Genomic DNA, 71190 nt, shown 5'->3' on the forward strand with positions numbered 1-71190 from the left:
TTTGTGGACAGCCTCAGCTACTTAGTGAAACCCTCCGCAACTTAGTGAGACCCTATTTCAAAATAAAGAATAAAAAATAGGGCAGGGGTGTAGCTCGGAGGTCAAGTGCCCCTGGGTTCTATTCCCAGACCCGCAGCAGCAATAACAACAACAAAGATAAAGAAAAAGAAAAAAGAAAAACGGTGGGGATCCGGGGGGTGGAAGCCCACATTTGTGATCTTGTAATCGAGCATTCGGGAGGCCCGGAGGATCGCGGTTCTGCGGTTCGCGGCCAGTCTCAGCTACTTAGTGATGTACTTTGCAACTCAATGACACCCTGTTTCAAAATAAAGAATTAAAAAATAGGGTTGGGGGTGTAGCTAGGAGGTGAATGCCTCTGGGTTCCATCCCCAGGTGCAAAAAAGAGAAAGAGAGGGGTGGGGGAGGGAGAGAGAGAGAGAGAGAGAGAGAGAGAGAGAGAGAGAGAGAGAGAGAGACCACTGTAGGAGATGGGCCGGTGGGACCGACCCAGGACAGTAACCCTGCTCAGCAATCCGGGTTTGCTGGGTACTGCTGGAACACGATGAAGACCGTCCCAGGGGGTCGCCAGCGCAGAGTGGGCACTTGGGGGTGTCTCTGCGGGGAGGGACGGTTTCCCTGGCTAAAGCCAGAAGCCCCGCTGCGTTACAGAGAGAGAGAGAGAGAGAGAGAGAGAGAGAGAGAGAGAGAGAGAGAGAGAGAGAGAGAGAGAGAGAGAGAGAGGAGGAGGAGCTTCCCGGCGGGGCGGGCCGGCGAGGTGCCCGGCCATCGCTGCCCTGGCTCGGGGCGGGCCGGACCGGAGGCCACACCCTGAAACTACCTGGCGGGCCAGGAAGGATGAGAGCGAGAGCCGCCGCCGCGGGCTGGGCGCGCCGGGCCTGCGCCGAGCTCGGGACCCGCGCCCCGCGCCCCGCGCCCCCGGAGCCCCGCGGGCCATGGGAGCCGGCTGCCCGCAGGGAGCGCGACTCTGAGCCCCGGGAGCGGCCGCCCAGACCCGCGCCATGAGGAGTGATCGCGCCCGCAAGGCCGGAGGGGGCCCCCGGGAGCTCGGCGCGGGACTCAAGTACAGCTCGCGGCAGCAGGTGGGCGAGGGCCGGGGGCGGAGACCCCTCCTCGGCGCGGCCGCCGCGCGCAGGTGGAGTTTCGGGCTGGGCCGGCACCTGGCTGGCCCTTTGGCACCTGAGTTGCAGTCGCCGGCCCGGGCGGAGGGGGAGCCCCTGGGGCTCCGAGGCGCCGGGAGCCCCCCCCCCCCCCCGCTCCCCGGATCCTGTCCTGGGCTTAAAAGGGGGGAGGGGCGGCTCCCTCGGCTTAGGTTAAAGGCAGAGCTTTCCTGGAGGAACCCGTGCGGCCGAGGGGGGCTGGCGATGGGGCGGTGGAACCGAGGCTTTCCGGGAGGTTGGAGACTTTCTTCTTCCTGGTCCAAAGGCACTTTGGGGCCTGGGAGGAAGGCAGCCCGGAGACCAGGGCTTTGCTGACATGGACGACGGAGCTCAGGTCTTCAGAGTTGGTTTTGCCCGGCCTCCAAGAGGGGATCCGAGCACTGTGGGAAGGTGATTTGAGCCAGAGCGTGGGAGCCTGCGTCTTGAGCCTGTTGCAAGATACGGAAGGAGGAAACTTCTTTAGCAGAAATAACAAGAGAGAGCGCGTGAGAGGTCCCAACGACATTCCATCTTACTGTGCGCAGCCAGGGAGGGGGTGCTAGTTACTTTACTGAAGGACACACCCATGGCAGTGCCCAGGTGGGCCTGGCAGCCAGGTCTCTACCCCCTGTCCAGCCCCACATTTCCTTGAAGGCAATGAAAGGGCGCTGAGAGGCAGGGCTCTTTGCGCCTCCCCTGCCGGCCCCGTCTCTCTCCCCATTGTTCTTGGCCCCTACTCAGGCCAGATTTGGAGGTCTCTCCTAATTCCTTTCTCCAAGCACTATCCCGATTTGGGGGGGGGGGGCTTGCAAGAGGCCGGGGGCTGTTGTGGTTGTTTTCTCCACTTTCCCTCCAGCGGCTGGAGCTCCTGGCTGAGTCTCCCCCTGCACGAGGCCGAGTGGCAGCCATACCTTCTCTTCCTTTCTGTAATTCGGTGTTTCGGGAATCCTTTCTAATTGCCCGCTCGGTTCTGGACTCAGCTTGCTGTTTGGTGTTTGTTATTGCGGGGCTGTTTCTGTCCCCTCCCTTCAAGCTTGCCCTTCCCTTTTCTGGGACTCTCCTGCTGACGCTGGGAGTCTGGGCCCATGCACCTTCCGATGGGCCTCACTCCCACGCTTTCCTGGGCACCTGCTGGCCCTGCTTCCTTCTCTCTTTGTCCGCCCTCCTCTCCTCTTCAGTGCCGCCCATCCATTCTTCAAGCCGCTTGGTCTTGGTCGGTCGGCCTTCCATTTCTGAGTTCTCTCCTTTCTTTCCTGTGACTCACTATTTTCCTTTTCTCCAGTGAAGCTTCGCTGAACCAACTCTATCTAGTCCTGGGCCAGGTGTGTGTGTAGTCCTCAAACATCAGCACAACCTGGTTGTTTTCTTTAAGGAGCTTACAGCCCCCAGAGCCGTTCTGAGATATATATGCAGAAAGACGTGGGGCAGTGTGGGCTAAAGAAGTAGCAAAAACTCATTTTCATTTCTGTTGGAACTCTTCACATCATTCTCTCCACACCAAGCCTCACCAGAGATCCCATTCCTTGGGGTCACCTGGCAGCAGTGTCTGCAGACACAATGTGGGTATGTTTTTCTGGCCAGGATGTGGGGCTGCCGACCCCGGTTGGGTCTCCATTCAGCAGAGCCTGGCCCAGGTGCGCATGTCTCTGCCTCCCTGCCCGGTGGAACTTGGACCTGGCTGCCTCACACCCTCACTGCCCCCAGCTGGTGGGAGGCGACCCCCATGCCCCCCACTGTGCTGTGCCCTGGCTAAGCCTGTTCTCTGCAGTGTCTGAGGGGTGCCGCGAGCCCTGCTTGCATGTACACAGGTGTGCAGGGGCCAGTTGTTACAGACATCCACCCGAACTGGGAAGCCCACCTGCCTCCCTGAATCCTAGATCCCTGAGGAATATTTGGTGGTAGCTATGAAGCTGCTCTCTCTCTCTCTCTCTCTCTCTCTCTCTCTCTCTCTCTCTCTCTCACACACACACACACACACACACACACACACACACACACACAGAGGCCCCAGTTTCCTTCAGCAAGACTCAGTGTCCCCTAGCCATACAGAGATGAGGACTAGGAAATCAGATGTTGTGGACTCAAAATATGGAGTCTGGAAGCTGGGCTGGATGGCCCTGACTCTTCAGGCTGATCTGTTATCTGTTAATCCATCCATCCATCCATTCATTCATTCATTCATTCACTCACATAACATTTACCAGGTAGCACCGTGTGAGCATTTACGGGGAAATAGCAGTGAGGACCCCAGTTACAGCCCCTGCCTCCAGGGCCACCCTGAGTGGTATGGGAGTCACATTGAGTGGCATGAGCACTGGATTCTGGGTAAACCCTTGGGCAACCCAGGAGGACATCTCTGTAACTCGGCTACTTGCACACCATGGAGCTGAGGCCTGTGTAACTGCCACCATCTAGCCAGGTGATAGCAAAGGTGTTACCTAATCTCTCTAATCTCAGTGTCTGTGGCTGTAAAATGGGATGATGTATATGTTCCTGGTTTGTTTGCAAGGCTTCAAAGGGGTACTGTACATAAAAGCCCCTTGTAAGACCTAGCGCAATGTTCAAATTATACTGTTTGAGGTGGTTTTTTGTTTTTGCTTTTTGGTACTGGGGATTGAACTCAGGAACATTCTGCCTCTGAGCCACACCCTCAGCCCCTTTTTATTTTATCTTTTTTTTGTGGGTGTGGGTCTGGGGATGGAACCCAAGGACATTTGACCTCCTAGCTACACTCCCAGCCCTATTTTGCATTTTTTTTTTTTTTTTTTGGTGGTACTGGGGTTCCTAGAAGCCCTTCTACCTCCGGGCTATACTCCCAGACCTATTTTTACATTTTATATTTGGAAACAGGGTCTCCTAAGCCAGCGCGCGTGGCTGGCTTCGAACCTGCGCGATCCTCCTGTCTCTGCCTCCCAAGCGCGGGGATTACAAGCGTGTGCCACCACGCCTGGCTATTTTTCAGTTTTTTATTTTGATTGCTTTTGTTTTTCTTTTGTGGTACTGGGGATGGAACCCAAGGGCCTTCTACCTGTGGGCTACACTCCCAGACCTATTTTATATTTTATTTGGAAACAGAGTCTCACTACGTTGCTGAGAGACTCACTATGTAGCTGAGGCTGGTTTCGAACCTGTGTGATCCTTGTGATCCTTCTGTCCCAGCCTCCCAAGTACTGGGATTACAAGCATGCACCACCGCGCCCAGCTCTGATTGTTTTTGTTGTTGTTACTGGTTTTTTTTTTTTTTTTTTTTTTTTTGCAGTAACGGGGATGGAACCCAGGCACATTGTGCCTCTGAGCTACACCCTAGTCCTACTTTTTTAGTCTTTTTTTTTTTTTTTTTTTTTAAACAGGGTCTCACTGAGTTTCGAAGGGCATAGCTAAATAGCTGAGGCTGTTCACAAACTGCGATCCTCCGGTCTCAGCCTCCCAAATGCTGGGATTACAAGTGTACACCACCATGCCCGGTTTATTTTTATTTTTTTGTGACACTGAGGATTGAACTCAGGAGCATTCTATCTCTGAGCTACACTCCCAGTCCTGTTTTATTTTATATTTTGAAACACAGTCTCACTTAGTTGTAGAGGGCCTCACAAGGTCGCTGAGGCTGGCCTTCAACCTGCGATCCTCCTGTATCATTCTTTCCAATACTGGGATTGCAGGTGTGCACCAACATGCCTGACCCAGTTTGAGTTTTTTGAGCAGGAAGGTAATATAATATCAATGGTAGAAGCTAGGCGTGGTGGTGCACGCTTGTAATCCCAGCATTTGGGAGGCTGAGACAAGAGGATTGCGGTTTGTGGACAGCCTCAACTATTATTTAGTGAGGCCCTTTGCAACTCAGTGAGACCCTGTTTCAAAAATAAAGAATAAAAAATAGGCCGGGCATGGTGGCCAATTGTAATCCCCGCGCTTGGGAGGCTGAGACAGGAGGATCGTGCAGGTTCGAAGCTAGCCTTAGCTGGCTTAAGAGACCCTGTTTCCAAATAAAATATAAAATAGGTCTGGGAGTGTAGCCAGGAGGTGGATGGCCCCTGGGTTCCATTTCTAGTACCACACACACACACACACAAAATAGGACTGGGGGTGTAACTCAGAGGTAGAATGCTCCTGGGTTCCTGGGTTCCATCCCCAGATCTGCAAGGGGGGGGGAAAAATATATATATATATATATACACACACACACACACACACACACACACACACACACACACACACATATTAGTGGGATATAAATCAAGAGACCGAGAACCCCGGTTTCCTCTGGGGTCCTGACCTCGTGCAGTACCGGCCTGTGCTGCTGAACATAGAGGAAGGCTCTGAGGGGTGTTGGGGAGCCACACCCCAGCAATGGAGACCCTCTTCCTCAATTCCTGTTTTTATTTCCTTCTTTGAAAAGGTAAGAATGGTGGCTGCTCTTTTTCTCCCTCATCTCCATCCCCCTCACCAGGCAAAATAGCCCTTTAGAAAAGGTCTTTCTTGTGCTGGGTGTGGTGGCGCACGCTTTTAATCTCTGAGCTTGGGAGGCAGAGACAGGAGGATCGTGCAGGTTCGAAGCCAGCCTCTCTGGCTTAAGAGACCCCGTTTCCAAATTTTAAAAAGTATATAAAATAGGTCTGGGAGTGTAGCCTGGAATTAGAAGGGTTTCCAGGAACCCCAGTAACACACACACACACACACACACACACACACTGGAAAGGTCTTTCTTTGTTCTCTTAAGCACATGTAGATCCAGGTGCTAGGTTTGGATGGGAAGCCTGTCTTCCCTCTACCACAGTCCTGGGAACATCTGGAAATTCGCAGGCCTCAGCTAGGAGTTGGGAGGCATCAGAGAAGACCGCCTAGCTTGGTAGCTGCTTCAGTGGGGATGAAGCCCAGGTCGCTGCCACCAGTGGGATCATCTAAAGGTGGTTTGCCCTGAGCCAGCTGGCGGCCCAGCTGTCCTGTCATCACCAGCTGCAGCGGAAGGAGAACCAGCCTAGGCTGCCTCCCCCACCTACCCTCTGTGGCCAGGGGCCTCTGTCCCTCAGAATGCTGTGGTCCTGGAGTTCCCTGCTGTCTGTCTCTTCTCTGGTCTGTGGTTCGGCCCAGCACATTGGCTCATGTCTGTCTAAAGAAGGGAAGTGTGTTCTTAGAGGGGAGGGAGAATGTGACAGGGTCCCCAGGTCCCAAAGATGTTACTGCCCTGCATATTGTGTACTGGCTACAGGGCATCCAGAACACTAGTAACCACTGAAGGCACTTAGTGGGGTGCACCACAGTTCCCAGGGGATTGGTGCCAGGACCGCTGGTGGACACCAAAATCCAATGACATATTTCATTGCTTAGTCCTGCATTGATAGTCCTGTATTGCTTAACAGGGAGAGTTCTGAAAAGTTTGTGGTTAGGAGATTTGTTGGTATGCAAACACCAAAGTACTTACACAAACCTACAAGGTGTAGCCTACCACATACCAAGCTGCATGGTAGATATGATGGCATATATGGTATACTGTTGACTGAAATATTGTTATCTTTGTATGAAACCTATGCACATCTTCCAGTATACTTTTTTTTTTTTTTTTTTTTTGCGGGTCTGGGGATGGAACCTAGGGGCATTCAACCTCTGAGCTGCACCCCCTGCCCTATTTTTTTTTTTATTCTTTATTATGAAACTGGGTCTCACTGAGTTGCAGAGGGCCTCACTAAGTAGCTGAGGCTGTCCGCGAACCGCGATCCTCTGGTCTCAGCCTCCCGAATGCTGGGATTACAAGCGTGCGCCACCACACCCAGCTTCCAGTATACTTTAAATCATCTCTGAGTTGGGTGTGGTGGCGCACGCTTGTAATCCCCGTGCTTGGGAGGCTGAGACAGGAGGATCGCACAGGTTTAAAGCCAGCCTCAGCTACTTATTGAGGCTCTCAGCAACTTAGTGAGACCCTGTTTCCAAATAAAATATAAAATAGGTCTGGGAGATCCGGGCATGGTGGCGCACGCTTGTAATCCCTGTGCTTGGGAGACTGAGACAGGAGGATCCTGAAGGTTCGAAGCCAGCCTCAGCTACTTACTGAGGCTTTCAGCAACTTAGTGAGACCCTGTTTCTGAATAAAATATAAAATAGGGCTGGGAGTATAGCCCAGAGGTAGAAAGCCCCTGGGTTCCACCCCCAGTACCACCAAAAAAAAAAAAAAAAAAAAAATCTCTGGGTCCCTTATACTCCCTTATGCAATGTAAATACTGCATGAATAGTTGGTGTACTGTGTTTTCTAGGAAATAAGGCTAAGAAAAAGTCCATATCTCTTCAGTATGATTTTCAAAAGCTGGGCATGGTGTACACAGTTGAAATCCCAGTACTTGGGAGGCTGAGACAGGAGGAGCACAGATTTGAGGATAGCCTTAGCAAGCAGTGACACTCTCAGCAACCTAGTGAGACTTTGTTTCAAAATAAAAGCAAAATAGGATTGAGAGTTTAGTTTGGGGATTGTAGAGCCCTGGATTTCATCCCCAGTACCAAAAAATAAAAAATTTCAATTTTCATTTGGTTGAATACTCTGATGCAGAACTAGTGCATCTGGCAGGCTGACTCTTACTATTATTAATTATTGTTCTATAGATGAGGAAATTTGAGCACATAGAGGCTGAGTGACTTCCTGCAGGGTCACAGCAAAACAGTAGTAGGAACCAGGCATGGTGCACAGGCTTGTATTCCCATCATTTGGGAGGCTGAGACAGGAGGATATGGGTTCGCAGCCAGCCTCAGCTACTTAGTGAGTCCTTTTGCAACTCAGTGAGACCCTGTTTCAAAAATAAAGAATAAAAAATAGGGCTGGGGAGCCAGGCATGGTGGCGCACGCTTGTAAACCCCACGCTTGGGAGGCGGAAACAGGAGGATTGTACTAGTTCGAAGCCAGCCTTGCTGGCTTAAGACCCTGTTTCCAAATAAAAATATAAAATAGGTCTGGGAGTGTAGTCCAGAGGGGTAGAAGGGTTTCCAGGAACCCCAGTACCATGCACAAAAAAATAGGGCTGGGAGTGTAGGTTGGAGGTAGAATGCCCCTGGGTTCCATCCCCAGTACCACAAAAAAAAAAAAAATAATAATAATAATAAAAAATAGGGCTGTGGGTTTAGCTGGCAGGTAGAATGTCCCTGGGTTCTGTCCCCAGCACTGCAAACAAACAAACCAACAAAAACAAAACAAAAAACCTGAAGTGGGCCTGGGCTGGAACCATCTGGCTCTGTTGTGCTTCACTTCGACTGTGACGTGCAAAACTGGGCTGTCAGCCCAGCAGGCTCAGGAGAGGACAGCTTGCTAAGGGTAAGAATTGACTTGATTTGGTTAAGAAACTGGATTACTCTTCCTGGGGTATTTCTGAGATGCCTGGGGCTAAGTTCTAAAAGCTGTTTGACAGCATGGAAATGAGAGTGGAACTAGACTTCTAAAAGTGTTCACACCCTGGTTGCCAGTGGGGAGAAGGATGCCCCTCTTGGCTTTGTGCTTTTCCCTTTGTTAAGAGCTTTTCTAGAAGTGGTTCCCTACTAAAAATTCTGTCTTGGGGCCGGGTGTGGTGGCGCACGCTTGTAATCCCCGCACTTGGGAGGCAGAGACAGGAGGTTCGCGCAGGTTCGAAGCCAGCCGCGCGCTCTGGCTTAGGAGACCCTGTTTCCAAATAAAAATGTAAAAATAGGTCTGGTCGTGTATCCCGGAGGTAGAAGGGCTTCCAGGAACTCCAGTACCACCAAATAAATAAATAAATATAAAAATAAAAATTCTGTCTTGGGTGCCCATACTCCTGGGATGTGCCCATTCTGTGTAGTAGTGATGTATTGGGGTTTCCCCCAGAATCCTTGTGGTAGTGGGCCAGCTGGCTAGAATATTGCATCCTTTGTCTCTTTGGTACACGTGGCTGAGGCTCCGCTGATGGCTGTGGTGATGGGGAAGAGGTGGAGAAGAATATGTATGTGTGCTGAATTCAGTCCATGAGTTCACTCCTCGCAGCAACTCTAGGGAGAAAATGCCTTATTTGCAGATGAGAATACGGAGGCTCAAAGGGCTTGTGCGATGGCCCAAAGGCAGTGGGAGGTCGAGCAAGAATTCCAGCCTTGATCTGTGTGACTTCAAAGCCTCTCATCTTAACCACAGTGCCATTAGGAAACTGCACCCAAAGACGATGGTGATTGACACACAACCCCAGCAAAATCTCAGAACGCATCATTAGATGGAGTTGCGAGCACATAAAAAATGAAGTGGTGATCACTAGGCGCCACAGGAGCGCACCAGATCCATCCTACTCCATACTCGTCTGGTTTTCCCTTTTGATGAGGCTGCTTAGCTGGTAGACAGGAGCTCAGCTGGAGGTGTGATTACAGCAAGGCTTGACACAAAACGTAGCTTTGTTTATTATGCACCTGCTGTAGAAACCGAAAAGGAAATCCACTCACTTGAACCAGCAAATCAGGTTTCCATTTCTCTTGTCTGTTCCACTCGGAACCATATGCATCCTTTTTTTTAAAAAAAAAAAAATTGGGGATTGAACCCAGGGCCTTTTTATCTCTGAACTATACTCCCAGCCATTTTTAAAATTTAGAAACAAGGTCTCTCAAAATTTCTAAGGGTCTTAGAGTTTCTAACACCTCCCAATAGCACCAAGCAGCGGAGGGAGGGCACTAGGGATTGAAACCAGGGGCATTCTACCACCAAGCTACATCCCCAGCCCTAATTTATCTTTTATTTTGAAATTTACCTTCTTTCCTGAATAGAACCACAATGTAATTTTCTTCTGCGGGTGAGATATGACTATAACTAATTAATTTATCAAGTTGTTGTGGCTGGAATCAAACCTGCAATCCTCCTGTCTCAGCCTCCAAGTACTGGGATTACAGGTGTGTGTCAGTGAGCCTGCCCTTTATGGGCATTTTGTCTAATGTGCTCTGGGGACAGCCTATGAGTCTTCTGCCTGATGGGTTTGCGGGAGGACTGGAGACTGGAAGATCCCAAGGTCTGGTAGGTTTGTGTCTGCCTGAGCAGCTCTGCCTAAGAGGGTGCCTCTGGGTGGTGGGCTCAGGGTGACTTCTCACTCTTTCCTGGGTTCTGGGCCATGTCCTCTTTAGTAATACCTCCAATGAGAGTGTGGAGTATTTTCCTATTAGTGATGTACATGATACTCACCTGGGAGGGAAAGGCCGATACTTTGGATGATTTGATTCTGAGTCAGAAAGAGCTGGACAGCCCTTTGTGAGAGGCTGCTGTGAACAGAGCGTGTCCTTCTGAGCCAGGAGTGAGAGCTGTGCACAACCCACCACCTCCAGCGCGGAACCGGAAACCACCTCGGTCCTGTGGTCAGGGCGTGAGGAGCTGGCTGGCCTCATCGCGGGAGAGCCAGAATTTTGAGCTGGTGGCAATCTCAGTAAAGACCAGGCTTGTAATGGGGCTGCCCCAAATCTAAAGTAAGTTTTTTTTCTCTCCAGAGTTTTATTTGGTCATACTTTTCACAATTATTATCAAAAGGCTGAAAGAAAATTTAGCCAACTCAGATAAGTAGCAAGGATTTAAAAAATGGGTAGAAATACCCATGCAGAGACATCACAACAGTTTGCTTTGCCTATGCATGTTTTCTACAAAAAAAGTTTTGTTTAATTTTCATTATAGAAATTAGGAGATTTAAAAAAAATAAGCAATAATAATGTACAGATTAGAAAGTGAAATTCTCTTTCCTAGATCTTAACCCCTATAAATAGGGCTATAGTTTGGATCATAAGTGTCATTCAAAAACTCATGTGTGCCAGGCATGGAGGCGCATGCTTGTGATCCCAGCATTTGGGAGGCTGAGACAGGAGGATCTCAGTTTGCAGACAGCCTCAGCTACATACTGAGGCCCTTTGCAACTCAGTGAGACCCTGTTTCAAAATAAAGAATAAAAAATAGGGCTGGGAATGTAGCTCGGAGACAGAATGTTCCTGGGTTCCATCCCCAGTACCTCCAAACAACAACAAAAAGCTCATGTGTCATGTTTTATTTTATTCTATTTATTTTTTTTTATTTTTATTTTTTGGTGGTACTGGGGTTCCTGGAAGCCCTTCTACCTCTGGGCTACATTCCCAGACCTATTTTATATTTTGAAACAGGATCTCTTACGCCAGCGCGGCTGGCTTTGAACCAGCGCGATCCTCCTGTCTCCGCCTCCCAAGCACGGGGATTACAAGCGTGCGCCACCATGCCCGGCATGTGTCATGTTTTAAAGACTTGGTTCCACATGGGCACAGCGTTGCATACCTGTAATCCCAGTAATATTTGGCTGAGATTAGAGGATGGTAGGTTGGAGGCCAGCACATGTGGTAATTTAGCAAGACTCTGTTTCAAAATAAAAGATAAAATAGGACTGGGGATGTAGCTTGGTGGTAGAACGCCCCTGCTTTCAATCCCCAGTACTCTGTCCCCACATATAGTCTCGGTCCCCAGCTTGGTATTACTGGAAGGTGGTAGAAACTTTAAGAGGAGGGGCCTAGAGCCGGGCGTGGTGGTGCATGCTTGTAATCCCAGCATTCAGGAGGCTGAGACAGGAGGATCACGGTTCACGGACAGCCTCAGCTACTTAGTGAGGCCCTCTGCAACTCAGTGAGACCTGGTTTCAAAATAAAGAATAAAAATAGGGCAGGGGCTGTAGCTTGGAGGTCGAATGCCCCTGGGTTCCATCCCCAGACCTGCAAAAAAAAAAAAAAAAAGAGGAGGGGCCTGCAGGGAGGTCTTTAGGTCATTGGGGTGTGCCCTCAAAGGGGATTGTAGGATCCTGTTATCTTCTTTCACTTTTTCATGTCCCAACCCTGAGGTGAATGTCTTTATTCTGCTACTCACTCCTGCCATGCTACTGCCACAGACCCAAAGCAACCAAGCCAATTGGTCATGGGCTGAAACCTCCAAAACTGTGGTCCAAAATCAACCTTTCCTTCTTTTTTTTGGGGGGGATGGGACTGGGGATTGAACCCAGGGGCATTGTACCTCCGGTACACCACTCCATGCCTATTTTATTCTTTATTTTGAGACAGGGTTACACTAAGTTGTGGAGGGCCTCATAAGTTGCTGAGGCTGGCTGTGAACCTGTGATCGTCCTGTCTCATCCTCTCAAGTAATGTGATTACAAGTGTGTGCCACCACACTGGCTCAACCTTTCCTTTTTATTATTATTATTATTTTTTTAATTTTTTTGGTGGTACTGGGGTTCCTGGAAGCCCTTCTACCTCCGGGCTATACTCCCAGACCTATTTTTACATTTTTATTTGGAAACAGGGTCTCCTAAACCAGCACGCGCACCTGGCTTCGAACCTGCGAGATCCTCCTGTCTCTGCCTCCCAAGCGCGGGGATTACAAGGGTGCGCCACCACGCCCGGCAACCTTTCCTTTTTATAAATTGATTTTCTTAGCTATTGTGTTACAATAATGAAAAGTTAACACAAATAGTTTTGCTGACATTTTCCCAACAAATCTTCTATGTGTATACTAATGTATATCTGAATATTAATATACATGGATATCAATATATATGCATACACACATTCTTCCATGACTAGAACAACAATGTAATTCTATTCTGTGGGTGAGTCATTGTTATAGCTAATTAATTTATCAAGCGTATGTTAAATATCTTAATCTATGCTGGGGTTATGAAGCAACCCCTCCCCCATCATGTTGAGAGACTAAGAAGGGATCTCTCCTGGAAAGATCTGAGGAGATACCAGATGAGTAATGAAAAACAAAAAGGAGCCGGGCGCGGTGGCGCACGCTTGTAATCCCCGCCCTTGGGAGGCTGAGACAGGAGGATCGCACAGGTTCGAAGCCAGCCTCAGCTACTTAGTGAGGCTCTCAGCAACTTTTTTTCTTTTTTTTTCTTTTGGTGGTACTGGGGGTGGAAGCCAGAGGCTTTCTACCTCTGGGCTATACTCCCAGACCTATTTTATATTTTATTTGGAAACAGAGTCTCACTAAGTTGCTGAGAGCCTCACTAAGTAGCCGAGGCTGGCTTTGAACCTGTCCTCCTGTCTCAGCCTCCCAAGCGTAGAGATTACAGGCGTGGACCACCACGCCCGGCATCTCAGCAACTTAGTGAGACCCTGTTTCCAAATAAAGTATAAAATAAAAGGTCTGGGAGTATAGCCCGAAAGTAGAAAAGCCCCTGGGTTCCAACCCCAGTACACACACACACACACACACACACACACACACACACACACACAGAATAAAATATGGGGCTGGGGTGTAAGTCGGAGGTAGAATGCCCCTGAGTTCCATCCCAGTACCACACACACACAAAAATAAAGCAGAAAGGAATGAGTCATATACAGTTAGCTCTTGATATTTGGCCTTTGCGTTTATGAATTCGACAAAGGACAGATTGAAATTATTTGAAAAAAATATTAATGTACTTTTTCCTTATAACTATTTCCTAAATAATACATTATACCAACTATTTACCTAGTATTTACATTAATAGTAATCTGAAATGATTTAAAGTGTATAGGAGGCTGTGTATAGGTCATATGGAAATACTGTATTCTTTTCTGTAAGAGACTTGAGCATCTGTAGATTTTGGCATCCAGTGGGGTCCTAGAACCGATCCCGGTGGATATGGATGGATGGATGGTTGCCCTTTTTGACTTTTTTTTTTTTAAAGTCTATTTTAGTATTTCTATGTTAATTATCTCCTTTTTATTTTTTATTTTTTGTGATATTCGGGGGTTGAACCCAGAAGCATTCTACCTCTGAGTTACCCTCCCCAATCCTATTTTATATTGAAACAGGGTCTTTCTAGGTTGATGAGAGTCTCGCTACTTGCTGAGGCCATCCTCCAACCTGTGATCCTCCTATCTCAGCCTCCCGAGTCCTGGAATTACAGGCATGTACCGCCACGCCCGGCTTAATTACCTACTCTTTGAAAAATCATTATTGATTGCTATATAAGCTTTCTCCAAGTGGATATATCATTTATTCTTCTTATCTTCATTTTATTGCTGTGTGTGCTGCATATCAGGACGAGGGCATAATTACACAGCAGACCAGTATCTACTGCAGAAGCCACGCTGGTCAGGCTTTTTGGGTTTTCGCTGTCCAGTTCCAGGGACTGAATTTATTCTGTCCGCGGGAATCTGACTAATGGTGAGGTTAACCCAGATACGTAGAGGTTTAGAAAACATTGTGTCTGAACGATCACAGGAATTGAGCATGGCTAGCCAGAAAAAGCAAACTGAGAGAGCGTGAGCAGCAACCTGTGGGTGTTTCGGGCGCTACTCTGGGCGGGAGAAACGAGACTGGCTGTGCGGCAAGGCTAGTTAGTGCTGAGGTCTTGGATGCTACTCACAGTTTGGGGAAGAAGAACTTGCCAATGTGGACACTCAATGAACATACTAGTCCCCTAGGAAGATGGCCCGGAGGCCGGGAGGTGTGCTGCCCTCTACACTCTGTTCCCATGTGTTCTGTAGAATCCTGCAGTTCTTCCTTGCTCCCTCCTTTTATGGGGCCTCCACGGCCCTGTCCTGGGGGCAGGGGCTTTCCTCTGTCTATTCAGACTTTCATCCCAACAGCTTCTTGGATTTGTAGCTCTGTTAGGGGCCTGGGAGCCACAGAACAGATGTTTCAGGATCTAGCCAATTCTGGGAGGCTGCTGGGAGGCTTGGGCTTTTCCACGCACTTCTGCAGATCCCTGCGCCTTTCAAGGTAGCAAGCAGAAATGAGAACATTGTCTATCTACTGATGGGGGTGATGGCGTGAATGACAGAAAAACCCAACGATCCCCAAATCCCACATACTGTAGAGTTTATATGACATTCTTGAAACAACCCCGTGTTAAGACCAGAGGGCAGATTAGTGGGCTTGAGGCTGAGGGGTTTGGGGAGAGGAGGGAGGTGAGTGTGGTTACATAAGGCAACAGGAAGGACCCCTATCGCCATCAAGCTGCTCACAATCTTGACGGTGATAGGGGATGCAGGAACCTACGCTTGGAACTCAGCACTCACAGAAAGGAGAATAGGAGGAGATGGGGAACATAAGGGGCCGGGGGATGTCAATGTCGTGCTATGCTGATACAGGACTCTGAGGTGCTGCCACTGGGGAAGCTGGGGGAAGGGTACAAAGGGCTTCTCAGTGTTCTTTCTTACAACCACAAGGAAATCTACAGTTATCTCAAGAAAAAGCTCAAAAGTGGAAAACATCACCAGGCCATGAAGTCAGAATGTGGGTTCCGTGAAATGTGGAAATTAATGAGAAGGAGTTACAGCTGCTGGTCACGCCCTCGTTTCTCTCTTGTTTAGTTTCGGGGTGGGGGATCTGCCGGGTGTGTTACTGCAAGTGGTGGCCCTGGGCAGGAGGAAGGTGCGGTGGTGGGGCTGGGGCTAGGGGGTATCGCGGGCAAGTAAGGACTGGCTGGTGCGAACTTGGTGGGCTCAGAGTGCCTGAGATGGAATTCTCTGGTTGGAATTAGCAGAAGCGGTTGTGTCCCAGTGGTGGTGGGGGTGCTGAGCTGGGTGCTGAGAGAAGAGACCAGGTAGAGTCCAGACTCCCACGGTGGCCAGGCCAGGTGGACTCCAGAGAGCTTGGGGCTGTCAGCTGAGCTTGTGGGTGAGGATACAGCATTTTTTCCCCTTCCAGGGTGAGGAGGGCACCCTGAGACACAGGCCTGGAAACTGCCCCAGCACCTGGCTTTTTCAGGGTAATTCTCATCTGTTCTGGAAGGCTACCTAAATCTGAATATGGAGAGACAAGACTTTCTTGTGTGTGTGTGTGTGTGTGTGTGTGTGTGTGTGTGTGTGTGAGAGAGAGAGAGAGAGAGAGAGAGAGAGAGAGAGAGAGAGAGAGACAGACAGACACTGGGGATTGAATCCAGAGGCATTCTACTTCTGAGCTACATACACTCCAGCCCTTATTTTTTGTTTTGAAACAGGGTCTTGCTAGGTTGCTAAGAGTTTCTCTAGTTGTTGAGGTTGTCTTTGAACCTTTGATCCTCCTGTCTCAGCCTCCCAAGTACTGGGTTTACAGTCCTGCTCCTCGACGCCCAGCTTGAGAGACGCCTTTCAGTCAGTCAGTGAGCACGCTGCTGCACCGTTGCGGAGGGAGGGGGATCAGTGCTAGTCCTGGACAAGGTCCAGGGTAGAGGGGCTGGGGAGAAGAGGAGGCCTTCCTGGCTCTGGGTCAGGCTGGAGGTTGGGTTGGCCTTGACTGAGCCCCTGCCCCTCCTCTGGGGCTTTTGAAGCCCCTCCAGGTTGGCTCTCTCCAGCCTGCTCTTTGAGGTCCACACAGGCGACCTGTACCGCAGAGGTTTTTGGTCTTGTTTTCCTGTCTGTGTTCAAGTGTTCCCACCAGGCCCGAGGGAGGAACAGGTCTGCCAGGCTTTGGGCAGATGGATAGGCAGTGGGTGGAGAAATAAAAATCAAAGGGAGGCATTAGTAGGCCCCTGTCATTAGCAGGAGTCAACTAATTATGTTCTACTACTGCTGTACTTGGAAGTACATAGGGGGTTATTAAACAGCTTTTAAAAGCAGGAGACAGGCATGGTAAGAAGTATTTGCCCAAAGGGCCTAGGGGGGGTGTCTCAGGCCAGACCCCTCATCCAGGTCACACACACCCCCAGAAGAAAAGAAGAGACCGTGTCAGGTGGTCCTGCCAGCAGGGTGTTCTTTTTCTCCTTTGGGGGCCCCGGTTGTAAGGGTGGCCCTGTCCTCCCGCTGTACAGGCAGGGCTGGCCTGGCCGTGTTGGAAGCTGGGGACAATCAGGTGTGAAACCTCCAAGGGCCGGAAGAAACCCCTGTGTTCTGTGTGCTGACGGTGTCCTTGGTCAACAGAGCCAGCCCCCTTCACGTCTGCTCAGGTGTAGGACTTGGTTTACTTCCTGCAGTGAGAACTAACAGCAGGGCCAGCTTTCTGTTCCTGTGATGGGCTGAGGTTACACATTTGCATCTTCCTCAGGGGCCCTGTATAACCACATCTATTTCCCAGCATCTCCGTCTGAGGAAAGTGATGAGGTCAGAGGGCAAAGGTGAGAGGGTGGAGTGACTGAGTGTTCTTCTGGGAGGAGGAGCCGGGAGTATGTGTTTCTGTAGAAACTGGTGACAGCCCCAGGGACTCTTAGAATGATGCTGTAACCTACCCAGGGCAAGGAAGCCCAGCCCCACACGGAAGCCCAGCCCCACAGAGCAGGTACCTTGCATCCCAGGTGGTTGCTTAAAATAGACCAGCTGAGACAGGTGAGTCTGGCAGCCTCCTCTCAGCGCAATGGGAAGTGGGTGAGCCGGCCGGGTAGCCACCTGCACGCTGGAAATGGTAGGTGGAATCTCTCAAACTCTCAGGTTCCCAAGAATGACCTGGTGCACTCGCTAAAAACATCCATATCCTAGGCCCCGGCCCTCACATCAGGGTTTTTAGGGAGAGGGCTTTCGGAATCTGGATGGTGATTTTTGTTTTAATTTACTATTTATTTATTTATTTATTTATTTTTGGTTGTTGCTGTTTCTTTTTTCTTTTTCTTTTTCTTTTCTTTTCTTTTTTTGGTGTGTGTATGTAGTACTGGGGATTGCACCCAGGAGCGTTCTACCTCTGAGCTATCTCCCCATCCCTGTTTTATTTTTTATTTTGAGATGTGGTCTCACTAAACTGCTGAGGACCTTGCTAAATTGCTGAGGCTGGCTTTCAACTTCTGATTCTCCTGTCTGAGCTTTCCACATACTGGGATTACGGGCATGCACCACCACACCCAGCTTGTTTCAGTTTCCTTTTTTTTGTGTGTGTGGGTCTGGGAATGGAACCCAGGGGCATTCGACCTCCGAGCTACACCCCAGCCCTAGTTTTTATTCTTTATTTTGAAACAGGGTCTCACTAAGTTACGGAGGGCCTCACTCAGTAGATGAGGCTGCCCTTGAAACATGATCCTCCGGTCTCAGCCTCCTGAATGCTGGGATTACTCAGTTTACTTTTTAATTGTCACTTTTCATAACTATATAAGTCTGGAAAATACTGAATGGTGTGACCCTTGTGAACTATAGCTTTTGTGGGCTGTGTGTGTGTGTGTGTGTGTGTTTGCACATGCATGCATAACTAGGGGTTGAACACAGAGGCATTCTACCTCTGAGCTACACTTGGACTCTTTTACTTTTTATCTTTTTGGTTTTGAAACAGTCTTGCTGGGTTACTACAAGTCTCACTAAATTGATGAGGCTGGCCTCAAACCTGTAACCCTTCCTGTCTCAACTTCCCAAGTACTGGGATTCCCAACCTCTGTGGGCCTCTTGAGAATCTGGCTTCTAGGGATCATATGCTTTGGGTTGGCGAGTGGGTAGAAGGATCCCAGTGTGGGTCTTCTTTTCCCTTCTCATTTGTCCCTCAGTCATCCCTTGATGAATAATCAAGCGTCCTCTCTGGGTTAGACCTTGTGCTGGGCCTTGGACTCTGGTGGTGGCAGAGCAGGGGAAGGCCCTGCCCTCAGGAGCCTCAGCTCCTTGTACACGGCTACCCGAGTTCACCTGTGGCTGCTGGCTTAACTGGAGAGAGCCCCTTTAAGGAGAGCTGGGGACCAGCCTTTTTTATCCATGCATGCGTGGGGGTTGTGGGTGCATTCCAGCCCACTTCAATGACCAGATTATCCCAGTAGAGAATCACATGAATTTTTTGGTTTTCCAATACATATAATATGTTTACCCTATATGTTAGTGTGTAGAGTATGTAGTAGCACTCTATCTAAGAAAACAGTGTCATACATTAATTAAAAATTCTTTGTTGCTGCCGGGCACAGAGACTCACATCTGTCATCCAAGCAACTTGGGAGGCTGAGGTAGAAGGATCGCAGGTTCAAGACCAGCCTCTGCAATGTAGCCAGACCCTGTTTCAAAACAAAAAATAAAAAGGACAGGAGATGTAGCTCAGTAGTAGAGCAGCACTGGGTTCAAGGCCGAGTACTGAAAAAGAAAAAGGTATTGCTAAAAAATGCTAAGGATTCATCTGTTGCTGTTGGAAAAATGGCGCCCATAGACTAGTTTCGCAAGGGTTGCCCCAACCTGCAATTTGAGAAGAATGCACTATCTTTGGCGCACAGTAAGGTGAAGCACAATAAAACACGGTATGCCTGCAATTAGCGAGTCGAAGAGGAGGCCTTTCTCTGACTTTCCCTCTGGTATCTGCCTCATGCACCTCTGGGCTCAGCACTGTTCAGATGACAAAGTCCGTGGTTAATTTAAAAAAAAATTTTTTTATTGGTGCATTACATTTATACATCATATTGGGTTAAAAAATACTTGTGTGGATATATATATACATACATTACCCATTTAGCCCCTACCCAATTCTCACCCTATTCCCCCCACATCCCTCCTGCCCATGCTTGACTTAGTGGTTGACTTTGACCGTGGTTGATTTTTGAGGTCACCCCTGGCCCTGTCATCTGCTGGGGGACCCTGACCAGGTTCTAACTGGAGCTGGCAGGAGTGGCCTGGAGGGTTACACTGGCACAGACTTTCCCCGGGAGCAGGAAGCCATCTTCCAAAGGTTGCAGAATGCCTCCTCACCTTGGAACCCCCCACCCCTAGTCTGTCGTTTCCCGTCCTCCTTGAATAATCACAGGGATGTTTTATGGTCCTTATGATCCTGGTGGGAGTGATGACGACATGAAATTGGGATTGTCCCTTCTGGCTGGGTGGATACACTGAGTCACTGAGCCTGTAAGTGAAGAGCGTCCGCCACACTTCACGTCAGTGACAGCTGGCAGTGGCACATGAATCCAGCCACCCTTATTCCAGTCTTTGAGCCACACTTCTGTGTCCCTGGCCGGTGACATCACCTCTGCCCTTTGCCCTTGATCTCCAGCAGCAGAAGCCAGTTACTACTAGTCATGTGATTGTCCTTCATGGTCCTTCCCTGGGAGTCCAAAGGACCTACCCTGTTAGGTTTCTAGGATCATCCCTGGCCTTCCTAGCAGATCACACGTGCCTCAGTTAAATGAGAAACTAGCGTAAAATAAAAGTCTGGCACAAAATTTCATTTTGTTCCCCATCTGTTTGGCTTGGAGTCTTGTGTGGATTTGGGGTAGTCAGTAGTATTCTTGCTCTGTATCAGTGTAGAGCCACTTACCAGTTGCTCTTTCTCTAATGAGCTCTGAGCTACCAATGGCAAGTTCTTGCTTTGGACTTGCTGGTCTCAGAGCCGGGGGTCATGGGCCTTGGGGGGGGTGGGTGGGACTGTCAGTGTGTGCTGGGAACCAGGTCAGGATTTTGTTTGTTTAGCATTTAGCTTTTTTTTTTTTTTTTTTGTACTAGGGATTAAACCCAGGGACATTCAAACTCGAACGCATACCCCTTGCCCTTTTTATTTTTCATTTTGAAACAGAGTCTCCCTAAGTTGCTGAAGCAATCCTGCCCTGGAACCTGCAATCCTCCTGTCTCAACTCCCCAAGTACTGGGATTAAGGTGCACACTACCACCCATGGCTAGCCCTGGGTAGTTTCTTACTTATTGTGAGTAGAGTGACCACCAGGCTCTTTTTTTTTTTTTTTTTTGCAGTACTGGGGATGGAACCCAGGGGTATTCTACTTCTGAGCTACACCCCCAACCCTATTTTTTATTCAGTATTTTGAAACAGGGTCTCACTCAGTTGCAAAGGGCCTCACTAAGTAGTAGCTGAGGCTGTCTGTGAACCGCACTCCTCCTGTCTCAGCCTCCCGAATGCTGGGATTACAAGTGTGCACTATCATGCCCGGCCCACAAAGCTCTTTTCTATATCAGCAAATAAAATATACCTTTTTTTTTTGCCTTTTATAAATCAGTTTTTGTTTTGGTTTTTCTGACAAGCATTGGCCTTCAGGAACGTATATGCCACTTGACCAAGTGTGTTTAAATTAACAACAAAATGATAATTCCCCGTGTTTCTACATTCTCCCTTCCTGGGTCTCTCGAGCTGACCTCACTTTTCTTCCTGGAAGTCGGAGGGAAAGGCGGTAATCCAGCTCTCAGCCCTCTGCCCGCTCCCTGGTTCTCCTCTTTGTTTCTCCATGCCTGTCATCCTGTCCATCTTCCTGGAAGTCTTTCCTTAATCTTGCCTCAGTGCCTCGAGCCATGTGCTGTTTCTGGGGACCCTGGTCGGATAAGAAGAGGCCACCCTCCTCGTGTGGCCCCTGCCTATGCCTATGGCTGACAAACATCTGGCTTTATAGCACTGTGTTTTGTATGTGCACCTGCAGGTATGTTTACTTTTAAGAAAAAGAACTAGTGTGAGAAAGCCGGTGCAGGTGCACTTTCTTTTCTGTTGGCTCTGTGGCTGCCCAGTGTGATTATGTGTGTAACTGAGCTAGGGTGGACAGGTTCCCTGAGACCTCTTCCTCCTCCTCCCCATCTGCTCCTCCTGCACTGGCTCTGGGGCCAAGCCCGGTTAGCCTGAAGCTGGGCTCTTGCCCCAGCTTTCCTGCAGGACTGACTCAACTATCTCTGTGGCCTTGGACAGGCCACTCCCTCCTCCTCAGCCTCAGTTTCCTTATCAATAAAATGAGGGATTATGCAAGATGAGCTCCGTTATGCCCAAAAATGGAGCCGAGAGCTAGGGTTATAAAAGGAAGCAGGTTGGTTACTGATTAAACAGTTATTTCTGGGCTGAGTGGAGCCCCAGAACCCACACGTGCTCCCTAAGTTCTGGAAGTTGACTACATTGGGAGGTAGAAAACCGAGATCAAATCTTCGATCTGCCACTGAGTGTTGGGTAACTTTGCAGAAGCATCGTTTCTCTCTGCCTTCTCTGAAATTGGGGGGTAAAAATGCCAGTCTTGAAAGATTCCCAGCTCTATTGTGAGGGCCAGGGAAGAAAAGAGTTGAGAAATTATTCCATAAATTGAAAATACAAGCCGTGCATGGTGGTGCATGTCTGTAATTCTAGTACTTGGGAGGCTGAGACAGGAGAATCACAGTGTCTAGCCCCACTTCAGCAACTGAAAGAAACTCTCAGCAACCTAGAGAGTCCATTTTTTTTGGGGGGGGATGGTACTGGGGTTCCTGGAAACTCTTCTACTTCCGGGCTACACTCCCAAACCTATTTTATACTTTTTAAAAAATTTTAATTTGGAAACAGGGTCTCCTAAGCAGTGCGACCGCCTCTCAAGCGCAGGGATTACAAGCGTGCGCCACCATGCCCGGCTGAGAGACCATGTTTTAAAACAAAAAGTAAAAAGGGTTGGGATGTAGCTCAGAAGTAGAATGCCCCTGGGTTCAGTTCTTAAAACCAGCATAAAAAAAAAAAAGAAACACGGTAACTTATTATTTTGTCAACTTCTTTGTTTATTTGGTTTTGGGGACTGAAATCAGGAGCAGTCTACCTCCAAGCTACACACCAGCCCCTTTTAATTTTATTTTTATCATTAATTAATTAATTTATTTATTTCTGTGGTACTGAGGGTGGAACTCAGGGGCTTTCTACCTCCAGGCTATACTCCCAGACCTATTTTATAATTTATTTGGAAACAGAGTCTCACTAAGTTGCTGAGAGCCTTACTCAGTAGCTGAGGCTGGCTTTGAACCTGTGCGATCCTCCTGTCTCAGCCTCCCAAGCGTGGGGACTACAAGCATGCGCCACCACGCCCGGCTCCCTTTTTTATTTTTTAAACAGGGTCTCACTAAATTGCTGAGGCTGGCCTTGCACCTGTAATCTTCCTGTCTCAACCTCCCAACTATTGGAATTACAGGTGTGCCCTACCACAGCTGGCTGTTTGTTTCTGAGATGGGGGTCTCACTGTGTTGCTCAGGCCGTCCTTGAACTCCTGGGCCCAAACGATCCTGTCTCAGTCCCTATCTCAGCCTCCCCAGTAGTTGGGACGAAGGGCATGTGCCACGGTTTTCTGCATATTACATTTCTTACATACACACATACACACAATTACATGACCCATGCACACATACACAGGACCTGTTGAGACTGTCCAGCTGAAGCCTTTCTGTGTTCTTTGTCTTAAATATGATTAGAAGCAAGGACCATCCAATGTCTAAAGAAAACCTATAACCTGAAAGTTGAGAGACGAAGCCCATAGGAAACCAAAAAATAAAATTAAAAAATTAAAAACACCTCATTAAAAATACCTCAGTGTGGTGGTACACATCTGTAGCCCCAGCTGCATGAGAGACTGAGGTGGGAGGATCATTTGAGCCCTGAAGTTTGGGGCAAGCCTGGGCAATGTAGTAAGATCCCATTAACCAACCAACCAACCAACCAACCAAGAAGATAGTGTATTCTGAAATAAGAAAAGGCCACTCAAACAGGCAACTATTATGGAATAAAACATCACTCTTGAAAGAAAGAGATGACTTTGAGAATTAAAAATAAAAATCACTGCTTTAATAATTAACATCAAAATCAGGCCATATGATTTCCCCACTTTTGTTCTTTTTCAAGGACCTCTGCATGGATTTCAGAGTCAACAAGTTAGCATCTACAAAAAGTATACTGAGGTTTTAATCAAGATTGTATTGAATCATAGATATATTTGAGAATAGACATTTTCACAATATTAAATTCTCTAGGCTGGTGTGGTTGTACATGCTTGTAATCCCAGTACTTTGAAGGCTGAGACAGGAAAGTCACAGGTTCGAGGACAGCCTCAGCAATTTAGCAAGACCCTCAGCAACCTCATAGGACATGTTTCAAAATAAAAATAACATAGAGCTGGAATATAGCTTGAAGGTAGAAATCCCCTGGGTTCAATTCCCCTTTACTACAAAAACAATATAATCTTTCCAATCCATGAGAATGATATATTGCTCTATTATTTAGTTTAGTTTTTTTTTTTTTTTTGGTGCTGGAGATTGAGCCCAGGGGCATTCTACTTCTGAATAACACCCTCAACCCTATTTAATTTTTATTTTGAAAAAGGTCTTACTGCGGGAGTGGTGACGCACGCTTATAATCCCAGCATTCGGGAGGCTGAGACCAGAGGATCGCGGTTCTTGTACAGCCTCAGCTACTTAGTGAGGCTCTCCGCAACTTAGTGAGACCTTGTTTCAAAATAAAAGAATAAAAATAGGGCAGGGGATGTGGCTCGGAGGTCAAATGTCCCTGAGTTCCATCCCCAGACCCGCGGAAAAAAAAAGGTCTTGCTAAGTTTGGTTAGGGTTTTTCTAAGTTGCCTTCGCAACTCAGTGACACTCTGCTAAAAAAATAAAATAAAATAAAATAAAAAAGAATAAAAAATAGGACCGGGAGTGTAGCTCGGAGGTAGAATACCTCTGGGTTCCATCTCCAGTACTGAAAAAAAAAAAAAAAAAAAAAAAGAAAAAAGAAAAAAAAGAAAGAAAAGAAAAGAAATTTCTCTTCTTCAAAAGATATTATTAAGGCTGGGTGTGGTGGCACATTATTTATAATCTTAGTAATTGGGAGGCTGAGATAGGAGGAACATAGGTTCATAGCCAGCCTCAGCTACTTAGTGAGGCCCTGTTTTAAAATAAAGAATAAAAAATAGGGTTGGAGGTGGGCTGAGTGTGGTGGCGCATGCTTTTAATCCCAGCATCAGGAGGCAGAGACCAAAGGGTCATGATTCGTGGACAGCCTCAGCTACTTAGTGAGGCTCCTTGCAACTCAGTGAGACCCTGTTTCAAAAATAAAGAATAATTAAAAAAAATAGGGCTGGGGGTGTCACTCAGAGGGTAGAATGTCCCTAGGTTCCATCCCCAGTACTGCAAAAAAAAAAAAAAAAAAAAGCTCTAGGTGTAACTAAGTGATGCCCCTGGGTTCAATCCCCAGTACACCACAACACTCTCTCTCTCTCTCTCTCTCTCTCTCTCTCTCTCTCTCTCTCTCTCTCTCTCTCTCTCTCTTTCCCTCCCTCCCTCCCCCTCCCTCAAGCCAAAGCTATTAAGGGAATGAAAGTACAAGCCACAGAGACATGGTAGTGCACCCCTGTAATCCCAGTTTGGGGAGGCTGAAATAGAGGATTGCAGGTCCAAGGCCAGCCTCAGCATTTAGTGGGACCCTCAGCAACTTAGTGAGACCCTGTTTCAAAATAAAAGATTAGAAGGGCTGGTGTGTGTGGGGTGGCTTGGAGGTAGAATCCCCCTAAGTTATTGAGTCTCTAGTACCACATACACATACACACATACACCAGAGAGAGAGAGAGAGAGAGAGAGAGAGAGAGAGAGAGAGAGAGAGAGAGAGAGAGAGAGAGAGTGTAGGAGGGGCTGATGGTGTAGTTCAGACTTAGAACGTCCCTGGGTTCAATCCCTACTCTGGAGGAGGGGACAGGAGTACAAGCCACAGACTAGTAGAAAAATCTTTGCAAAGCCTATAAAGAATTTGTATTCAGAATATACGTAAAATACTCTCAAAACACAACAAGAGGAAAATAAATGAATGAATACATAGGCAAAAGGTTTGAAGGACATTTCACAAAAGATGATCCACAGGTGGCGGTGGAGCACAAGAAAAGGGGACCAATGCCCTTAGTCTTTGGAGAAAAGCCACTTAAATCCACCATGAAGCCAGGCGTGGTGGCGCACGCTTGTAATCCCCGCGCTTGGGAGGTGGAGACAGGAGGATCGCACAGGTTCAAAGCTGGCTTAAAAGACCCTGTTTCCAAATAAAAAGTATAAAAATGGGTCTGGGAGTGTAGCCCGGAGATAGAAGGATTTCCAGGAACCCCAGTACCACACACACACACACACACACACACACACTTTACCACGAGATGCGCTGCGTATCTGCAGGACGGCGAAGTCCCAGAGACCCACACAGCAAGCGCGCGTGGGGAGAGCGAAGAGCTGGTGCCACCCCACAAGACCGTTTGGCGGGTCCTTAAATATACGCCTCTTTTGCACACTTGCAGCGTCACTGCCAGGTATTTACTCAAGAGAAATGAGAGTACATTCAGTACGAAGACTCGCAGAGGAGTGTTTATAGCAACTATATTGTTAATAACCCCAAACTGGAAACAATCCAAATGTCCTACCCGGTGAACAGGTTAAGGCAGTGGTGTGCACCCGTACAACGTACTGCTCAACAGCAGAGGAATGTACTGTGGGTGCCTGGGGTAACCTTCAGGAATCTCGAAATAACTGTACTGGATGAAACAGGAGAAAGTTCTAGAAAAAGCAAATTAGCATTTTAACACACACACACACACACACACACACACACACACACACGGTGATACAGGGGATTGAACCCAGGGATATTGTACCTCTGAGCTATATTCTCAGCTCCTTTCCTTTCATTTTTAATTTTGAGACAAAATTTTAGTTAGCATGTGCTATCCTGGAACTTGTGATCCTGCTTCTCAGTCTCCCAAGTACTGGGAAGCAAATTAATCTTTAGTGACAAGAAGTGGGTAAATGGCTTCTTGGGGAAAGGAGAGCGAATCAGGGAAGAAGAGGAGGAAGCTTTTGAAGGTGATGGATATGTTGATTATTTGGTCTGTTGACAATTGTGTGGATATATATATATATATATATATATATATATATGCAAAAAAGTCTACTTTTTTGTTGTTGTTGGGGGGTTCTGGGAATTGAACCCAAGGGCATCATACCTCCAGGCTACACTCTCAGCCTTTTTTATTTTTTATTTTTATATATTTACTTATTTAGTGGTACTGGGGATTGAACTCAAGGGCATTCCATTTCTGAGCCTCACCCCAGCCCTATATTTATTTATTTATTTATTTATTTATTTATTTATCTATCTATTTATTTATTTATTTACTGGTATTGGGGATGGAACCCAGGGGCTTTCTAGCTCCAGGCTACACTCCCAGACCTATTTTATATTTTTTAAATTTGGAAACAGAGTTAAAGTTCCTGAGAGCCTCACTAAGTAGCTGAGGCTGACTTTGAACCCTCATGCTTCTCCGGTCTCAGCCTCCCAGGTACTGGGATTACAAGTATGTGCCACCATGCCCAGCTTATTTTTTATTTTGAAACAGGGTCTCACTAAGCTGTGGAGGGCCCACTAAGTTGCCAAGCCAGGCCTTGAACCCATGCTCCTCCTGTCGCAACCTCCCAAGTACTGGGATTACAAGCATGTGCCACCACGCCTGGCTTATTTTTTATTTTTGAAACAGGGTCTCACTAGGTTTGTGGAGAGTATCACTATGTTGCTGAAGCGTCTTTGAACCTGCGATCCTCCTGTCTCAGCCTCCCAAGTCCCTGTATTACAGAAATATGCCACCATGTCCAGTTCTATACACTTAAAATATTTAGTTTAAGCCTGGTACAGTAATACATGCCTGTCATCCCAGTATTTGGGAGGCTGAGACAGGAGGATTGCAGGTCCCAAGCTAGCCTCAGCAACTTAGTGAGGCTGTCAACAAGTTACTGAGATCCTGTTTCAAATAAAAAAATAACATGAGTGTGGTAGCGCATGCTTGTAATCCCAATCCTTGGGAGGCTGAGACAGGAGGATCAAAGGTTCACAGCCAGACTCAGCAACTTGGGCCAGGTAGGGGTGTAGCTTGGAGGTAGAATTTCCCTGCATTTCATCCCCAGTTCTGCAAACAAACAAACAAGTAAACAAACAAAAACCCCAAACCAAAATAAAAATAAAAATAAAATAGGTGTAGGGGTGTAGCTCAAAGGTAGAATGCTCCTGGGTTCCATCCCCAGCACCACAAAAATAAAATAAAATAGGGCTGGAAATATAGCTCAGAGGTAGATCTTCTAGGTTCAATCCCCAGTAAAACACACACACACACACACACACACACACACACACACACACACACACAGAGTTTATTTTGTGTCAATTAATACCTTGGTGAAGTTATTTTAAAAATTCAAAAGAAGGTCTGCAAGAGCAAGCTTAAAAACATTCCCAGCCAGGCGTGGTAGCGCATGCTTGTAATCCCTGCGCTTGGGAGGCTGAGACAGGAGAATAGCGCAGGATTGAAGCCAGTCTCAGCTGGTTTAAGAGACCCTGTTTCCAAATAAAAACATATAAAATAGGTCTGGGAGTGTAGCCCGGAGGTAGAAGGCCCCTGGGTTCCATCCCCAGTACCACCAAAAAACAAAAAACAAACCAAAAAAAAAAACCATTCCCAGCAGTGGGACATGGTGGCACACGCTTGTAATCCCAGTATTTGGGAAGCTGAGACAGGAAGGATCCCAGGTTCAAGGACAGCCTCATAAAGTAGCAAAAGTCTCATCAACTTAGTGAGACTCGATGCTTAAAAATAAAAATAAAAGTAAGGCTGGGGGTGGTGTAGCTCAAAGATAGCATGCCCCTGGGCTCAATCCCCAGTACTACAAAAAATAAAAACAAAAAACCATTTCCAGAGTGGGACATAGTGGTACTCGCCCGTAATCTTAATATTTGGAAGGCTGAGACAGGAGGATGGTAGGTGTGAAGTCAGTGAGGTAAGCTCAGAGGGAGAATGCCCCTGGATTCAATCCCCAGTAAGTATGACAAAAGGAAGAAGGAGGAAGAGAAGGAGGAGGAGGAGGAAGAGGAGGAGGAGGAAGAAGAAGAAAAGAAAAGAAATAGGGAAATACATTTCAGAACGAGCCACTGGCATTCGTTTTAAGTGGCTGCCTCTGGGGTGTGCTTCTGTGTGTGCTATTAAGAGAGTCAACAATCACAACCAGTTAGGAAGCTAAAATTAGAGATACGAGTGTCTGAACGCCGTAGGAGCGGAGCGTGTCTTTCACTGAGTGAGTTAGCAGATACTGAGGATGTGACTGACTCACGTTCTGTCAGTTCAGACATATAAAGCAGCGATGGGGTGACTACCAGGAGAACCATATCAGGAAACTGTTGGACCTGACGGCCCTGTGGAGTTTGGGGTGGCTCCCTGTTGGAGCCGGTGTGCAGCCCGCATGCAGAGGTTAAACATAAAGCACCCAGCCGGGATGCAGTGCCTCCCCGGGATGGAGGGCGGCGCTGGGGTGTGCTCCAGGGAAGAAGCGTACCACCTGTCATGGGCCCTGGACACCCGGCTGCCTCCTCCATTCTATGCCCTCCCTCATCCTGGGTTCCCCACGGCAGGGAAGAACCCAGAGAAACTGTCCTCCTGTTGGTCAGAAGTTTAGTTTGAGTCTGAGCATGGACATGGACTTTTGGGGCGAGCCCGCCCTCCTACTTTCACTTGGAGTCCTGGATAGCAGAGCTACCTGCCCTTTTCCTTTCAGTTGAATAAACAGTGGCAGAGGCAGGGCTGTGAGGCAGGTCATGTGCTTTCTGTGCTGCCCACAGGCCCTGGTGACCATGGGAACTGATTCTAGGGCTGCATCCAAGGCCAGTGAGGGTGGACCTGTTTTTTTTTTTTGTTTTTTTTTTGGTGTGTGTGGGGTGGGTACTGGGGGTTGAACCCAGGAGCATTCTACCTCCGAGCTATACTCCTAACCCTGTATTTTATTTTTATTTTTATTTTTTTTACTTTTTTGCGTGTTCTGAGGGTGAAACCCGGGAGCATTCGACCTCCGAGCTACACCCCCCGTGCCCTAGTTTTTATTCTTTAATTTGAAACAGGGTCTCACTAAGTTGTGGAGGACCTCACTAAGTAGCTGAGGATGTCCACCTGAACTGCGATCCTCCGGTCTCAGCCTCCCGAATGCTGGGATTACAAGCGCGCACCACCACGCCTGGCTTCTTTATTCTTTATTTTGAAACAGGGTTTCACTAAGTTGTTGAGGCCTCACTAAGTAGCTGAGGCTGGCTGGGAACCTGTGATCCTCTTGTCTCAGCCTAACAAGTACTGGGATTACAAGTGTGCACCATCACATCTGGCTTGAGGGTGGGCCTTACAATTCCCCACGGTGCCAGGAGCAGCGACACAGGCCTGAAATCTCAGTACAATTCATGGAAACGGCGACACTCAGCCGCTGGATTTGGTTCTTTCTTTTCCTCTCTCTTCCTTTCTTCTTCCTTCCTTCCTTTACTTATTAGTGATTGAACTCAGGGGTGTCCTGCCTTGGAGCTATACCCCAGCCCTTTTTATTTTTCATTTTCAAACAAGATCTTGCTAAGTCGTTGAGGCTGGCCTGGAACCTGTGATCCTCCTGTCTTGGGCTCCCAAACACTGGGATTACAGGTGTGCACCACCACACCTGGCTTTCATTTCATTGTCATTCAAAGGACCAGTTCTTAAGTAACTCACCTTCAGTCTGGACACTGGGGTTCCAGGAAGGCCGCCCCCACTCTCCTCTGCTAGGGTGACAGCCTTCACATCTTGGAGCGGGCACCCTGGGCAGAGTGGTCTGTGGGCTCATGGGTGAGGTCTCCCTCCATGCGGCGTCACGCGTTTCCCGAGCCTGGCTGGCAGGCTGTGGGGTGAGAGTTCTGAGCCCCCGTGTGTTTCTTTTCAGAACATGAATGGCCTCGAGGAAGGTGTGGAGTTCCTGCCGGTGAATAACGCCAAGAAGGTGGAGAAGCGGGGCCCCAGGCGCTGGGTGGTGCTGGTGGCAGTGCTGACTGGCTTCCTCTTGCTGTCGCTCCTGGCTGGCTTGCTGGTGTGGCACTTCCAGTGTGAGTAGGGCTGGGCTTGGCCTGGGGAGGGGGTAATGCGGAGGTGGCCGTCTCTCTCCCCTTTGCAGATAGACCCAGGAGGCAGGGAATGGGGGCGAGTGTGGAGGGTTGGATGGAAGGATCTCAGGCACCACCTCCCTGGGCTCTTTTGAGCCATGATGGGGAGTGACCCAGCCCCTGGTGGCACACACTCCCCTGGGAGCTGCTGGCGCGGTGACAGGTGCCGGCAGTGCCACTGTGCCTGACCGTTCTCCTGGCTCACGCAGACCGGAATGTGCGGGTGCAGAAAGTCTTCAATGGCTACCTGAGGATCAAAAACGAGAACTTCATGGATGCGTATGAGAACTCGAATTCCACTGAGTTTATAAACCTGGCCAGCAAGGTGAAGGAAGCGGTGAGTCCAGCCCCTGCCGCTGCCGGGCCTCCCAGCCCTGGGTAGAAAGGACACCTCTCATCTGGGTCTCTGGCCTGTGGGTGGCTCCGGGGGAGGCTCAGGGCCCAGGAGGGAGGGAGCAGCCTGGCTCTGGGAAGGGGACACCACTGCTCCTGGGCCTGTTGTGAGTCTTGTCCCCTCCCTTTAGCTGAAGCTCTTATACAGTGAAATCCCTTTCCTGGGCCCCTACCACAAGAAGTCGGCTGTGACTGCCTTCAGGTGGGTGCTGGGGCTGGGGCTGGTTGGGTAGTCCCTAGCCTGTCTGGGAGTGGGATAGGGGTGATGTAATGTGTGGGACAGAATGCCTCGCAGCCCAGGGAGAAGCAGCAGAAGGCGCTGGCTTGTAGGGCAGAGGGCCACTTCTCATTCTGTCTTTTGTGTAAGTGACTTAGCACTCCTGATTCTTCTGTCTCCAAAGCAGGGTGGCCATAGCCATGTTGGCAGGGCCAAGTGCATGGATACACATGGAATGCTTTGCATAATGGTGCCTGCCCCCTGAGCTGCTTGAGGGGAGGGAGTGGAGCTCAGGAAGGCTTCCATGCAAACATCCTTTTTCAGAAAGAGAATTTTATTCCCAAAGCTTTTTTTCTTTCTTTTCTTTTCAGTGTTGGGAATTGAACTTAGGGCCTTATACCTGTTAAACAAGTGCTTTAGCATTTGTCGATACCTCCAGCTTTTCAAAATTTTTTTTTGTATTTTAACTTTATTTGTTTATTTATTTAATTTATTTATTTATGGTGGTATGGGGTTCCTGGAAGCCCTTCTACCTCTGGGCTACACTCCCAGACCTATTTTATACTTTTTTATTTGGAAACAGGGTCTCTTAAGCCAGCGCGGCTGGCTTCGAACCTGCGCCATTCTCCTGTCTCTGCCTCCCAAGTGCGGCGATTACAAGCGTGGGCCACCACGCCCAGCTACTTATTTATTTTTGAGACAAGGCCTCACTATGTTGCCCAGGCTGGTCTTGAATTCCTGGGCTCCAAGGATCCTCCTGCCTTAGTCTCCCGAGCAGCTGGGACTGCAGGTGTGAGCCAGTGTATCCAGGCCTCAAAGTACTTTTACTTATTCAGGTGACAGCTCAGAAATGCTGGAGGTCAAGTGACATCTCATGCCCCTTCCCAGATCAGCAAGTAGACCTAAGAGGGTGGCCTGTGCGGCCAAGCTAGTGGCCAGACACCAATCCACATTCCCTCCTCCCCCACTCCTAAACTTGAGCTGGGCCCAGGATCTGACTGTCTGGGAGTGAGATGGACAGCCTAGGGGCAGGAGCAGCGTCCCTTGGTATGAGATCACAAGATGGGTGGGCACCCAGGAGAGTTGGAACCGGGACTCATCATGCACTGAGGTCTCCCAGAGGCCCTTTGGGTGCTCTCCTACCCTGGTGCTCTGGGAGAATGAGGGTCTCTAGGACCTCCCCCTCAACTCGCCTCATGCCTGACCCTCTCTGCACAGTGAGGGCAGCGTCATCGCCTACTACTGGTCGGAGTTCAGCATCCCGCAGTACCTGGTGGAGGATGCAGAGCGCGCCATGGCGGAGGAGCGGGTGGTCATGTTGCCTCCCCGGGCTCGGGCAATGAGCTCCTTCGTGGTGACCTCGGTGGTGGCCTTCCGTGAGTCCAGGCCGGACCAGGGGCGGGAGTGTGAAAGCCAGCCTAAAGGGGAGCGGGATGGGGAGAGCCAACACTCCCAGGCCCCAGGGCACTCTGCTTGCTGGGCACCTCCCCCCAGGATAATAAGGAAGCAGGAATAAGGAAATAGATGGTATCAGTAAATATTCTTTCTTGGTTTTCAGCCTCTGACCCCAGAATAATACAGAGGAAACAGGACAGTGAGTATTGTGTACCTATCCCCAAAGGGGAGAAAAGGAGGAATATGGCAGAGGCCCCTTGAACCATGGGGTCCCCAGAATTCAGACAGTACTGACAGCCAGCATATCCCTCCTTTTCTCCCAGCCTCCTCGGAGACGCCCCTGCCCTGTCTCTCCTGGAAGTCCAGGAGTCAGGCCCGGGGAGCACCTGCTGGGTGTCGGGGTGGGTCAGTGGCACAGCGTTGCCCTGGCCCCACCCGCACCCTGCTCTTGTCCCCTGCACAGACAGCTGCAGTTTTGCCCTGCATGCTCGCGGCTCGGAGCCAACACGCTTCACCACACCTGGCTTCCCTGACAGCCCCTACCCAGCCTATGCTCGCTGCCACTGGACCCTGAGGGGCGACGCTGACTCGGTGCTGAGCCTCACCTTCCGCAGCTTCGATGTCGCCGCCTGCGACGACCAGGGCAGTGACCTGGTCCTGGTGTATGACACCCTGACCCCCGTGGAGCCCCATGCCTTGGTGCGGTGCGTGTCCTGGGGAGCAGGTGGGGCTGCTGGGGTCGGCCACCTGAAACGGTTGTACAGTAGGTTTAGGATTCAGTTTATGACTTTGGGCTACAGGCCATTGTAAACCTCCCAGGCAACAGAGAATAGCCATGCTGTGAGCGTCAGCACCGTCTCGGAGCCATTCTTAGCTTCGGTAAAGACGAGGAAAGCTTGCTGGTTCCTGAATGCCAAATCCAGTGCCAGCAGATGTGCTTCCTGAAACTGCCAGAGTGAAGGCACAGCCTGCTGGTAAAAGTGTAGGTTGTCAGCCAGGTGTGGTGGAGCATGCCTGGAATCCTAGTATTTGGGAAATGAGACAGGAGAATCACATGTTCGAAGCCAGCCTCAGCAACTCAGTGAGACTGACAGCAACTTTGGAAGACCCTATTTCTAAATAAAAAATAAAATAGGGCTGGGGGTGTAGCTCAGAGGTAGAATGTTCCTGGCTTCAATCCCCAGCACACACCACACACACACACAAACACAAACACACATACACACACAGAAACCCACAACACAACAGCAGCAACAACAACAAAATGTGATGGCACACACTTGAAATCCCAGGACTTGGGGAGGCTGAGACAGGAGGATCAGTCAAAACTAGCCTCAGGGCCAGGCGTGGTGGATCACGCTTGTAATCTCAGCATTCTGGAGGCTGAGACAAGAGGATCACAGTTCTAGGCCAGCCTCAGCTACTTAGTGAGGCCCTTTGCAACTTAGTGAGACCCTATTTCAAAGTAAAGAATGAAAAATAGGGCAGGGGGTGTAGCTCGGAGGTTGAATGTCCCTGGGTTCCATCCCCAGACCCACAAAAAACAAAACAAAACAAAGAACCTAGCCTCGGTATGTAAGCAAGGTCCTCAGCAACTTAGTGAGACCCTGGTTCAAAATAAAAAATAAAATAGGACTGGGTGGGGGAAGTGGATTAGAGGGAGAATGCTCTGGGTTTGAGTCCCCGTACCACAAGAAAGAAAGAAAGAAGGAAAGAAAGAGAGAGAGAGAAAGAAAGAAAGAAAGAAAGAAAGAAAGAAAGAAAGAGAAAGAAAGAAAGAAAAGAAAGAAAGAAAATGTAATTTTTATTATTGATCAGGTATTGAGGAGCCTACAGGTCAGGTGGTCACTGCAAGGACAGCTTGTAGAGCTCACCTGGGTCCAATCTTCAGCACCACAGGGCCTTGCATGTGTGTACACACACACACACACACACACACACACACACACACACCTTGGGTTTATTACCTCCTGTAAGCCTTGTCTCTGATGGCTGCCCAGTGCTGCTTTGTGTAGAGGCTGGATGGCATGGTCCTGGCACTGTGGGCTCTGGAGCTGGCATGCCTGAGTGAATTCCAGCCCCGCCACTTCTAACAGTAAAGTCTTGGGCAGGTTACTGACCCCCTCTCTCTTGATTTCCTTACCTCTGCATGGGGATAGTAGTGTCTGCATTGTAAGGTTGTTGTGAAGACTGTGAATTAGCAAATACAGTAGCTCCAAGGGGCTGGAGTGGGGCTGGGGTGGTAGAGCACTGTTCCAGCCTGTGCAAGGCCCTGGGTTCCATCCCAGCATCACAGAAGAACAAAGTACTGAGAACTATGCCTGGCATGTTGTTAGCAAGTGTTGTTGTTACTACTAATGTGAATATTTAACCCTTGGTTTACTTAATGACTCCCGTTAGGCACTTCTTGTTTCTGAGGCTTTGCTGTTTTCAATGAAGAGGAGCAGGTTAACTCCAAGTCCTATTCCATTACTGGCTGATTATGTGTAAGGACTTGGCTGAGGGTCTTTGGGACTCCACTCTTGGTCTTTCATGCATAGGTTAGGAATGGGGTCCTCGAGTCTCCTCTGCTCGGGAGCTCAGTGGGATATGTGAGGAGTCTGAGCTCTCTTTCCTAACTCCTGTCCCTCTGCCCTGCAGGCTGTGTGGCACCTACCCTCCCTCCTACAACCTGACCTTCCTCTCCTCCCAGAACGTCTTGCTTGTCGTGCTGATAACCAACACGGAGCGGCGACACCCTGGCTTTGAAGCCACTTTCTTTCAGCTGCCGAAGATGAGCAGTAAGTTAGGGCGGGGGTGGAGCAGAAAACACTCACAGGTTGCAGAGAAGGGGACGGACCTCAGAGGATGGTGGGAGTCCAGGAGGCCGCAGGTGCAACCCTGAGGCTGGTGAGCTGGGCCTGGTCAGCAGCGATAGGGGTTTCGAACCTGACTCACCTGGGGCACATCTGGAAGTCCAGCAAGCAGCTGGACACCTCGGGCTGCTCTCCTCCGAGGCAGAGTCCTTCCGCCCGCCTGTCTCATACTTTCCTTTCAGGCTGCGGAGGCTCCTTACGTGACACCCAAGGGATATTTAGCAGCCCCTACTACCCCGGCCACTACCCGCCCAACATCGACTGCACATGGGACATTGAGGTAGGAGCCAGTGTGTGTGTGTGTGTGTGCGCGTGCATGTGTGTGTGTGTGTGTGTGTGTGTGTGTGTCTGAGAGAGAGATAGATATCAATCGGTTCCAGGAGGGGGAAGATGAGCTCCTTCAGCAACCTGAAGAGGCAGGTCATTGAGGCGGGGATAGGATCATCACCGCAGTGTCAGGCACGCCCAGACCCAGAGATCCTGGTTCCTCCAGCAGTGACTGGCTGAGGGTCCTGGGGCCAGTTACTTACCTCTCTATGGCTTAGCCTACTCCAGGGGAGAGTGAGGATAAGGAAGCCTGGGTCTTAGGGTGCTGTCAGGCAAATTCTGAGAATGTGGGAAACACAGCAAAAACACTTGCTCCCTGGCAGCAAGACAAGAGTGTCGTGCCCACAGGTGCCTCCCACCATCAGACATCTGTCTCTTCTTCTTTAAAAATGTCAGGAGAGCCAGGTGTGGTGGCCCACCCTTGTAATCCCAGTACTTGGGAGGCGGAGACAGGAGGATCACACGGGTTCGAAGCCAGCCTCAGCTACTTAGTGAGGCTCTCAGCAACTTAGTGAGACCCTGTTTCCAAATAAAGTATAAAATAGGCCTGGGAGTATAGCCTGGAGGTAGAAAGCCTCTGGGTTCCACCCCCAGTACCAACAACAAGAACAAAACATAATAATAATCCCTAATACCAAAAAAAAAAAAAAGTTGGTAGAACTTTCTAGATTTCTTTAGCAATAGAGTTCAATAGTCTTCTCCCTTGTGGTTCAGCTTTCCATGGTTTCAAATGCCTGTGGTCAACCACGGTCTGAAAATTTTACATAGAAAACTCCAGAAATGAATAGTTGACAGGTTTTAAATTGTCCACGGTCTGAAAATTTTACATAGAAAACTCTAGAAATGAATAGTTGACAAGTTTTATTTTATTTTGTTTATTTATTTATTTTTTTGGTGGTACTGGGGTTCCTGGAAGCCCTTCTACCTCCGGGCTACACTCCCAGACCTATTTTTACATTTTTATTTGGAAACAGGGTCTCCTAAGCCAGCGAGGCTGGCTTCGAACCTGCGAGATCCTCCTGTCTCCGCCTCCCAAGTGGGGGATTACAAGTGTGCGCCACCACGCCCAGTGTAGTTGACAAGTTTTAAATTGCCCATTGTTTTGAGTAGCACAACAAAGTCTCATGCCGGCCTGTCCCATACTCTCAGTCCGTGAATCTTGCCTGTGTCTGAGCCAGGCAGGACCATGGGTCTAGGAACTTGAGCCCCTGGATAAGGCCCCTGTAGCATCTGTGTCTGCTCCACGCTGTCCCACACTTCCTTCGCCCTGGCTATGCAACATCCTTGGGTTCAGGATGGCAGGCGAGAAGCCAGAATCGAAAGCTTCTCCTCTCCAGGTGCCCAACAACCAGTACGTGAAGGTGCGCTTCAAACTCTTCTACATGGTGGAGCCCGACGTGCCGCTGGGCAGCTGCACCAAGGACTATGTGGAGGTCAATGGCGAGAGGTGAGGCCATGGCACTGGAGGGGGGGACCAGCCCGAGCGCCCTCGGCCTCTCCCTCACCTTGCGCCTCTCCTCCAGGTTCTGCGGGGAGCGGTCTCAGTTTGTCGTTACCAGCAATAGCAGCAAGATGACGGTTCGCCTGCACTCCGATCAGTCCTACACCGACACGGGGTTTCTGGCTGAATATCTCTCCTACGACTCCAGGGACCGTGAGTCAACATTGTTAGAGGGGGGCCTGGCGAGAGGGACTTGCCCAGGATGTAGTCTCTCCTGTGTCTTATCAGTACTGGGCCTTTCTGATTCTGAGATACTGGAGGAATGCAAGATATCTGTCACTCCAGTAGTTTTCCAAGAAAAAAATGTTATCTTTTTTGTTGTTGTATTTTTGGTACTAGGGATTGAACCCAGAGACATTCTACCTCCAAGCTATACCCCCAGCCATTTTTTTTTTTTTTTTTTTTTTTTTTTTGCGGGTCTGGGGATGGAACCCAGGGGCATTTGACCTCCGAGCTACATCCCCTGCCCAATTTTTTATTCTTTATTTTGAAACAGGGTCTCACTGAGTTGCAGAGGACCTCACTAAGTAGCTGAGGCTGTCCGCGAACTGCGATCCTCAGGTCTCAGCCTCCCAAATGCTGGGATTACAAGTGTGCGCCACCACGCCTGGCTCCCCAGCCATTTTTAAATTTGAAACAGGGCCTTGCTAAGTTGCTGAGGCTGGTTCGAACCTGATATCCTCCTGTCTAAGCCTCCCAAGTACTGGGATTACTTGCCCACCTGAAAAAAAGTCATTATTTTAATTAATTAATCTTTTGTAGTTCTGGGATTGAACCAGGGAGCATGCTACATTTGAGCTCTACCCCTAGCTCTATTTTATTTTTTATTTTGAAACAGGGTCTCACTAGGTTGATGAGAGTTACAGTACTTGCTGAGGCTGTCCTTGAACTTGCGATCCTCCTGTCTTAGCCTCCCAAGTGCTGGGATTACAGGCATGCACCGCTACACCTGGTTAAGAATTGTTATTTTAGATGTATGTGTTACTCATGGTGTGGTACTGGGTATTAAGCCTAGAGACATTCTATCTCCAAGCTACACCCCCACCTTATTTTTTATTCTGCATTCTGAAATGCGGAATCTGAAATCTGGAACTTTCCGCATGCTGACATGATACCACAAGTGGAAAATTTCTGACCACATGTGACAGATTACAACCAAATGCAGCGGCACCCAAATAGTGCATAGGTGTACATGAAATAGATCAATTTTATTTTAGACTTGGGTCCCATCCCCAGGGTATCTCATAAATATGTGTGAATATTCCAAAATCAAAAAATCTGAAATCCAGATTTTTGTTACTTTAATTCATTTTCGTACTTATCAACAAAAAAGATAACTTCTGGCCCCAAGCATTTCAGAAAAGGGATACTCAGTCAGTATTGTATATATGTGTCAACCAGTTGCTGGTCATACGGCCAACAGTATTTTTTACATGTTTCAAAATGATGCCATTTATCCTAAAAGTGCTAAGCAATGACAACCATATTATCAAAGTCACAAGTAGCTGAACCAAAGGGACAGATGGCCCCAGGAATTCAGGGGAGGAGTCTCTGAACAGTAAGGTGTGTGCCGGCCCTGGCCGTCAGCCTTTTGAAATAAATGCATCTAAAGCCATGTGTCATGGTGCACACTTGTAATCCCAGTACTTGGGAGGCTGAAACAGGAGGATTGCAGGTTCACAGCCAGCCTCAGCTACTTAGCGAGACCGTCAGCAACTTAGACCGTGTTTCAAAATACAAAATAAAAAGGCTGAGCATGGTGGCTCATGATTGTAATCCTAGTACTTGGGAGGCTGAGACAGGAGGCTCACAGGTTCATGGCCATCCTCAGAAACTTAGTGAGGCCTTCAGCAACTTAGTGAGACCCTGTTTCAAAACAAAAAGATAAAATAGGGCTGGGGATGTAGCTCAGAGGTAGAATGTCTCTGGGTTCAATCCCCAGTACCAAAAAGAAAAGAAAAAAAGAAAAAGGAATCCACATTGAAGTTCAAATTCAACTGCTCGAATTATCAAAACTATAACTGGATGAGCAAATACCTTTGATCTGAAAACACACTTATGATCCAAGTGTTTGTTTGCAGGGACGGTGACAACAGCCTCTTGGTTACTTTGTCCTTGGTCTTATGACCCTGTTGTCAGACGCCTTCCAGTTTCAGAAACATTAAAATGTGGAAGGTTAGCTGGGTGTGGTGGCGCACGCTTGTAAGCCGAACATTTGGGAGGCTGAGACAGGAGGATCGTGGTTCGCGGACAGCCTCAGCTGCTTACTGCTTAGCTACTTAGGCCCTTTGCAACCTAGTGAGACCCTGTTTCAAAATAAAGAGTAAAAATAGGGCTGGGGGTGTAGCTCAGAGGTAAAATGCCCCTGGGGTTCCATCCCCAGTACTGAAAAAAAGAAAGAAAGAAAGAAAGAAAGAAAGAAAGAAAGAAAGAAAGAAAGAAAGAAAGGTGGAAGGTTTTCTAGCATAAAGGAAAGATGTGCTGTTGGTTTACAGTTGGCCAGGACGTGTGTGTCATGGAACTGCTGAGCTACCATGGCCTCCTGTCACAGGCAGGGAGCCTGGCTCTCAGAGGCATCGGACACAGGGCAGCAGAAGGACTGTATCAGCGGCCTGTTTCTCTGTACCTGGAGCTCCTGGGCTTTAGTCATCCGTGCTCAGGAGGCCCGGCCAGCCTCCCTTGCATGGGCTGCTATTGTAGGAATCCCCTTTGCTGCAGTTTGATGGCCTGGGCCACCCCTTCCCTGGGCCTCAGCATTCCTCCGTGTTTGTGGCTGGATCCCTGTGTGTCTGCCAGGGTGACTGGGAGGAAGGGAGGGAGGAACTACAGCCCTCAGCTCTGCCCTGCACCCTGCAGCATGTCCGGGGATGTTCACCTGCAATACGGGGCGATGCATCCAGAACAATTTGCGCTGTGATGGCTGGGCCGACTGCACCGACTACAGCGACGAAGTCCGTTGCCGTGAGTGGCGCAGAGAGATGCCCCCCTGCCTCCTCCCCATGCCCCACGCGCCCCCCAGCTGCCCCTCGTGGCAGGAAGGCTCAAGGTGGCCAGAGTTCATTCTCACCCTCGCCCCCTCCCCGCCCATGCAGAGACGGAGGGCCCCTTCCTCTCCTTCTGCCATTTGGAAACCTCTGCTTGTGTTGAGTGGGCAGCAGGGTGTTGAGGAGTGCTGAGGCAGCTCCAGGCCAGCTCTCCAGATGAGAGAGCGTCCCCTGGCTGCTCGCACTGCGCAGGCTTCCCCGGGGAATTCCTGAGTGAATTCGCTGGAAGCCGGGGGTCCCAGCTGAGCCGCCCCTCCTTTCTCCAGAATGCAACGCCACCCACCAATTTAAATGTGACAACAAGTTCTGCAAGCCCTTGTTCTGGGTCTGTGACAATGTCAACGACTGCGGGGACAACAGCGACGAGCGCGGGTGCAGTGAGTGCCGGGGTGGTGGCTGTCCGGCGTCCCTGCGGCTGCCCGGGCAGGGAGCGCGGGTCCTGAAGGCCTGTGCTCCCGCAGGTTGTCCAACTGGGAACTTCAAGTGTACCAATGGGAAGTGCCTCCCAGGAAGCCAGCAGTGCGACGGGAAGGACAACTGTGGGGACGGGTCCGATGAGGCCTCGTGTGACAGTGGTGAGCCCTGGCCCTGGGGGTGGGGGGTCCATGGGGATGGGTTTCTCTGAGAGGTGTTGCAGCCTCAGGAGGCACCGGGTGCACGCTCACATGCAGCGTACCCCGAGTTTAATGAACACAGACCTGCTGTGTGGGGAGTGTGACGAGAAGCGTGTCGGTCGGGGGGATCTTCCAGAGGGTGAGCTGAGAGGATGGTGGGCACACGCATGGCGGCTGGGCAGGTCTGTGGTGCGTGGATTGTGGCCTGCCACCCAGGGCTTTCTGTCCCTGGCTCTGGCTTCTGGCCATATACTACAGGGGAAGTGATGCCCATCTCTGTGTCCTCCTTGATCAGTGAGCGTCGTCACTTGCACTGAACACACCTATCGCTGTAAAAATGGGCTCTGCGTGAACAAGGGCAACCCCGAGTGTGACGGGACTAAGGACTGCAGCGACGGCTCCGACGAGAAGGACTGTGGTGAGCGGGCTGCTGTGTGCGGTCAGGCAGGGTGTGCATGTGGCGGGCGCACCCAGAGGGAGAGATCCCGCTGGCCCCTCACTCACCCAGGTCTGTGCCTGGGTAAGAGGGCACACCTCCCTGGAGGGAAGGATGACTTGGCCCGTTAGCACAAAGATGCTGCTCCCTGGTCTAGCTCTGGCGCTGGAGGACAGCCAGGCAGCCGGCACCTCTGCCTCTGCACGCAGCTGGGGAGCAGCCGAGGTGCTGGCTGGTCTGCTCTGTAGGCGCAGCCACTGGTGGGTGCCTGGACATCAGGCAGTTTTACCCTCGCCCACCCGCATTTTAACGTGCAGCCTGTGTGTCTCAGAAGGACGGGCAGTGGGTACCATGTGGGTACCTTCATGTTGCCCTTCCCTCTGAGAGCTGTGCCTTGCAGATGAACAAGGAAATCTAGGCTCAAATCAAATCTAAGCAAACCAGCGGGGTCCAGAGGGTCCTAGGGCATTTGTGCAGGATTGGGGGCAGGGAGGAACAGGTGGGAGTCAGAGGGTCTATGAAGCTTGAAGATACTTCTAGAGGGCCCCTTGCATCCCCGTTCCAGCACTGCTGTGCCTGTGCATGTCTCTGGAGTCTCCCTGTGCCCATTAATGCCCCTGGGGGGGGTCTCCCTGTACCCATGCATATCCCTGGGGACCTCCTTGTGCCTGTACATGCCCCAGGGGGTCTCCCTGTGCCCTCTAATGTCCCTGGGGGGTCTCTCTGTTCCCATTCATATTCCTGGAGAATTGCCTGTTCCCATTAATGCCCCTGGGGGCCTCCCTGTGCGCGTGTATGTCCCTGGATGTCTCCATGTGCCCATGCATGCCCCTGGGGGTCTCTCTGTGCCCGTTCATGCCCCTGGGGGTCTCCATGTGCCCGTGCATGCCCCTGGGGGTCTCCGTGTGCCCATGCATGCCCCTGAGGGTCTCCCTGTGCCCGTTCATGCCCCTGGGGGTCTCCATGTGCCCATGCATGCCCCTGAGGGTCTTCCTGTGCCCGTGAATGCCCCTGGGGGGGGTCTCCCCATGCCCCTGGGGGCCTCCCCATGCCCCTGGGGGCAGCACGGCTCCACTTGACTCACTGTTCTCTGTTTCTCTGCCCCTCTCCAGACTGTGGACTGCGGTCATTCAGCAAGCAGGCCCGGGTGGTTGGGGGCACAAACGCAGACACGGGCGAGTGGCCCTGGCAAGTGAGCCTCCACAGCCAGGGCCAGGGCCATGTGTGCGGGGCTTCACTCATCTCCTCCAGCTGGCTGGTCTCCGCGGCCCACTGCTTTATAGACGAAAAAGATTTCAAGTAGGTGTCTGGGGTGCCAGAGAGGGTGGCACCAGGGCAGGATGAGGGAGGGGTGGCAGGGCTTAATCCTGGGACAGGGCTTAATAGCAGTGCTAATGCAAACTCACTTTTGTCGGAGCTCACTCTCAGTCAGGCACTCTGTGTCCCGCCCTACCAAGCTAGGCAGGTCTGAGTGTATCCCCACTTTATAGACTCAGCGAGTGGAGGGCATTTCTCAGTTTATACAACTATGTGGCAGAGCCAGAGCCCAGCCCAGGTGTGTGCTTCCAAAGCCTGCTTGGTTAGTGTCTGCGCCGCCCGGTGCCCTGGGATTGGTGAAAGATGCGCCTTGGATTTGCGTTCCAGCTGGGCTTGCTGGTGACTGTGGGCGAGTTATGGGAACTTCCCGGGCCTGGGCTATTTTGTTGATGATGTGATGCCGGTAGTCCTCACCCTCAGAGGTGTGAGATCTAAATATGATATAGTACTTGGGACACTTAGTGCTCCTCTGGCACATAGTAGATGCAGGCCTGGAAGGAGGGGTCACAGTGGCATCCCAGGACTGGATAGACAGGCGCCAGGGTCCAGGAGGCCTGAGAATTAGCAGGTGTCTGGATGTGGGGATGGGGTTAGTTGTGTCTGAGCTTCTGGACTGTGCAGGCCATTGACCATAGGAAGGAGTCTAAGGGGACAGCTCGTCCTGAAGAAGCAGGCACTGGGAGTGGGTCTTCCAGGAGATCCCGACCGTGGAAGGAATGCACCTTCCAGCTGTCTGTTCTGTAGTAGGCCTCTCAGGGCAGCAACCCAGGCTGCCAGGAACACCCATTTGCAGAAAAGAAATGGGGCCCACACAGGAAGGAGGCCAAGGCACAAATGTTGGGCAGGCCAGACTGGTAACTCATGGCTAGACTCATAGAGGGAGTGGAGAGGATCCTTTGTCCCCAGGCCTCCCTGGGCTGTTGACCTGCAGCCTCGTCCAGCCCAAGCCTGTGTCCTCTTTCTCATTTTGTCTCTTAACTCCAACCTGGGCAGGAAGGATTCTACCTCCCTTTCTGAGGTTATATGATGTTACTTAAGATTTTTTTTTTATTTCAGTACTGGGGATGGAGCCAAGGGCCATTCTGCCTCCGAGCTATACCCCCAGCCTTATTTTTTTATTCTTTATTTTGAAACAGGTTCTCACTGAGTTGCAAAGGGCCTCACTAAGTAGCTGAGGCTGTCCACGAACTGCGATCCTCCTGTCTCAGCCTCCCAAATGCTGGGATTACAAGTGGGTGCCCTTTGCACTGACACCCTTTGCAACTCAGTGAGATCTTGTTTCAAAATAAAGAATAAAAAAAAAAAAAAAAAAAAAAAAAAACAGGACTGCAGGTATAGCTCAGAGGTAGAATGCCCCTGGGTTCCATCCCCAGTACCGAAAAAAAAAAAATTTTTGGTACTGGAGATTTAACCCGAGCTATGATTCCATCCTTATTTTATTTTTTATTTTAAAACAGGATCTCAAGATGGGTATGGTGACACGTTTGTAATCCCAGTATTTGGGAGGCTGAGACAGGAGGATCGCAATTCGTGGACAGCCTCAGCTACTTAGTGAGGCCCTCTGCAACTCAGTGAGACCCTATTTCAAAATAAAGAATATTAAAAAAAAAAACAGGGCTAGAGACTAGGGGTGTAGTTTAGAAGTAGAATGCCCCTGGATTCCATCCCCAGTACCACAAAAAAACAAAAAAATAGGATCTCACTAACTTGCAGAGAACTTTGCTAAGTTGCTGAGGCTGGCTTTGAACATGCAATTCTCCTGTCTCAGCCTCCCAAATACTGGAATTATAGGCATGTGCCACCGTGCTTGACTTATATAAACTTTTATTGGGGGGGCAGTACTGGGGATTGAACCCAGGGGCATTCTACCTTCGAGTTACACCCTCAGCCCTAATTTTTTTTATTCTTTATTTTGAAATAAGAGTCTCACTAAGTTGCAGATGGCTTCATTAAATAGCTGAGGCTGGCTACAAACCAGTGATCCTCCTGTCTCAGCATTCCCAAGTATTGGGATTAAAAGTATGTATCTTATATAACCTTTATATAAACTTTTAATTTCAAAACACAGACAAGAGCCAGGCATGGTGGCGCACGCTTATAATCCCTGCGCTTGGGAGGCTGAGACAGGAGGATCGTGCAGGTTCAAAGCCAGCCTCAGCTACTGAGTGAGGCTCTCAGCAACTTAGTGAGGCCCTGTTTCCAAAAAAAGTATAAATAGGTCTGGGAGTATAGCCCGGAGGTAGAAAAGCCCCTGGGTTCCACCCCCAATATCCCCCCTCCCACAAAAACCACAGACAAGCCAGGTATGATGGCACTTGCCTATAATCCCAGTACTTGGGAGGCTGAAATAGGAGGATCACAGGTTTAAGGTCAGCCTTGGTATGGTAGTGAGACCTTCAACAACTTAATGAGACCCTGTTTCAAAAACAAATAGCAAAAAGGGCTTTTTACACGATCCTTGCCCCAGATCTAAAATCAGCCATTTCACCCAGAGCTCTGGCTTCTCGTCAAGGGGAAGGGCATTTGGAACCCAAGTCCTGGGCACTGTTAGGGATGCCACTACTCTCGGGCCAGTTTTTTAAAATCACGAGGTTTTTACTGAAACTTAGGTTCACCTTCCATTTTTGGGTCTTCCCTTTCCTCCACGGGAAGCTGGCTCCTGCCACATCCACATCACCCGGTCTTTGCTGTCTTTGAGTATACAAACACGTCAGAAGGCCACACCTACTCCACTGCCAACAGCCAGCCTTGAAGATGAAACTCAAAATGTCTCAACTCATTTTAGTTTTAGAAGATAAACCAGTGTGTTAAAAAATGGTTTGGATGGATGTGTGTGTGTGTTCCTTCTGTGAAAGGTTAGATTTCTTTTTTTTCTTTTTTGCAGTACTGGGGATTGAACCAAGGGCCTCCCACATGCTAGGCAAGTTCTCTACCACTGAGCTACATCCCTAGCCCTTTCATTTCTTATTTTGAAGCAGGATATCACTAAGTTGCTTCGCTTGGTCTTGAACTTGCTGTACTCCATACACCTAGCGAAGATGTGTGTGTGTGTGTGTGTGTGTGTGTGTGTGTGTGTGTGTGTGTGTGTAACTAGGGATTGAACCCAAGGGGCATTCCACCTCTGAGTTATATCCCTAAATTTATTTTATTTTTTATTTTTTTATTTTTTATTTTTTTAATTTTTGGTGGTACTGGGGATGGAACTCAGGGGCCTTCTACCTCTGGGCTACACTCCCAGACCTATTTATATTTTATTTGGAAACAGATCTCTTAAACCAGCTGAAGCTGGCTTCGAACCTGCGTGATCCTCCTGTCTCAGCCTCCCAAGCGCCGGGATTACAGGCATGCGCCACCACGCCCGGCTCCTATTTTTTATTTTGAAACAGGGTCTCACAGGTTGTGGAGGGCCTAACTTGCTGAGGCTGGCCATGAATCTGTGATCCTCCTGTCCCAGCTTTCCAATTGCTGGGATTACAAACACCAAGCTCTAAGACTTTTTTTTTTTTTTTTTTTTTTTTTGCATGCACCACCACACCTGGCTTCTAAGATGTATTTTTTGATGATCACATATATTAGTCAGCATTTTCATAGATATAATCTAAAAGATCACACTATACAATGCAGAGGAAGATTTATTTGCTCATAGTTTTTTTTTTTTTTTTGGTGGTACTGGGGTTCTTGGAAACCCTTTTACCTCCGGACTACACTCCCAGACACCTATATTTTTATTTGGAAACAGGGTCTCTTAAGCCAGCGCTTCACCTGCGCAATCCTCCTGTCTCTGCCTCCCAAGCGCGAGGATTACAAACGTGCGCCACCACGCCTGGCTTGCTCATAGTTTTGAGGTTCAGTCCACATGAAGCCAGGGGCCTTGGGTCTCAGGGCATGGCAGCAGTGGGAGGCGGAGAGAAGGAGAGTGCAGGGGCTGTGAGTCATGGAGGCCAGAAGCAAGAGGGTGAGGAGGGGAGAAGGAATCACAATATAATCCCAAGGCTGCACCCCCAGGGACCCACCTTCTCCATCCACACCCTACAAGCAGAGTCCACCACCCAAATGAACCCATCCTGCTGCTGGGATTACAACCCTCATGACTCCAAACACCAACTTATGAGCTCTTCAAGGGGCCATTCTATGTCTAACTAAAACATCGGATTACAAATATATTAAAAGAGGGAATCAGCCGGGCATGGTGGTGCACACTTGTAATCCCAGCATTGGGGAGGCTGAGACCAGAGGATTGCGGTTCGCGGACAGCCTCTGCTACTACTTAATGAGGCCCTTTGCAACTCAGTGAGACCCTGTTTCAAAATAAAGACTAAAAAATAGGGCTGGGGCCGGGCGTGGTGGCGCAGGCTTGTAATCCCCACGCTTGGGAGGCGGAGACAGGAGGATCAAGCAGGTTCGAAGCCAGTCGCGCTGGCTTAAGAGACCCTGTTTCCAAATAAAATGTATAAAATAGGTCTGGTAGTGTAGCCCGGAGGTAGAAGGGCTTCCAGGAACCCCAGTACCACCACCAAAAAAAAAAAAAGGGCTAGGGGTGTAGCTCAGAGGTAGAATGCCCCTGGGCTTCATCCCCAGTAGCTCAATAAAGAAAGAAAGAAAGAAAAGAAAGAAAGAAAGAAAGAAAGAAAGAAAGAAAGAAAGGATGATCAGGCTTGGTGTGGTGCATGCCTGTCATCCCAGCAACTTGGAGGCTGATGTAGTTTAGTGGTTAGAGCGCTCCTGGGTCCAATCCCCAGGGGTTCAGTATTGTCTCAGGAGGTGCTTAGTAAAGTTTCAGTTTTAGGATCAAGCCCAAGTAAGGGCCGCTCTCCTGTCACCGGCTCCTCAGCAGCTGCTGATGGCTTTGTCTATGGACTCAGCCTTCTGGGGAGCTGTGTGGTACCTGTGTGCACACACCCACGCGTGTGCCTGCACAGCTTCATGCTGGCACAATCTCATGGCCACTCCCCCTCCTCTGGCCCCTCCCAGGTACTCAGACCCCAAGATGTGGACTGCCTACCTGGGCCTGCACGACCAGAGCAAGCGCACCGCCTCCGGGGTGCAGGAGCATGCGCTCAAGCGCGTCATCACCCACCCCTCCTTCAACGACTTCACCTTCGACTACGACATCGCGCTGCTGGAGCTGCAGGAGCCCGCCGAGTTCAGCACGGTGGTGCGGCCCATCTGCCTGCCCGACACCTCTCACGTCTTCCCTGCCGGGAAGGCCATCTGGGTCACAGGCTGGGGACACACCCAGGAGGGAGGTGAGCTGCAAGCTGGACAGGGGACCTGCTGGGAGCCTCCGGCCTTTCTCTAAGGCCCGTGTGCTTTCATTTGCATCTTTTGGGTATCTAGCCTTTCTCTGCTGGTTTCTGGGCTGCTGGATATCCAGGGTGGAATGGAGGTTTCTAGTGAAAAAAAAAAAAAAAAAAAAAGAGTATGGGATTTGTAGGCTGGGCTGGGATTGAAGGCCTGGCTTTGCCACTTCACTACCTGTGATCCTCCAATGATCCTGTCTTCTCAGCCTCCCCTGTGCCAGCAAGCCCAGCATCACCATGTCCTTTTGCAAATAAAGAGCCAGGTCAGAGTTTAAGCAACTTGTCCAAGGTCACTGAGGCCAGCCTCAGCAACTTAGTGAGACCCTGTTTTAAGATAAAAGATAAAATAGGGCTGGAGGTATAGCTCAGAGGTAGAATGACCCTGGGCTCAATCCTCAGTACCCAAAAAGAAAGAGAGAAAAGTGATGGTGCTTAATGGAGTGAGGAGATGGGTGCACTTCGTGATTTGGCCATGAGCACTGTCTGTGACTCGGTCCATCGTTGGAATGAGCTGCCTGACCCTTCTGTACCACTTGTGGGAGAAAGGCTGTTCACTGGCTAATGTTAGATTAAGAAATGCATTATAAATGGGGCATGTTGGTGCACGCTTAAAATCCCTGAACTTGGCCGGGCGTGGTGATGCACACTGTAATCCCAGCATTTGGGAGGCTGAGACAGGGGGATCACGGTTTGAGGACAGCCTCGGCTACTTAGTGAGGTCCTTTGCAACTCAGTGAGACCCTATTTCAAAATAAAGAATAAAAAAATAGGGCTGGCTCCCGGCGTGGTGGCACACGCTTGTAATCCCCACGCTTGGGAGGCGGAGACAGGAGGATCGCGCAGGTTCGAAGCCAGCCGCGCTGGCGTAAGAGACCCTGTTTCAAAAATATAAAATAGGTCTGGGAGTGTAGCCCGGAGGTAGAAGGGCTTCTAAGAAGCCCAGCACCACCAAAAAAAAAAAAAAAAAAAAAAAAGAAAGAAAAAAAAAGAAAATAGGGCTGGGGATGTAGCTTGGAGGTAGAATGCCCCTGGGTTCCATCCCTAGTACCTCAAAAAAAAAAAAAAAAAAAATCCCTGTACTTGGGAGGCTGAGACTGGAGGCCTATAGGTTCAGTGATTTAGCAAGACTCTTAGTAACCAAAGGGCTGGGGGCATAGCTTGGAGGCAGAATGCTCTTGTGCCCTTGAGTTCAATCCCCAGCACCACACACACACACACACACACACACACACACACACACACAACTATAATATTAGTATACCACATTACTAAAAAAATGTAACATGAGCCGGGCGTGGTGGCGCACGCTTGTAATCCCCGCACTTGGGAGGCTGAGATAGGAGGACCGCACAGGTTTAAAGCCAGCCTCAGCTACTTAGGCTTTCAGCAACTTAGTGAGACCCTGTTTCCAAATAAAAAATATATATAAAAAAAAGGGTCTGGGAGTATAGTCCGGAGGTAGAAAGCCTCTAGGTTCCACCCCCAGTACCACCCAAAATAAAAAAAAAGTAACATGTACTGAGTACAAAGTAAAATCCCAGTTTACAGCCACAATGCCCTGACAAAACCACGGTGGGTGTGGGGACACATCCGGTCTTCCTGCCTTCCTCACACCTATAGTTTGGTGATGATTCTGTCCGCATGTCATCTGACACATCTTCAACCTGACAGGTCTTGAGCGAGCTCAGTGAGCTGCTTAGTTTTTTTTTTTTCCAGTACTGGGGGTGGAACCCAGAGGCATTCTTACTCGGAGCTACATTCTCAGCCCTATTTTTTATTCTTTATTTTGAAACAGGGTCTCACTAAGTTGGGAGGGCCTCACTAAGTAGCTGAGGCTGGCCAGGAACCTGCGATCCTCCTGTCTCAGTTTCCCAAGTACTGGGATTACAAGCGTGCGCCACCACGCCCGCCCGAGCTCTCTGGCTCTTAATACCCCATGGGCACGGGCCACCGGCTACTTAGCCTTGCTGGGAGCAGTGAGCTTGTGCTCCCTCGCCCCCGAGCAGGGCTCCTCAGGAGCTGCCTGCCGCAGTCAGCCTGTCCTGCTTGCCCTCCAGGCTCCGGGTCGCTGATCCTGCAGAAGGGTGAGATTCGGATCATCAACCAGACGACCTGCGAGGAGCTGATGCCGCAGCAGATCACCCCGCGCATGATGTGCGTGGGCTTCCTCAGCGGGGGCGTGGACGCCTGCCAGGTGTGTAGCTGCCCGGGATGCGGAGGGCGGGGCCTGGGGGGGGCAAGGTCCTCACGCACCGGGCTTCTCTCTGCTCAGGGTGACTCCGGAGGCCCCTTGTCCAGTGTGGAGGACAACGGGCGAGTCTTCCAGGCAGGCGTGGTGAGCTGGGGTGAAGGCTGTGCTCAGAGGAACAAGCCAGGCGTGTACACCAGGCTCCCTGTATTTCGAGACTGGATCAAAGAACAGACTGGGGTGTAGAGCCCGGGACGCCCACCAGCCACCCCAACTGGAAGGCCCGCGAGCTGCGACGTTCGGGTTTTGCCTCCTCCCCCAGAACCCAGACTGTGAATGTGTCCTCAGGAATCTGCCGGGAGAATCTCTGGCCTCCCGCAGCCTCCAAAGTGGGGCTGAGGCGGGGAGGGGAGGCCTCTGCAGCGCCCCAGGCCGAGGCGGGCAAAGCCTGGAGACAGCTCCCTCGGCCAGGGGGCGGAGGCTTCTGCCTGCAGACCTGCTTCCTGGATCCCTAAGCAGCAGCTCTCCCGCAGCTTCTGGGACCTCAGTGGAGGTAGCCGGGACTGCAAACTCAGGACTGTGGGGTCCTAAGGTCACACTCTTCAGGAAGGACAAGCCCGAAGGACCCTGGAAAACTGATGAGTTTAAGATTGTTTTACCAGCTCCCAGGGTGGGCTTCAGTGTATGTATTTGTGTGTATGAGTAAAACATTTTATTTCTTTTTAGATAATTTCCCTCCTTACTGGAGAGTTGACAGGCTCTCCCTCCTAGCTTCATCTGCAAGAAACCAGTCTTAAATTCCCCTGAGAGCGGCCCTGGTGTCAGGTTGACTGGGAGTGGCACTGCCCTGGTGCCTGTTTCCTGCTTACCTTAAGCTCTTGAGAAGATGCTGGCCCGGGTCCAATCTAGGGGTAGGTGGTGAGTGGGGGAAGGAGCTTTTCCATAGGGGGTGGGGAGGAGGCGTGGCCCATACATTCAACAAGGACACGACCACAGGAACAGTGTGTTCACGCGCAAGTGTGTGTACACACACAAGGGTGTGCATGAGCTGCTGGCAGTCTGGCATGGGCCTTGGAGGAATGCCTTGCTTAAGGTTGCCCACATCCCCCTTTTTACCCAATATTTCTCCTTGCTTAGGGTGACCCAGAGGCTAAGGAGCTTTTTTTTTTTTTTTTTTTTTTTTTTTTTTTTTTTTTTTGGTTCTGGGGATTGAACCCAGGGATTCTACCTCTGAGCTACACCCTCAGCCCTTTTTTAAAAATTGAAACAGAGACTTGCTAGGTTGCTGAGGGACTCACTAAGTTGCTGAGGCTGGCCTCGAACCTGCGATCCTTCTGCCTCAGCATCCCATGCACTGAGATTGCATGCATGCACTACCCTGCCCAGCACTAGAGAGCTTTTGAAGGGACATCTGGGTCACTGCAGCTGGGGCCAGGGAAGGGGACCAGCCCTGGGCAGAGTTCATGGGGCGGTGTTGTGAGGGCAGGAAGGGTGTTGCTCACCACTTATCCCTGGCTGGGGCCTGGCTCCCAGGTGAGACTCTGATTCATTTGTTGAACAAATGGTTTCTGCTTCCAGTGAGTTGTGGGAATAGAAGGAAAGGCACAGTGTGATTGGAGGAATCCTGTAAGACTTCTTGGAGGAAGTGAGGTTTGCATTTTAGAGAGGAGGGAGAAGTCGTTTCTGCGTGAAGATGACACCGGGAGCATCAGAATCCCTGGGGAACTCTCCAGTCCAGCTTCCCACACATCACCCCAGCCTAGGCCAGGAGTTCTGGGGCCGGAGGGGCAACAATCTGCGGTCTGAGCAGCCCCCGGGGGTTGTAATGCAAGCTGGAGATGGAGAGGCACCGACTTAGCAGTGGTCTCGCCCCTCCAAGTGTGGCTGTGGACCCACAGCATCGCTGAATGGCCCGCTAGGCGCCCAGGCCAACGTTTGCAGAGATGCCCTGGATCTGTAGACATCTTTGTTCCCAGGGAAATCAATGAAGCGTCAATGCCTTCAAAACGAGCCAAAGCTCGTATTGGTGTTGGTGTTACTTCTGATCAAATGAGTTCAAACACACCGCTCATTGCTAATATTCCAATGACAACAGAGTCACCCGTGAGAGGTGGCCCGGGACGTGCCACCCAGCGGTGGAGAAGGCTGCCACAGTGGGATTGCCCCGCTTTCCTTCACTGGGAAGGCTGGAGGAGGGACTTGTGGCCAAACAGCAGTGCTACACACGTTTGCATTTTCAACTCAAGACTCCAAGTGTGTGGCACAAAATTCAATGTGTGTGTGTATGGGGGGGGGTGCTGGAGATTGAATCCAGGGGCATTTTACCTCCGAGCTACACACCCCCAGCCTGATTTTTTATTCTTTATTTTGAAACGCGGAGGGCCTCACTAAGTAGCCGAGGCTGGCCACGACCCTGGATCCTCCTGCCTCAGCCTCCCAAGTACCACCACCCGGTGTACAAAATTCAATTTCATTAGCTCAGGCTTCCGTGGTTGTAGCCAAGTCCACCGTGCAGGGCATGAGATGAATGATGCATTCTAGGCCCGCTGACTACAATTGCAGCCAGGAGTAAAGGTGTTGAGAGCAAGAGAGAGCCCCTCGCCCCAGCCCAAGCCTCCGGTGTGACTGCACGGCCGGGCCCACGCCCAGCAGGGCCTTGAGCTTGGCTTAATGCTCCTGTGTTGCCTTTGAAGGCTTCGTAATTGTTCAACAATGGGCTCTGCATTTTTGTTTTGCGCCGGTCTCATGGATGGGTCAATGGATCATGCAGCTGGCCTTTATGTACCCAGAGGCGGTAAGGTGTGCAGTGTGTGTAAGGGGAAATGGGCTCTTTCCAGCCTCCAGCTGTTGCATGGGTGAAGGAGACCGCAGGGTCCTCTGCTGCATAGCCCAGTCCGGGGTAGCTGGATCTGAGTGAGGAGGAAGAGGTTGGTGAGGCTGAGGGCCTCTCTGCCCAGATAACCCAGAGGGAGTGCAGTGCTGCGGCTGCTCACCCTCTCCAGCCCAGTGCTTCTTGCTGGAGTCTCCTCCCCACCTGCCAGCTACTTGGGAAGCTGAGGCTCAAACTTGCCATCCTCCTGTCTCGATCATTGTAGCCACTCATCCAAGCCATTTAGGGACCTAGGTTCCATAGGAATAATAGGGAAATTTGGGATCGCCGGGGGGCGGGGGGCTTATAGAAGAGGTAAGCTTTCAAAGCCTGGACCCACTTGGTGGTCTCCAGAGCCCCAGAGCCCTGACCCTGGAAGGGCTGGGAGAATGTCGTTCAGGCTCTGGCCACAAGGTGGCGATGTTGTGCTGTTGGAGAGAGCCGCTCAGCGGTGGGGAGAGGGCTTCTTAGTTTTTGAGACAGGGTCGAAGTTGCTGGGGCTGGCCTCCAACCTGCCATCCTCCTGCCTCAGCCTTTCAAGTAGCTGGGATTACAGGTGTGCGCCACCAAGGCTGGCTGAGAAGATACTATTCTGCTGAAGACACCCTGACTCTTAGGACTCCAAGGAGCCTGTCTGTCCTCCCCTCTGGCTTCTCTGATGCTGAGTTCCGTCCCCCACGCCCCCGCCGGCCTGCAGCTTGGGGCAGTGTGTTCATTTCTCCTTTCTGCTCGCCTCCTGTCGTTTCCTAAAAAGCCAGTTTCCAGGCGTAGGTGGAATCGGTCCCATTGTCTGCTTGTTCCGATGTCTCAGCATCTTCCAGCAGGAGCGATGTGTGTATTTTCCTGGGATGTGAACTCAACCTTTCTTTCCCCTTGGCTCGGTGCACTTTCCCTTCGTACACCCGCCTTCACCTGGAGGTTATCACAATTTCCCCTGCCCACACCCCTGTGAGCAAGAATAGCACATTCCCCGCGCCAGACCTTTCTGGAACTTCATCTGGTCTTGTTTAACTCAACAGGGAAATTCTCCATCCTGGGCCGAACTCTTTCCACATTGCTGCAAGAACAGGGTGTGCGGTGGGAGGAGGGGAGCAGGCCGCCAGGCAGGGTGGAGGTCTCTTTCCACACAAGTGCATTCAGAGGACAGATCCTGAAGCACACAGGCCATCTGACCCTTCTTCAGAGTTCATAGTCCAAGTACTGTCCAAATAGCTAAGAAAGACCAGCAGCATGGAAAAAAATATAGAAGTCTGTGGGCTATTTTTTTTTTTTCTGTGCAGCCCTTTTTATTTTGTATTTCACAACAGGGTCTTACTCAGTTCCTGGGAAGGTCTCTCTAAGTTTCTGAGGCTGTTCTTGAACTTGTGATCCTCCTGTCTCAGCCTCCCAAGTACTGGCATCACAGGCGTGTATCATGGCACCTAGCAGAAATCTCTGCTTGAAACGTGTGTCTCCATTACAAAAATGGGCGACAAGGTATTTATATAAACCAGGGGGAAAGAGGAAAGAAGCCATTCATTAACTTAACAACTTGGTGGCATGTGTGATGGGGACAAAAGATACAGCTCTGGACCCCAGATGGGCAGTCGACCAGGAGGCAGGGTCCGGGCAGAGCACCCCCTTCCTAGGGGCCTTTTCAGGGCTATGCAGGGACCTTTCCACTGCTCAGCGCAACTGTTTCCTGGGATAACATCTGCCTGAATGGCATGATGGGAGAATACCACCATCCTGCCTCATAGGGGAAAGCACCTTAAGTTCAAGGTGACCCAGTGAGAACTATCCATCCCCTCCTTAAGGCTGTGATACAGAGATGGGCTTCCAGCATCTAGGAACCTGGCACGTCTGTACTCTATCCTTGTACCTCCATCCTTGCCAAAAGGGAAGAAGCGCGCTCCCTCTCCTCTCCTCCCCTCCCCTCTCTTCATTCCTCTCGTCTCTTCTTCTTCTTCTTCTTCTTCTTCTTCTTCTTCTTCTTCTTCTTCTTCTTCTTCTTCTTCCTCCTCCTCCTCCTTCTTCTTCTTCCTCTCTCTCTCTCTCTCTCTCTCTCTCTCTCTCTCTCTCTCTCTCTGTCTCTCTCTCTCTCTCTCTGCTGGGTGTTGGATCTGGAGCTCATCCCCTTGACAGTATCGATAAATGGCAGATACCAGTGCCGTGTGCCCAGTTCATGGTGTCCATCGCCTGCTCCCTCTTCACCTGTCAGGAAGTGGATGGGTCACTTGCATTCACATGAGGAAACAGGTCCTGCAGGTACCCTGCTCAAGGTTCTGCGGGATGGAAGAGCAAAGGGTCCCCGGTCCCTGCCATGTCCTCCCTCCAGCCAGGGCCCTCTCCACCTGGAGCTCCGAGATGCTGGACCAGGGCTCTCTTGCCAGGTGATAAATCCACTGGCTGAGGCACCCGGGGAAAAGGCCAAAAGGCACTTGCTCTCACAAGCTGGGCTCTGCATTTCCAAATGTCTCCCATTCCCACTTCCTTGGCTGCCCCTAGGGCCCTGGGCATTTCCCTTTCTCAAGGGCCAAACCATCTGCTTTCTCTGACTCCTCCGCCCAGGGCAGTGTGGACAGGAGGGAGAAATGTTTCCTTGGGGTCTTGGCCAGGGTAGCAGAACACCAAGTTCTGTCCTCTGATCCAGAATGACCAGCCTCTGTCCCTCATCTTCCTCCCCTGAGCCTTTCATTTCTGTGGAATGGTGCTTGGCTTTGTGGGAAGCTCGAACAATGGGAACAGAGACCAGAAGTACTGAGGAGGCCATGGCCTGGAGCCCCGTGTGGGAAAGAAGATCCACGGAAATGCTGCCGGGGTGGTGTGTCTCGGCCCGGCCGAGCCCAGGGCCAGCCCTATGCTCAGATTTCCTCTGCCCACAGAAGACCCACATCTTGGCCTGGGGGAACGGAGAAACCAGCACCTGCAATCAGTGCTTAGAATACTGACACAGGAGGATCGCAGGTTCTAGACCAGGGCACTGTAAGTTAGAGAGACTCCGTCTCAAAATAAAATAGGGCTGTGGGGTATAGCTTAGAGGTAAGATTCTCCTGGGTTTATAAAAATAAACAAACAAACAAATAAATACTAAAAATAAAAAGAGCTGGGGGAACAAACAAACAAACAAATACCAAAAATAAAAAGAGCTGGAGGTGTAGCTCAGAGGTAAAATGTCCCTAGATTTACAAAAATAAGTAAAAAATAAAAAGGACTGGGGGTGTAGCAAACAACACACACACACACACACACACACACACACACACACACACACACTAAACTGAAAAGACAATTCCATTTTGTTCGAGTTTAAAGGCTTTTCAAAGCGGTTAAAAATTGGATTTCAGCCGGGCATGGTGGCGCACGTTTGCAATCCCTGAGCTTGGGAGGCGGAGACAGGAGGATCACGCAGGTTTGAAGCCAGCCTTGCTGGCTTAAAAGACCCTGTTTCCAATAAAAATACAAAAATAGGTCTGGGAGTGTAGCCCAGAGATGAAGGGTTCCCAGGAACCCCAATACCACCAAAAAATAAAATAAAATAAAATAGGGTTGGGGGTGTAACTCGGAGGTAGAATGCCCCTGGGCTCTATCCCCAGTACCGCGAGAAAAAAAATTGGAATTGGGCACTTATGTGAGTCAAAAAACCTTTTGACTTGACTTTATTTTGTTACGTTTGGTAGAGGAAGGTCTCTAGTCGGGGCCCTGTGGTCCGCTTCAGGTGTGAGCAGCAGGGGGCGCTCGCACACCGCATCTCGGCATGTCAGCGGCGAGCGCAGAGCCGCAGCCCACCTCTGCCCACGCTGCCCACACAATTGGTGGTGCATCCTGGCGAAACACAGAAGCGGATCCCCTGTGCGCCCCTGTGGACACATCGAGTTCACACTCCCCGCCAAGGCAGCTCTCGGGGCTGGCCTGTTTCACCAAAGACTCAGGCTGTTTCTGCCCACGGTGGGGGAGCTCGCCGGGCTGGGGGGGGGGGGGCGGCGGACAGGTTCTTTTGGAGTGCCCCAAGTGTGTCCTGAGGTCTTGAAGGAGACGGCCAACCTCGTTCGCGGAGCAGCCTCACTGGTGAGGCCCTGGAGACAGCTGAGGGCTGGAGGACGGACCCCTGGTCTGGCGTGGGTTTGTGGGAGGCCAGGGAACTGAGCCTTCTGTGTCCTCTCCCCCACCCCCAGGACGCTCCTCAGAGCCCCACTTGCCCAAGCTTGGAATGTATCCTACTTAACGTATTTGGAAATCTTCACATCCCTAAAGCTCTTTTACAAGGTTAATGTTAAGTGCAGCAGGCATGGTGGTACACGCCTGTATTCCCAGTACTTGGGAGGCTGAGACAGGAGGACTACAGGTTCTAGACCAGCCTCAGCAATTTAGTGAGACTCAGCTACCTAATGAGACCCTGTTTCCAAACGAAATATTTAAAGGCCTAGGGGTGTAGCTCGGAGGTGGAATTCCCCTAGGTTCAATCCCCAGTAACACACACACACACACACACACACACACACACACACACTCACACACACTAAATAAATAAAGGAAGAAAGAAAGAAAGAAAGAAAGAAAGAAAGAAAGAAAGAAAGAAAGAAAGAAGTAAGCCGGGCCTGGTGGTGCACGCTTGTCGTGGTTTGGAAACAGCCTCAGCTACTTAGGCCCTCTGCAACTCAGTGAGACCCGGTTTCAAAATAAAGAATAAAAAATAGGGCGGGGGTGTAGCTCGGAGGTCAAATGCCCCTGGGTTCCATCCCCAGACTCGCAACAAACAAATAAATAAATATAAATAAAAAAGTAAATAAATAAGAAAGGCTTGGGGGATGAAGCTTGGAGGCAGAAGGTTCCCGAGTTCAATCCCCAGTACAAAAAAAAAAAATTCTTTTTCTAGTTTTTGTCTCCCCTCCACACTTTTCTAGTAGGGATCAAACCCAGGACAAGCTACACCCCAGCCTTGTTTTTGCCTTTTAATCATGCTCACATTAGCTACCAGGGAAGCCAATGAAGCCTGGGGAGGGTTTGCTGCAGTCCTGCCAAGCATGCCAGAGGGACCTACGAGCTGAGAGGGGCTGGCTGCCCTGTGGTCAGCTTGTAAGGGGGGCCGCTTAATTACCAAGAGGGAAAATGACGGAGGGAGGGAGGGTACTAAGCTTCCTATTATATTTGGGCTTTGTTTGTTTTGAGACAGGGTCTCCCTGTGCTGTCCAGGCTGGTCTTGAACTCCTGGGCTCAAAGGAGTTGCCACCTCGGCATCCCGAGTAGCTGGGACTTCAGGTGTTTGCTGCTGTGCCCAGCTATACTTGGGTCTTTAAACAATTGACTGTAAGCTGGGCATGGTGGCACACTCTTGTAATCCCCGCGCTTGGGAGGCGGAGACAGGAGGATCAGCCAGCCGCGCTGGCTTAAGAGACCCTGTTTCCAAATTTAAAAATATACATATATAAAATAGGTCTGGGAGTGTAGCCCAGAGGTAAAAGGGCTTCCAGGAACCCCAGTACCACCAAAATCAAAACAAACAAACAAACAAAACAACTGACAGTAGCTTGGTTGACGGATTGTGTGAGTGTGGAGCCCTTTCTAGTAGGTCTACATCCTTTCCCCTCATGAGCTCATCTGAAGGGGACTTTCTTTCACTAGGTGCCTCTTGGTTCCAGGTGCAGGGGATCCTCAAGATAACTCCAGGAGGAGAGGCTCTCACACTGGACCCCTCGTGCTGCCCCCTCAGAGGGGCAGGCGCTCGGCTGGCACTTCAGAAACATTACTAGTGACCTGGGGGCAGCGGCACAGGCCTAGTCCCTGTGTACTTGGGAGGCCGAGACAGGAGGATTGCACATTGAAGCCAGCCTCAGCAACTTAAGGAAAACCCTGTTTCAAAGTTTAAAAAGGGGTGGGAGTGTGTAGCTCAAAGATAGAATGCCCCTGTGTTTAAGCCCCAGTACAGAAAAAAAAAAAAAAAAAAAAAAGCCGGGCGTGGTGGCAAACGTTTATAATCCCAGCTTTTGGGGAGGCTGGGATGGGAGGATCACGGTTCGCAGACAGCCTCAGCTACTTAGTGAGGCCCTTTGCAACTCAGTGAGACCCTGTTTCAAAATAAAGAATAAAAAATAGGGCTGGGGGTGTAGCTAGGAGGTAGAATGCCCCTGGGTTCCATCCCTGGTACCGTGAAAAAAAAAAAAAAAGAAAAAGAAAAAGGAAAACATAAAGGAAGGATGATGGGTGGCTACTCAGAAGCGTCTGGGCTTTGGAAAGGTGCAGTGAGCCTATTTGGAACCACATGTTCCTTCTCCCTGGATCCGCATGGCCATAGATGGAGTCTGAATTCTGTCCCTCCTTGATCTTCTCAGGTACTTTCCTTTCTCCTTGGGATTAGCAAACCACTTCTATATTCATGAGCCTGCCATGTAGGTGACTTCTGGGAATCGTGTGCCAAAGCCTGGTATCTGGACTGAATACAGGTTGGACAAGTTAGCGCGCTTAGAGGAGGCCTCTCGGGCCCAGGTGGAGGGCCACGCCCAGGGTCTCAGGCTCGGCATGTCTCCTAGGCCCCTGGCTCTGACCACCCTACCTGGCACTTGCCAGCAGGAGAGGAACTAAAGCCACGTGTGGCTCCAGTACTTGGGCGGCCAAGACAGGAGAATACCGGGTCAAGCTCAGCCTCAGCAATTTAGCGAGGCCTTATTTAAAAAAATAAAGCAGGGCTGAGGGGGGGGGGTGGAGGATACAGCTAAGAAGTAGAACACCCCTGGTATCCAAGCCTCACTCAGTAGCTGAGGCTGGCTTTGAACCTGTGTGACCCTCCTGTCTCAGCCTCCCAAGCATGCGCCACCATGCCCGGCTCGACCCCCAAACCAAGAAGAAAAAAAAAAAAAAAGAGGAATCGGAAAGCCATAGCACTAAGAGCTGGGCTAAACCAATGAACCAGTGAGGTGAGCAGGCCCTGGCTCTGGTGTACCCGTACACACGGGGCACTAGAGATTCCTTGCAAATGTACATGGTCTCCTGCTTAGATCACCACACCCAGAACAATTAAGCACATTTCCTCACCTGTCAAGCAGTTCTAGGGGAAAGGGCTTTACGAACCGCTCCTGTTTACTGGATGATTGGGAGGTGCAGCTACAAGTGTGTGTGTTTTGGGTGAGCAGACCTAAGGTCACCGTATAGGAGATGTTTGGGTATTTGACATGCAGGTGTGTGTGTGTGTGTGTGTGTGTGTGTGTGTGTGTGTGTGTTGCTGGGAATTGAATTCAGGAACATTCTACCTCTGAGCTACAACCCAAGCCATCCCAATTTTATTTGTAAACAGGGTCTTGCTAGGTTGATGCGTTCCACTACTTGAGGCTATCCTTGAAACTGCAATCCTCCTGTCTTAGACTCCCAAGTACTGGGATTATAAGCATGTGGCCACCACACCCAGCTGCTGAGGTCTTTTATTTTTTATTTGTGCATTATATTCATACATCATCTTGGGGTAAAAAACTTGTGTGTACATACATGTACACATCACTGATTTAACCCTTACCCAATTCCTACCCCATTTCCTCCCCGTCCCTCCCTCCCTTGCTCTGCTTACTGGTTGACTTCGATATGTTTAAGTACATTGTGTGTTTTAGAGATTTTCCTTCTTCCCCCCTCCTTTCTCCTCCTTTAGGTTGTCTTGTTTGCTCCTCTATAGGATTACCTTTTTCATCTAGAGTTCCTCCTATGACCCCTTTCTCCCTAACTCTCATATATTAGGGAAAGCATCTGATTTCTTTTTTGTGACTGACTAATCTCACTTAGCATAATGTCCTCCAGTTCCATCCATTTCCCTGAAAATGATGTAATTGAGTTTTTTTTAAATGGCTGAGTAAAATTCCATTGTGCACATATCCCACAGTTTTGTAATCCATTCATCTGTTGATGGACATCTTGGCTGGTTCCATAGTTTGGCTATGGTGAATTGTGCAGCTCTGAACATAGATACACATGCATTAGTTTGGTAGTTTGGTTTCCTTTCTTTTGGGTAGATACCCAGAAGTGGTATTGCTGGATCAAATGGTCGCTGAGGTCTTTTAAATTCCATTTTGTTGACTGATAGGCATTCTACCTCTGAAAGACACCCCCAGACCATTTATTTATTTAATTTTTGTGGTACTGGGGATTTAATCTAGAGGATTCTACCTCTGAGCTACACTCCCTGCACTATTTTTGCTTTTCTTATTTTGAAATAGGGTGTGGATAAGTTGATGAGTCTCACTATTTGCTGAGCCTTGAACCTACAATCTTCCTATCTCAGCCTCCCAAGTACTGCAATTACAGGTGTGCACCACCATGCCCGGCTCCTTTTTTTAAATTTGAGGCAGGGTCACACTAAGTTGCTGAGGCTGACCGTGAACTTGTGATCCTCCTATCTCAGCCTCCCAAGTACTGGGATTATGGGCATGTACCACCATAACAGGCCCTTTTCATTTAATGTATTTATTCTGTGGTACTGGGGATCGAATCCAAGGGGCATCTACTGAGCTACACTTGTAGCCCTATTTTTTTATACTTTATTTTGAAATAGGGTCTCACTAAGTTGTAGAGGACCCCACTATTAGTGTAGCAGAGGCTAGGAAAGGAAGGAAGTTCTGTCTACAACTGCTGCTAGAACCTGGCTCTAATTCAGAGAAACCTGCCCCTTGGCTGGTGTTGGGGAAACCAGCCCCGAGTTTGTGTAGGAAGTGACATGTCATATGTCTGGGAAGAAGGGCTCTGTGGTCATTTTGACCTCTTCCTGCTCCTCCTGGGCTGGGCAGGTGTGCTGGGCGGGGCTCGGCCTGAGACACTCCTGCCCTTGCAGCTCCTCTTCAGGTTTCTACTTTCGCTTCTTTCTCTCAGGCACCTGCCCCCAACGCGGCCTCCCCTGCTCCTTTATCTTCCCTTGCACTTACTTTACCATATTTACCTTGTCGGTTGCACACCCACCCCATCATCAGCTCCACAAGGGCAGGATGGTGACTCCAGTCACCTGCAGCCGCTCCGTGTTTACTGAGGAAAGGAAAAGGAATGACAGGCAGTGTGGAAAGTGAAGAAACCTCTTTGGAATTTCAAATTCCATCAGTTTGGTTAGTAGAAGCTGAATTCTGCTAGAAAGCTGAAAACTAAGTAACCAGTTGAATTATTCACCTGATCATTCCTACCCCCGCCCCAGCCTAATTTTGAAGCACAATGTATTTTTCTTTTTTTCTTCCCTCTTTCAGTGTTTGGGATGGAACCCAGCGCAGGCTCCCGGGTGCTAGGCATACTACCACCGTGCTACACCCCAGCCCTGGAGCTCCGCTCTTGACCTGGCTCAGAACTTCCCGACTCTTACCCTGTTGTTTCTTGAACAGAGTTCCACTTCAAAAACAAAGCACATCCCCGTGCATGGGAGGCTGAGACAGGAGGATCACACATGTTCAAAGCCAGCCTCAGCTTAGTGAGGCTCTCAGCAACTTAGTGAGACCCTGTTTCTAAATAAAAATATAAAGTAGGTCTTAGAGAGTAGCCTGGAGGTAGAAAGCCTCTGGGTTCTACTCTTAGTACCAAAAAAAAAAAAAAAAAAAAAAACCAACCAACCAAACAAACAAACAAACAAAAAAACAAAAACAAAAACAAAAAAAGCACCACAATTTGCAAAGCTGGGCCCCATGCCTGTAATCCAAGTACTTTGGAGGCTTGAGACAGGAGGATCACAGGTTTGAGGGTTGAAGCAATTTAGTGAGACACTGTTTCAAAATAATAGAGTAGATCCCCCTCCCCTGGTTCAATCCCCAGTACCAAAACCAAAGGGGCATTGCCTATACATTTGAAGAGGTTGCCTGTAGCATGAATACAGCTTAGCACACAGCAGGAATTCTCCACTGGACTGAGAGGTGGACTTGAGCCAACAGGCAGGGCACCTCCTTGATGTCCTGAACACACACACACACACTCTTCCCCAGCCCCAACCTTGCACCATCTTTTGGGCTTTTTTTTTTTTTTTCTTCTTTCAGTACTGAGGGTTGAACCCAAGGGCATTCTATCTCTGAGCTACACCCCCAGCCCTATTTTTTATTTTTATTTTTTATTTTGGTGGTACTGGGATTCCTGGAAGCCCTTCCACCTCTTGGCTACACTCCCAGACCTATTTTATATTTTTTATTTGGAAACAGGGTCTCTTATAAGCCAGTGCGGCTGGCTTCAAACCTGTGTGATCCTCCTGTCTCCGCCTCCCAAGCGCGGGGATTACAAGCGTGCGCCACCATGCCCGGCTTATTCTTTATTTTGAAACAGTCTCACTAAGTTGCAAAGGACCTTAATTAGCTGAGGCTGTTGGGGAACCACGATCCTGTCTCAGCCTCCCAAATGCTGGAATTACAAGTGTGTGCCACCATGCCCGGCTTGGACTCTTAATTGGTATTCTGATGTAATTACTAAGTAACTGAGGATTTTTATATATTCCTTTTCTTGTGGTCCTGGTGATCAAACCCAAGGGTGATCTATCTCTGAGCCACGCCCCAGCCCCATTTTATTTTGAAAAAGGGTCTAAGTTACCGCGTGCTGGCCTTAAACCTGCGATTCTCCTGTCTCAGTTTCCCATGTACTCGGACTACAGATTTGTGCCACTATTCCAGGCACTTTATAGTTGTTCTCAATCTTTCTAGAGAGCTCCATCACACTGTCCTCTGCCCAGAAATCGGATTTTTCTTTCTTTTTGGTGCTACTGGGGTTCCTGGAAACCCTTCTATCTCTGGGCTACACTCCTAGACCTATTTTATACTTATATGTGGAAACAGGGTCTCTTAAGCCAGCGAGGCTGGCTTCGAACCTGCGCGATCCTCCTGTCTCTGCCTCCCAAGTGTGGGGATTACAAGCGTGCGCCACCACGCCCGGCAATCTCTGATTTCTTAACAAACACAATCCCAAATCTTCAGTTTCTTGATCTGGTCCCAACTTATTTTATACCATTTTCTTCCATTCTTCCCCTTCAAGGATGCTGTCATGGTTGGCAAATTAAACTACTTTCTCTCCTTCACTACTCCCCTTAGGCTCAGTGCTGTTCCTGGAGCAGTCTCCTGCTCCCTCATTCCTGCCTACACGTCCTTTGTCCCTCTACAAGGAGGACCCAGCTCAGTGTCAGCTCTTCCCGTTGCCTCCTCTCGCCAGCCTCTGTGGTGTTCCTCTCGTGGCAACCAGTTGTTTTGCTTCTCTAGTTCTCCTTTACTTCAGAAACCATAAGCTCCTAGGTCAGAGACTCTGTTCATTCAGAGGATGAATGAGAAGTTCCTTTAAGCATCGTGGTGAATTGTACCTAGGCCTGGGTGCCCTTGGTACAAGAGAGAGGTAGGTAATGAAAATGTAATGAGTATGCAGGATGCTATGTGAGGGGAAGAGGCAGTCTTGAACTCGTGTAGGGTCCTAGAGAGGCATCCTGGAGAAGTAAGGCTTGGGTGGACTTTGGTGGGCTAGGAAACTGGGCGAAGAAGAGTGGGGTGGGGACCAGCAGATTGTTCAGAAGACAATTTGGGATAAGAGAGCAGTTGTTCTGAGAATTAAGGCTAGTATGCATTTACAATTCTTCATTAGCTGGATGTGGTGGTGCACATCTGTGATCCCAGTACTTGTGAGGCTGAGACAGTAGCAAACCCTTCAGCAAGCCAGTGAGACCCTGTTTCAAAACAAAAAACAAAACAAAACTGCCAGGTGTGAAGACCCATGCTTATAATTCAAGTACTTGGGAAGCTGACAGGAGGATCACAGGTTCAAGGATAGCCTCAATAAGTAGTGAGAATCTCATCAACCTAGCAAGACATGAGTTCAAGCCAGGCGTGGTGGCGCACGCTTGTAATCCCAGCATTTGGAAGGCTGAGACTGGAGGATCAGGGTTCACAGACAGCCTCAGCTACTTAGGCCCTCCACAACTCAATGAGACCCTGTTTCAAAATAAAGAATAAAAAATTGGGCAAGGGGTGTAGCTCGGAGGTCAGATGCCTCTAGGTTCCATCCCCAGACTTGGAAAAAAAAAAAAAAAAAGACATGAGTTCAACCTGAGTACCAAAATAAATAATAGGGCTAGGAGTCTAGTTCAGAGGTAGAATCCCCTGGGTTCAATCCCCAGTTAAAAAATAAATTAAAAATTCTTAGATCCCTGTATCTCAAACCCTCATTTAGAAACAAGCAATGCTGCGACATACTTGCTGTTAAGAGTTGAGGAAAATCATGGGGAACAGGATGAAAATAGCCTTAGGTATTCTGTCTTAAAGTTTCCTTACAAGTTCCTCTAAGCATTGTAGTGAATTGGTCTGAGACGGGGGGGGGGGGGATTTGCAGATTCCAGGGCAGCCTCAGCAACATAGTGAGATTCCTTGTTTCAAAACCAAAAATAAAAGTGGGCTGGGGGGGAAGGGGTGTGTAGCTAGAATGCCCAAGCTCAATCTGTAGCTCCACAAAACAAAACAAGGTCTCACTAAGTTGCTGAGACTGGCATCAAGCCTGTGATCCCTGTCTCAGCCGCCTACGTACTGAGATTACAGGTGTAGCCACCACCACCATGCCCAGCTCCCAATGTTGAATTCTACTCTGCCAGGCACTTGCAAGGTACAATCCATAAACACCAGACCTAGGCCCTGCTGTAAGGATTTAGGCAGGTAAGGGAGAACCACTAGTGTGAGCCATGCATCTGGCGGTTAACAGACAAAACTCAGAAAGTGCTTACTCTGTGCCAGGCTCTGTTGTAAGCACTTTATAATGATTCATTTAATTCTAACTATTCCTTGAGAGAGAACAGTAAGGATCTTAGCCCCAACTAGAGGGAGATGGAAATGAAGTCAGAGGGCCTGAGCTTCTCTCTAGAAGCTGGCTTGGAAGGGGCCTGGAGGGAGAGGGTGGTGGGAGACTGCAGAAATGGCCTAATGAGAAAGATTTTCCAGGGGTAGCAGGAGGACGAACAGGATTGGGCCAACTGGAGACAGGGACTTGCAGGCAGGTGCTGTTGCTGTTATTAGGCTGGAAACATGTGCTGCAATTAACCTCACAACCAGAAGGGATGAAGAAAATAAGGGGCCGGGCGGTGGTGTGGCCTATAATCCCAGTACTCGGGAGGCTGAGATAGGACTGCAGGCTTGTGGCAGGCTCAGTAACCTCAAGAGGCCTCCTGCAATTTGGGAGTGATGGGAAAGAAAACCCAGGAAGGTAAGAAAGAGCACACAGAGAAAAGTCAAATGGTTTGCATCTTTAGAAAAGCTCAAGAACAATAGTTTTGACACTATAAGAAAAAGTTAGAACGATGTTCCTTAAAGAGAACAAGATTCTGAGCTAGTCTTGGTGGCACAAGCCTGTCATCCCAGTATTTGCGAGGCTGAGACAAAAGGATCATAAGTTTGAGGCCAGCCTCAACTTAGTGAGACCCTGTTTCAAATAAAAAATAAAAAGGGCTGGGAGCGGGGGTGTTGTCTGGAGGTAGAATGATCCTTGGGTCCAATCTTCCATACCAAAAAACCCAGAGACTAGATCCTGATATAAAACACCCATCTGTGCAATTTAATTCAGATCTTCTTCCCTTACGGCTCTCACAGAATGCCGGTCTGAAAAAGAACCGCAATGTTAGATCTGGCAGGGAAAAATTGTTCCTAGTTTCACTTCTAGTCTGTGTTGACTCTACCTGGAGCTGCCAGCCCAAATGGGTATAATCAGCCCTAACGGGTAGGAAGGGCACTAATTCGATGTGGACCTTATTACTTTTCCTGCTTATCTCACTGGGTTTCTAAATGACCAAACTGCTAAAAGTGCTAGCATTTTATAAACTAACAATTAGGAGTTTTTACTAATTTTTTTTTTTTTTTTGGTGTGTGTGTGGTACTGGGGATGGAACCCAGAGGCATTCTACCTCCAAACTACATCCCCAGTCCTATTTTTTATTATTTCTTTTTTCTTTTTTTTGGTGGTACTGGAGGTGGAACCCAGAGGCTTTGTACCTCTGGGCTATACTCCCAGACCCATTTTATATTTTTAAATTTGGAGACAGGGTCTAAGTTGCTGAGGGCCTCACTAAGTAGCTGAGGCTGGCTTTGAACCTGTGCGATCCTCCTGTCTCAGTCTCTCAAGCGCAGGGATTACAAGGTGTGTGCCACCACGCCCGGCATTATTCTTTATTTCTTGAAACAGGATCTCACTGAGTTGCAAAGGGCCTAAGTAGGTGAGCTGGCTGTGAACCAAGATCTGTCTCAGCCACCCGGATGCTGGGATTACAAGTCGGCACCACCACACCGAGTGCTTCACTAATTTAAGTAGATTAATTTGAACAGCTAAAGAATATTTCTGCCTTAGATTACCTATCTTCCGTCTATTTATTTATATATTTTTTATTTTTTGGTGGTACTGGGGGTGGAACCTAGGGGCTTTTCTACCTTCGGGCTATACTCCCAGACCTATTTACTTTATTTGGAAACAGGGTCTAAGTTGCTGAAAGCCTAAGTAGCTGAGGCTGGCTCTGAACTTGTGCAACCCTCCTGTTTCAACCTCCCAAGCGCTGGGATTACAAGCGTACGCCACCATGCCCAGCTATCATCTATTTATTTTTTGTGGTACTGGGGATTGAATCTACGGGTGCTCTACCACTGAGCTATATCCCCATCCTTTTTTATCTTGAAACAAGGTCTTGCTAAGTTACTGCGCACTGGCACTGAACCTGCCATCTTGTCTTGGCCTCCCAAATACTGGGATTACAGCCACGCACCACAGTGCTCACCCTCAACCCCCAATTTGGAATCCAGAGATTATATCTGGTTGTGATCTTGTTCTATTCTAAAGCAAGTCTCCAATAGATAGTCTCTAGATGTCAAGAATCATCAGAGGCAATTCACTGAGGCCAGCTATGTTACACATTTGTGTGCTGGGATACGGGGCCTAATATCTCATGTTCTGTGGTAAATGAGAATGTGAAGTCATTCATTAAATGACTTCCAGCCAAAAGCAGCCAAAAAATGTTAGCTGTGGGAAAAACCAGGCAGGAACAGAAAGGTGGGGGGGGGGATTTTGTGAGGAAGGTCTGCGAAATGATTCCAATGCCAGTTCTGCTCACAGCCTCTGAAATGACTTGTTCCCCGTCTATAAAATGTGGGGATTACAAGCATGCACCGCCACCATGAATGACGAGGCGATTACTTTTAATATTCTCTAAAGAATCTTTCTGGTACATAGTCCATATGCAAAACAGCAAACCCTAGGATAAAATTATTTTAAATTCTACACTATCATCTGGGGTCAAGGCGACTGAGAAACTCTAGCTTGCTGACCTTAAATGGTTTGGTAAACTTGTTAAAAATGCTCAACACACTCACTGATTAAGAGAGTGCTTTTTAAAAATTTACTCTCCCTTGGGACTTCTAAAATGTTGCTTAAAGTCAATAAAAACAATTTTCTTTGCCTATTACCATCATTCCACAGATCAGTATTGTAAAAATCTACATGAAGATCACCCAGAGCTGGAAAGCCCCTCCTTCAGGCTCACTGCTTATGTACTGAACGGCTTCCCCTCACTACCTACCTATTCCTGACTTGCTAACCAGCAAGTAAGACAACTGTTAAGTCACCACTGAAATGGCAATAGTGAGTCATTAAGTATGAGGTGTTTTCAGAATAAATCAGAGCAACTTCTAAAGAGGCAATCCACAACTAAGTTAAGTAGTTTTACCCAAGAATTTAATTAAATAGCTCTAGACCCTAATATCGGTCCTTTTAGTCTCCTTTCTGTCCCCCTCCTGATACTAGGCATGGTGCCTGTGGAATCACTGTACTCCGAGGTCTTTTCTAACTAATATAATATCATCTCTCTGCACACAATGGATGTTTACTAAAGTATGAATTATTTGGGTAACTTCTTGAATCCACTTGACTTCAACCAAAACCACCAATTCTTCCTTCCAGTCAATAATAAATAACAACAGCAGGAAGTCTTATTCCATAAAGCATTAATAAGATATTTTAATGAGGAAAATAAAACAAAACAAAAACAAATCTTAGTTTCAATGTTTCTATCCAAAGACACTCAAAACTAGTTTTTCCCTGTCCATCCTTTCTAACTGCAAGTTTGTGTCCATGTAATAAAGGCCAGTTTAAAGATTTTTTTTTTTTAAGTTTAAACCTTCTTAAAAAAGATTTAACAATCAGGGCTAGCAAAAAGGTACTCAATACATACTTTCCTTATATCAAACAAGCTAATATTTCAATACAATGTAACTATACAGAATATATACAATACAATATGTTCACAAAGCAAACACTATAGGCTCAGAACAGATTTGAAAAACGATATTCACATTACAATAACTCTAAAAATGATTGTAACGTTGAAACGGCACTTAGTTTACAAAAAAGTCACAAAAATATATATATATATGTAGTCACCAAGAACTATGGTTCCTGTAAAATACTAATAGCCAGATACTAATATATAAAATGTGAAGTTCTGACACTGTATACATTTTTAGGAAATAAAACAAAATCCAAAACCATTTTTGTTATTGTCGAAAGTCAAACATGCCAAGTAAATTAGCTATGGCCACTGTCACCAAGTAAAGCCACTTGACTGAGATGATGACTGGATACAAAGCTGGTGAGCTGGGGACTGGCACAGGTGAGAGCTGCACTGGTCCTAGGAGAGGGGCAGAGGACATAGAGACACCCATCTATGTAATCAAATTCACATTTTCTCCCCAGTACTGCCCTCCCTCAAGATGCCAGTGCCCAAAAAGAACCACAATGTTATAGCCAGCAGGATAAAGTTTTCTCAAACTCTTTGCTGCCAGGCTATAGACAAGTATTAAAGCATGCATTGGCTACACGGAGCAATGAGTTCCCATCTGGAAGACCATGGTGCGCGGTCTCCTCGTAGGCCGCTTACACTAGAAAGGGCTCCAGCTGTCAAATGGAGTCAGGTACATGTTAGCCCTGTAAAATATCGAGCTACGATAGCAGCAAATACGAAATCACACAAACAGAAACACAATTTTATTTAAAAATTCATTTGTTACACTAAAACAATTCCTTCCCCTTCAAATTTGTCCCCTAAATCAGACATTAATTTCTTTTTATCACTAAATTCTGTTCTACTACCTCAATCTTTCTCACTATGCTGCTCTGGAAAGAGACACTTCCTAATCCAGGAAAAGGTTAAATTTACTCTTAAAAATGGGACTACAGGACTTTTAAAGTAAAAAACAAAAACCAAGGTCTGTTCTAAAAGTATCTTTCACAAATATATATATTTAAATATTAAAATAGGCTACCTAGGATTTTTATAAAATGGCTTTTGAAAAGATAGTAGAGGCACAAAGATGCCATATACTATCCTCCAAGTTGGACATAAGGTGCCACAAGGGTGCCCTACAAAGAGGCAGGCAATCTCTATCTGATGCAACAGGAGGCACCAGTGAAAACGAAAAATTAAATTGGAAACTTGGATCAAAACCAAATTTTACTCTATGAGGGATTGTTGTTTCTTAGAAAGTACCTTGTCATCATTTTGTACAAGGAAGATTATGAATAGAGTTTAAGATTTTACTCCTTCCAAATACCTGATGCCACTCATTCAGGTACCCGAAAGATGAAAAGCAGTGCAACTTTCAACGTTTTCATGGATTGCTCTCAGTATGAGATACTTTACTCAGCATCCATCAACCTAGAAATTAAACTGATACCTGAAACAAAAAGAAATCTCCTAGAGAAAAACACACTCATAACCTAATCACGGGGAAGGTTCTCTATAAAGAGGAGTTTTCTAAGAACTGCTCGAGAGGCAGAAGTGAGCACAGCCCCACTAACGCCAAGGAAACAACATGTGTTCAGACTACAGGCTTCTTTCTCTTGGAGCAGGAAAGACTTCCCTTGCTCAGCAGATGATATACTTTGGTTACTTGAACATTCATTTACAGGATGATTTTAACATCTTTAAGTGAATTAAACTCAGATATGGTCAGACTGGCATTTGGGAAAACAAGGACAGTTTAATAAAAGTCATGACACAAGCTCCTCGAAGGATTAAGCAGCAAACTTTATCAACAAATCACAACTAAGCCCAGGATGGGATGTGAAGCTTAATCAGCAAAATTAGTCAACTTAAAAGAGATAGGAAATAATTTGATTTTAAAAACTAG

At 49.0% G+C, this 71190-nt stretch overlaps 1 protein-coding gene across 1 annotated transcript; it reads left to right on the forward strand.

The window, feature by feature from the left end:
* Positions 1 to 1019: 1019 nt before the first annotated feature.
* On the forward strand, positions 1020 to 50469 carry ST14 (ST14 transmembrane serine protease matriptase; the record flags this gene model as incomplete). The annotated part of the gene is made up of 19 exons (XM_080711789.1): positions 1020 to 1100; positions 30420 to 30579; positions 30846 to 30973; positions 31161 to 31231; positions 32465 to 32622; positions 32805 to 32840; positions 33105 to 33345; positions 35282 to 35421; positions 35679 to 35776; positions 37161 to 37270; positions 37347 to 37477; positions 40181 to 40285; positions 40635 to 40745; positions 40830 to 40943; positions 41278 to 41400; positions 42531 to 42717; positions 47707 to 47981; positions 50093 to 50229; positions 50308 to 50469. 19 exons carry the CDS (start codon positions 1020 to 1022, stop codon positions 50467 to 50469), a joined length of 2568 nt encoding a protein of 855 aa, XP_080567915.1.
* Positions 50470 to 71190: the final 20721 nt, after the last annotated feature.

The sequence above is a fragment of the Muscardinus avellanarius genome, assembly GCF_963383645.1.
Source record: "Muscardinus avellanarius genome assembly, chromosome: 1".
NCBI lineage: Eukaryota > Metazoa > Chordata > Mammalia > Rodentia > Gliridae > Muscardinus > Muscardinus avellanarius.